The 60,948-nt window shown below is 37.9% G+C and overlaps 6 protein-coding genes across 8 annotated transcripts in view; 5 read left to right on the forward strand and 1 right to left on the reverse strand.

Annotated features, from left to right (window-relative positions):
• Positions 1 to 5,268, forward strand: part of LOC307000599 (uncharacterized protein) — an 8,169-nt gene extending 2,901 nt beyond the window's left edge. The window contains exons 2-3 of one of the 2 annotated variants that reach the window (XR_013798051.1): positions 1 to 1,551; positions 4,960 to 5,268. The exon at positions 1 to 1,551 is cut by the window's left edge and continues 1,052 nt beyond it. Coding sequence is in view for 1 of the 2 variants with exons in the window: in XM_079616291.1 (XP_079472417.1) it covers positions 1 to 165 (165 nt within the window). In the remaining variant the exon portion in view is untranslated. Of the gene's footprint in view, positions 1,552 to 4,959 lie in introns of those variants that run through there. The other variant, XM_079616291.1, reaches the window with a different exon arrangement.
• A 1,829-nt stretch (positions 5,269 to 7,097) lies between these two features.
• Positions 7,098 to 15,224, forward strand: LOC307000588 (uncharacterized protein). The gene is made up of 2 exons (XM_079616259.1): positions 7,098 to 7,396; positions 12,179 to 15,224. The coding sequence occupies exons 1-2, from the start codon at positions 7,249 to 7,251 to the stop codon at positions 14,152 to 14,154; spliced, it is 2,124 nt and encodes a 707-aa protein (XP_079472385.1). The 5' UTR covers positions 7,098 to 7,248; the 3' UTR covers positions 14,155 to 15,224.
• A 2,080-nt stretch (positions 15,225 to 17,304) lies between these two features.
• tekt4 (tektin 4) lies at positions 17,305 to 21,011 on the reverse strand. Its single transcript, XM_079616268.1, has 6 exons — positions 20,327 to 21,011; positions 19,183 to 19,253; positions 18,761 to 18,904; positions 18,337 to 18,559; positions 17,995 to 18,149; positions 17,305 to 17,788 (listed from the first exon to the last, which is right to left on the reverse strand). The coding sequence occupies exons 1-6, from the start codon at positions 21,002 to 21,004 to the stop codon at positions 17,575 to 17,577; spliced, it is 1,485 nt and encodes a 494-aa protein (XP_079472394.1). The 5' UTR covers positions 21,005 to 21,011; the 3' UTR covers positions 17,305 to 17,574.
• Positions 21,012 to 22,847: 1,836 nt separating this feature from the next.
• On the forward strand, positions 22,848 to 28,439 carry LOC307000616 (lipopolysaccharide-induced tumor necrosis factor-alpha factor homolog). Its single transcript, XM_079616330.1, has 5 exons — positions 22,848 to 22,954; positions 23,148 to 23,254; positions 26,562 to 26,645; positions 27,851 to 27,992; positions 28,078 to 28,439. Exons 2-5 carry the CDS (start codon positions 23,158 to 23,160, stop codon positions 28,181 to 28,183), a joined length of 429 nt encoding a protein of 142 aa, XP_079472456.1. The 5' UTR covers positions 22,848 to 22,954; positions 23,148 to 23,157; the 3' UTR covers positions 28,184 to 28,439.
• A 13,129-nt stretch (positions 28,440 to 41,568) lies between these two features.
• Positions 41,569 to 45,104, forward strand: LOC307000610 (uncharacterized protein). The gene is made up of 7 exons (XM_079616320.1): positions 41,569 to 41,660; positions 41,788 to 41,868; positions 42,564 to 42,629; positions 42,770 to 42,961; positions 44,276 to 44,332; positions 44,480 to 44,621; positions 44,701 to 45,104. The coding sequence occupies exons 1-7, from the start codon at positions 41,627 to 41,629 to the stop codon at positions 44,804 to 44,806; spliced, it is 678 nt and encodes a 225-aa protein (XP_079472446.1). The 5' UTR covers positions 41,569 to 41,626; the 3' UTR covers positions 44,807 to 45,104.
• Positions 45,105 to 45,745: 641 nt separating this feature from the next.
• Positions 45,746 to 60,738, forward strand: LOC307000613 (lipopolysaccharide-induced tumor necrosis factor-alpha factor homolog). 2 transcript variants are annotated; one of them, XM_079616324.1, is made up of 7 exons: positions 45,746 to 45,770; positions 52,087 to 52,196; positions 52,288 to 52,374; positions 53,902 to 53,967; positions 54,123 to 54,197; positions 54,355 to 54,499; positions 60,502 to 60,738. In XM_079616324.1, exons 2-7 carry the CDS (start codon positions 52,097 to 52,099, stop codon positions 60,605 to 60,607), a joined length of 579 nt encoding a protein of 192 aa, XP_079472450.1. In that variant the 5' UTR covers positions 45,746 to 45,770; positions 52,087 to 52,096; the 3' UTR covers positions 60,608 to 60,738. The 2 variants fall into 2 exon arrangements, with proteins under 2 accessions (XP_079472450.1, XP_079472449.1); XM_079616323.1 differs by lacking the exon at positions 45,746 to 45,770 and adding an exon at positions 49,588 to 49,625.
• Positions 60,739 to 60,948: the final 210 nt, after the last annotated feature.

Here is a 60,948-nt window from a genome sequence, read left to right on the forward strand (position 1 = left end):
TTCACAGTGAAACAAAACCTCGAGAGACACATGAGGATTCACACTGGAGAGAAGCCTTTCACCTGCTCTGAGTGTGGAAAGAGTTTTACAAAAGAAGTCAACCTTGAATGTCACATCAGAATTCACACTGGAGAGAATGGAAGTGTGGAAAGAGTTTCAACATGAAAAAAACGTGATATTCACATGAGAGTTCACACAAGAGACAAGCCTTTCAACGAGTCTCTGTGTGCAGCATCCATCCAAATGATGTGAAGGCAGTCATAGCACACCAGAAAACCCACCAAATATTGAAGTCTGATGTAGTCAATCTGTTTATGTGATTAGGAGGCCATGTCTGATAGAAGATCAATGGGAACAATGAGTCGGGTGAACAGTCCTTCATCAGGAAGCCTCTGCAACATCATCAACACTAACAGATAGGGATGCACCAATGCCACTTTTTTTTTCAAAAACGAGTCCGATACGATACCTGTATTATCATTGCATTTGTAATGTTTAAAACACTGCTTTTCAGGTTTTTAAGGTAGGTCTCAACTGCAGTTTTCAGGTACAGAAATGGAATAATCAAATGTAAAATCACACTGCATTGTCTTTATTGAGTTAATTAAATATAGTTTAATCTTTATTAAAGTTACAAAAGTTATTCAATCAAAAGCAGTGAGTGATTTTCTTTGTCTTTTGCTGTTGGATTAACATCAAGGACACAGAGAGCAGCAAGTAGGCCTATATTAGGCTGCTGTCACTTTAAGAGCTCCACGTATCCAATATACTGTTACACACGCTTTTTCTTTTCCAACTGTTTACCGTTTACAAACACTGTACATGCGCTGTATGGTATCGTTTTTTGGTATCGGAGCATTTTAAAAAGTACGAGTGCAGTATCGGACTCGACACCAATACTGGTATCTGTGCATCCCTAATAACAAATATAGCCGCAATAGTCAGGGTCAAAGCACTAATGGCCCATGTGGATGATTAACAATCGTATTGAAATGTATCTTATGATGTGGTTTATATAGCATAGTCCATATTGAATCTTCTCTGAAAGTTAGGGTTTGTTCATAATATGTGTGGACTCGTATTTAAAATTTTAATTTAGATGAATTTTATATCATAGGATGTCACAGGACTTTGCTGTTTTGAGTGTGCATTACACAAGAGAAACATCAAGTTGGTCCCATTCAACTAAAGAGGGTGAGCTTGGACCTTGGTCCTCGCAATAGCCATCAAATGACTGTATGTAAAAGATCTGATGTTCTGCTCCCATTTCCTCACAAAAAAAAAAAACTAAAAAAATCGAAATTAGATGCCTCGGTGCGCCTTGATGAAACGAACTATATCTATACCTTTGTTACCAGTGCTTCTGGATGTAAAAAGCAGCGAGTGGCTTTCACATGTGGGCTTTGCACTCTGACTCTGCTAAAGAAGCCCTTCGCCGTCCGTACCCGTCAGTACATATACTGAGACAGTCCTTCATACCCCCACTGTTCCAGATACTCTGTTGTCACCAAGCGGCAACCTCCCCGTCTCTCTCTTGAAACCAACACGGAAGTGAATTAAACGGCAATTCATGGACTGGCCGCTTGAGGCTGGCTGCAGAAGTGAGTCAAATCTGTATCTCCCGCATGTTAAAATGCCCAACTTTACAGCAGACAAAAACATGTTTACAGCCTGGTTCTCTATCTGGCTTTGGTCTATACAGCTAATTTTGCCCTTCAGAACAACTGTGAGGGGGGTGAATTTTTTTATAACTCACCCATTTAGTTGATTAATATTTAAAGTTCTGCTAAATTAAGGGTGTGTCCACTTTTGAGTGACAGGTGGATTCCCGATGATGTCAATGCTAGCCTGTTAGCCGACATTTCACCTCAGCAAATTCCAGCTGCTGAACTTGCCATCTCTGCCGTGTTTGTGCTTTTTTTCAGGATTATTTATTATAATTTAATACACCCATTTCTTCGCCCACGGCTTTGGATTCTGCCGTTGTCGTCGAGTATCGTTCGAGAGAACAACCAGCGCTGTATTTCAGTTGTTCTCCTCTATGAACATGCACTAATGGATGTCTGACAATTTCGTTGCTTTTTGGAGTTTTCAGATTTAAAAACGTCTATAGATATAAAGACTACACTCGTTCTGCGGTGCCGTTGCTCTGGAACAGATTATAATATGCTTAATTTATGTACCGTCAGATGAAATCCTGCAGGTGTCTGTGCGTTCTCCGTCCATGCAATAAATGCACATCCTTGAATGAGCGCGGATTTCTAGCGCATTTACTTGAACTTCATGGGTAATATATATTGATGTTTTGACCCATTTGAGATGCGGCCAAAATCAGAATTTAAAATGGACTGAATAATAAAGCTCTCTACGAGCGATGCCGCGCTGACGGACCATAGACTGTAAAAAAGAGTGACTGACATGTATGCACATAAATCACAGTCACACACACTCTCAGAGTAATATTGTAAGTTACTGCATAATACATTTTCAACTAGCAGAATAGCTGTACAGAATCATGATACACAGTCTCACTTGTAGCTGTCTTTTAACTATTATAATATTTCGAAGGGCAAAAACAGGACCTTTTAATTGGGATTCTGATTTTAATCATCAACTGTCACTTTAGCGCGAGGCCTTGTGTGCAGTCACAGACTTGGTACTGTGAGTACACTGTTAGACCTTACCGTTTTTTTTACAGTAAAATACTGGCAACACTGTTGCCAGTAATTTACTGTTAATTGTACAGTTCTTTACTGTAATCTACAGTATTTTACTGTAATATACAGTTTGTTACTGTAAAATGCACTAAATTAAAACTTGAGTTAAAACTAATTTCACTTGCAGAAACCGACTGCCTTAAATTGACCAACTGTCATTTAAATGTATTAACTAAAATGTGTAATGCATTAATAATGTGAGAAAAGAGTTAAGAACTTTCATTAGAAACCACTAAAAAAGTACATAAAAAGATTTCCACTGAACCAGCAACTACACAGTCACCGCCTGTTAAATAAAGCAACATGCAGCGTTTCATCAATATTAATAGATCTTCTGCTGGACTGAAGCACAGGCTTTACTTTTCAGCACAACGGTGACCCAAAAAACTACATTTTACAGTTAACAACTGGCAACAGTGTTGCCAGTATAAACCTGTTTTATAACTTACAGTTTATTACTGTTAAAATACTATTCGTGGGTGTGTCTTTTTATCTTACACTGTTAACCCTTTCAACCCCACAGGAAAATCCACACTACAAAGAGTAAAAAGTAACATTGATAAGATAATTAAGTGAATATGTAAGTGATTGTTGAGCATTAGTGATGAACACCTGCTGTTAACAAGCAGAATCACTGAAGGAAAGAGGAACACAAGAACAGAAAATAGAGAAACACAAGAACTACAACTGACTTCCAGCAATTACACATTATTACACTTATATTTTTAACCAGTATGACTTTATTTCTTTCATACATCTACTGAAGTTGTTATTGAGATGTTTAATTGAAAATGTTTGATATGAAGTTACCAATATAGAGATCAGTGTTTGCTTTAGTTGGGTTGCTGATGCTACAACATTAGATCTTCACTTGCTGCTTAAGCTGCATTTTAGCAAGTCACACTTGTACACACACATAGTTTGCGAATGATTGTGGTTATATTCAGTATGATGACAAAATCATATTGCCTGTCCATTCACTAAGAAGTTAATTCTCACTCCTTCAGAGTTTAATTCTCAATCAAAAGCGTTTTATTACCACCACTGTGAAACACAACAATAACTAATTTTATTTTTAACACATGAATAACCAAAAATAACAGAGCTACACTGTCTTTTGGGAAACACAGAGATATCACAAATCAGAACATGCATCTCAACAATGGTGGGAATATTTTTTATTATTATTATTATTCATGCAGCAGTGCATGCTGGGAGTTTTATACTATCCTGGAACCCAGCATGCATTGCGACATGAAACTTTTGATCGTCACCATTGTTGAGATTCATACGCTGATTGTTGATGTCTGTGTGTGCATAAGTCAAGCAGTAGTTGATACAATTGTAATGCACTATATGATTTCAATATTCTTCAGAAGAGCTGATTAAAGAAATATTGCTGTAATTCATGTTGTAGACTATCAGATATATGATATTATACCCATAAATTCAAAGCTTACACACAAAAAAAGAGCAGAAACTCATTCATGGATGATTAGGACATCACAAAATCCTGATCAACTTCCTCTTGACTTTTTATTGCAGTAACAAATGTGCTTTATAAACTCACTGTTACAGCAGCCAAAGAGATATGATTGATAGAAGTTTTCCAGTCAAGGTACAAGACACCAACTAAAGCAAATACTGATCTCCATCATGGTGACAACAAACTTTATTATTAACTAAATCCCTGTTCATTCTCAACAATAACTTTTGTACATGTATGGAAGAAATAATGTTAAACTGGTTTCACACTCAGTGTGGCTGGAAGTCAGTCGTAGTTCTTATGTTTCTCTTTTTTCTGTTCTTGTTTCTCTGTCCTTCAGGGATTCTGCCTATCAGGTGTTCATCAGTGTCTCAACTCACTCACTTCTTTTCATTCAAGTGGACTATATTAGTGAACTAATGTAGGGAATAGGGAATGAGGGTATAGAGTGTGATTGGGAACACAGCCTCTGAGTGTCACAGTATATTCCTGTAGGTATATTCCTGTATATTACTGTTTTAATGGAAAATGGTATGATATTGTAATAATTGGGTCTTTTTCTACAGTAAGGGCTAACAGTGTAGCATATAGCATTAGCTCCCAAGCCTGAGCTAACTCCATAACGTCGTGCTAGGTGGGCGTGGTTTCAGATAGCCAGGCTCCTCAGCTCCGCCTCTTTTCCCATATTCTGTTATCCGGGAGTGACGAGCGGTGACGCGAGGCCAAGATGGCGATGGCCGGCTCCGCCCACTTTAGGCTTCAAAAATGCTCTTCAGAAACCTACGGGTGATGTCACGGACACTACGTCCATATTTTATCCCCACTAATATCAGTCCATATATCCAGCTGCAAATAAAATTTGCATGGTGTTAACAATGGCTTTGCATGCTGGTAAGATTACAGTGTCAGCGATTGTGTGGCGTATTTTTTCCTCTTCGACTTGGCTACTATTTCAGCCACAAGATAGCTAGCCTTCAGTGCTTATTCAACACTTTTACACTCTTCATCATAACTTCCTCTTGTTTTTCTATTGCCTTTTAATCAAATAAAATATTCGGCATCCTTGCTTACTAGTGATGGGTGATTTTTGTGTGTGTGTGTCAGATGCTGTTTTAGTTTGTTAGGAACCATTGCTTCATTCGACAGTTTGTCCCAATTTCCCAGACATGTAGGAAGAGGACACTGTTGATCTCTGATAAAGGTGAAGACATAAGACAAGTACCTGTCTCTTCTTCTTCTTGCTGCTCTCAGCTACCCGCTCGGCTACATGAGGATGAAGTTCAAGTATCTGGAGCTTTTCTTTTAAGAAATCGGTCCATATTCTGTTCACAAAAACCGGTACACATTAATTTTCACAAAATGTAGAAATATGTCCATTTTTGTAATAGGCCATTCAGATTTTATGTTATTATACTGACATTTACTTGACTGCTGGTGGGCATATTTTTTTTAAAGTATCTGAGTCTGAGTCATATTAGAGGATATGTTAGGACGTTCATGGATCATACGGTTGCAAAGTTATAATTGTTTTTTTTTAGTTGTAGTGCCCTCTATTGGCAGAATTTTACAAAACTTGGTGTGCATCCTCAGAATGTCCTGCTATCTGTGTGTTTCTAAATACTTGGACATTGTATTTAGCAGCTATTGTCAACTCGTAAAAATGGGCGTTGCATGACCAATTCATTGACATAACTTTGCCTGTGTTTATATTTTATGGGTTTTCACAGGAAATTGTGTTCATACTGTGTGTCCCTCAACCGTGCATGTCTTATCATATCCATAAACTATAAGTGGAAAGTACCTGTGTGCACAATCATTGGTCAGAAAAAGGAGTAAAGAGACAATTGAGATGAGATTGTTAGATGTTTAGCTGGCACAGGCTTTGTTGAAACAATAAAGTCCCATTTTTGGCATCTGGAACTCCTTGATTTGATTTGATTTGATTTGATTTGGAAAAAGAAAATACTTAATAAAGCAGTTGCTTTCCCACCAATGCCAATGTGAGGCTGCTCCTGTCACTGCCTAAATAAAATTACGTTTTTTTTTTCTTAAATGTTATATTTTAGAAATATTTCATGCTTATTTTAGTGTCATGTTTTACAAAGATAGACTTCAAATAAAGTAACAGTGTTCTAATGCCATGTTAAGGATAGCATATAGACACAGAGGTGCGTGAACCATAAACAGTTTATTAGCAAAATGAGGACAGCATTTTCATTTTTGGGATGGACTAACCCTTCACTGTAAATATATTTATAATATGTAGTAAAAAATGCAAATGAAAACTGAAAGTGTCACAATAAACCATTTAAAGCTATTTTACTCTATCCTAAAACTACACTGATTGCTTTCTGCTTACATTAAAAAAAGTAAGATTATGAATTTGCTAAAGAGATTGTTCAACTCTGAATAAAATCCTTTTCTCATCCAGATTTTACAGATCAAGTGCTGAAAACACTTTACACTGGCGACTCCTGCTGGTCAACACAATGTAAATGCAACAAGAACACAAACATGTAGGCTATAATGTTTTGTCTATAACGGACTATAATGTTTTGAAAGTGTAATCTATTAAATATAATCTAAAAATAATGTATAATTTGTGTTCTTTTATTAATTGTTATTGTTTCGTTTTTGTTTATTTTCTGGGAGAACTTGGCTAATCGGTCCAATTAAATATCACTCTCCATTTTGCCTTTCTGCATATATTTGCAGGTTAGAACCTAAATTATAAAACTGAACCGAGATCAGGTAAAATCATATCAATACAGACACTGATGGTTCATGGGTTCATCCAGAGATGTTATAATATGGATCTTAAATGGCTCTGGTTATGCAGATAAACGCCTCCTAGCGGCGAACACTCAGTACATGACGTAACGATCACGTGACTTGCCCAGTTTGACGAGCTCTCCAAGCCATGGATTCGCAAACGTCTCGAAGCTTATTCAAGCAGCGTTTTGAACGCCAAAGCACTGATTTCAAACCAAATCAATTTTGGTTGTAGAATATCTGTTAGAGAATAGAGTGAATGAAACCTGACTGATGGAGACTGATGAAATAAGCAGCATCAAACATTCCCTAGTGATAAAGATGGAGCAGCCTGAAAACAAGCAAACCACACAGGCACCAGATGTGAAGACGAAAGCCTGCCAGACGACACCTATGCAACAGTGCAGGAATAAAACACTGAGTAAGTTTGTTATTTGTCACTTGCAATGAAAACATCTATTAAAATAACTTGTTAATTCTGTTTATTGTTAACCGTGAGACTAATAAAAAGCCTCATCGTGTATCAAATGATTTAAGCCTAAACCTAAATAATGTTCAAATGTCCACAATAGTAGCTTACTCCGCAAAACATCCAGTGTTAAATTAACTGTCCTGGGAGTTTATTTGACACCACACAAGTGTTAAAGTGTTAAAATAACAATGTTAAATGAACACTGTGATCACATTAAAGTTGATCAGTGATCACATTAAAGTTATTGAGATAATTAAGTGATTAATTGAGTGATGATTGACCATTATTGAAGATATCTGATGTTAACAAGCAATCACTAAAAGAGAAAATCACAGTTTTAAGTCACCGTTATGAAGATCAGAGTTTGCCTTACATGGGCTTTTGTCCCTTGAGTTTTTAATATTAGATTTTGTTTGTTTGGGCTGCTGTGTAACTGAGTTGTATCAGCCAGACAAGCAAAGGGAAAATGTGATCAGGTGGTGTTGGGTATGTTTTTACGTAATAATCATTTGACCTGAATCACCGAACTCATTTAGAGTCTAATCTCTGAGTTATATTTACGTTATTGATATTAACAGCAGCCTTGTGGTTCATTCTACAGCATACGACCCAGCATTTTCAATATAATCCAAAGGTTTTCTTAAAAGCCTCATAAAACAATGTTATACTAGATGCACTTTTCATTAACTTTTCCTTACAATTGTGTCTAGATCAACTCCTTAGCTTAGCCTGCTAACATATCCAGTGCAAGTTACTTTACATGATAATATAAAAACATGTATTAATGGTATAATGGCTTTGGTAATAGTTTTTCATTTTACCATTATTTAAAGGAACCGTATGTAAGATTGTGGCCAAAACCGGTACTGCAATCACTTTCAAATTACTGTAGAGTGGTGTATCCCCTCCCCCCTGACTCGAGGTTGCCAGATAGGCTGCTGGATCCAGCAGGAACGTAGGCCGCTACAAGAAGGAGCTTCCAGTGGCAAGACTAGAGCAGAGCTGGCAACCCGGATGCCGAAACACTACTGACTTCGTGATTGGTAGATAGGTGGAGGGTGGCACATCAGGCCAAAACACAACATGACAACATCAACATCAGTTGAGGGCTGCAACTTCACTTTTAAATGACAATATCCTGGCCGGACTACTGTTGTCAGTGATATAAGTATTTGAAATTAACATGATTTCTTAAAGGTGCCATGTGTATTGTCTGACAAAAAAATCAAGTCATTCTCCACATTCCATACCAGATGGGGGCAGTATACCTCCATAAAGTGAATTGGTCTACTCTAGAGTAACAGACGAGAAACGGCATAGTCTCTATGCTCCGCCCCTACCTTCACAACAACCCTAGAGCCATAGCCGAAGCCTAATAGAGGACGTTTTGCCTCCAGAGGAACGTTGGGTGATGTCAAGTGATTTTGAAACATGACATCTTCAAGCTACTCCCCTTCACCTTTACCAGTGAATGTTCATATTCGTTTTGTTCATATTACATTTTGAGTTGTATATACACATTCTTTGAATTAAATTAATTTGACAGACAGCATTCTGTCAACATCATTGGTCAACATCAGACAGCGCACGTGAACCGATCATCTCTACTATAGTAAAAAAAACACGAACACTGTTGAAAGATACAGTAGGCTACAAATGACCTGTTCGCGCCACAAATTGTTCTCCGTCCTTAGCGACCGAGTCATTGAATGTGAAACAGCCGGCTGCTGTCGTCAGCGAGCAGCAATATTAAGACAACGAGGGCGCGCGCGCCGCGTTGATACCTCCGTTTCAGTTTCTCGAACCCGCGCAGTGCGGCGGTCAGAACACGGAGACCATTCTGCCCCTAGCTATGCGTGCGAAAGCATGGGAAGCGATCCCGGGCGTGTCAGAATGGGTGCTGAACGTTGTAAAACAGAGCTATGCACTGCAGTTCGCTCGCCGTCCCCTGCGCTTTCGAGCCCGGACCGTGACGAGCGGTTCTTTTCTTATCTGATTTGATTTGTGCTTCAGAGCGCGTTTTTTTTCCCTGCAGCGGGTGGTGGTGGTAGGGGTCTCTTGCCAAGGGCTTCAGCCATCCTTCCGCTCTCTTCCCTGAATTGAAATGAAGTAGTGGGCTGTACTTTCCACATGATTGACATCAGGTTCAAGTACGCCCACAAGCCGTGCGAGTTATTCGTGTATTGCAGGTTGGCTGGTGGTTATGTTGCCCGCATACCGCCTCCCATGGCCGAAACTGGTATTACGACACCTGTCGGGCCGTGGCTAGGAATGCTAATGCTAATTAAGGTTGATATCTCTAAAGCACTATAACTTGACATTTTTTTAATGACATAATCGCCCTTATTTCTTCTCATTCTTTTGATGCGTGTAGCTAATTTTTTGGATATTTTTACCTCAATTTTTACACATGGCACCTTTAATGTCTACTGACATATCAGGGCCATTTTATGATTAATTGAAATACATTTCTTACATACGGTTCCTTTAAATAACCTTTTTAATGCAAGAGTAAATGTGTCCAGACCATGTGTTTTAAGGAATAATGGCACTTACACCATTAGAATGTATGTTAGTCAGCAGGTCATTATTGCAAAATAAACACTTTTGTGGTGATACAATTCAAAACCTTTCTGCTCCTGACTTATTGCTTTCTGATCCTGCTTAGCTATGGCTACTGACCATAAAAAATAAATATGTGGATATTGAATACTGATTTGAGTTTAAATACAGCCTGTATATTATCTTAAAGCTTCTGCTAAGAAAAATAAATAGTCCACTACAATATAAAAAAAATATGTTACAACAAGGTAAACGCTGCCCCTCTGTGCAACCAAGCAAACTGCTCCCACCATCGGCCATTCAATGGGTGCTTTGGTTGGCACAGAGATGCATCTGTGGCTGAACCTCACAGGCATCAAAGATAGGGACAGGGTGTTCCTGCTTGATGCCCCAATCTCACCTTCCGGCCTGTTAGGCGACTCGGGTAACGCAGTCGTCAGCAGGTTTCAGGTGGTGAAGAAACACAAGGAAGAATTCCTTCCTCGCCACACTCAGGGGGAGGAGCTGCCGGCCACAGAATCCAATTAGTAGGTTACAGAATCCAATTAGTTCGCCGTCTTCCGCATTTCAACGGCATTGTTTAGGAGTGTGTTTTTGGGAATGTTTGACCATTCTTCTAGAAGTGCATTTGTGAGGTCAGGCACTGATGTTGAACGGTAAGGCCTGGCTCCAAGAATTATTCCCAAAGTTGTTCTATCGGGTTGAGATCAGGACTCTGTGTAGGCCAGTCAAGTTCCTCCACATCAAACTCGCTCATCCCTATCTTTATGGACCTTGTGTAACAAGGTTCGTTGTTATGGGAAGAAGGAGGCGGGAACCGGCTTTAATAAATAAATAAACAAATACAAAAATGAAAGTATAATCCAGCAGCCCCTCGCAGACAACTGCTGGCCACATAAAACAGAAACAAAACGCAACATAAAACTCAGGCCGGTTCCTCTCTCGATCTTCACAGTCGTCGCTCCTCCTTTATGCTTCCGCTCCTCAATGAGAGATCCGAGACAGTGCGCCTCACAGGTGTCGTTCATCATTAATCACGCTAATCGCGTCGGTCTCTTACGTCCCTCGACCTCGTCCTGCTCACCACACTTGCTTTGTGCACAGGAGCGTGGCCATGTTGGAACAGGAAGGGGCAATCCCCAAACTGTTCCCACAAAGTTGGGAGTATGAAATTGTCCAAAATGTATTGGTATGCTGAAGCATTAGGGGTTCCTTTCACTGGAACTAAGGGGCCAAGCCCAACCCCTGAAAAACAATCCGACACCATAATCCCCCCTCCACCAAACTTTAAACTTGTGTCACAATGCAGTCAAGCAAGTACCGTTCTCCTGGCAACCGCCAAACTCAGACCATACCCAGTCCATCGGATTGCCAGACAGAGAAGTGTGATTTGTACCCCCAGAGCACGTTGTACTTGGTCACGTAAGGCTTTGATGCAGCTGCTCGGCCATGGAACCCCTTTCCATGAAGCTCTATACGCACTGTTCTTGAGCTAATCTGAAGGCCAAACAAAGTTTGGAGGTCTGTAGCTATTGACTCTGCAGAAAGTTGGCGACTTCTGTGCACTGGGCGCCTCAGCATGCGCTGACCCCGCTCTGTGATTTTACATGGCCTACCACTTTGTGGCTGAGTTGCTTCCACTTTGTTATAATCCTACTAACAGTTGATCATGGAATATTTAGTAGTGAGGAAATTTGATGAATGGACTTATTGCACAGGTGGCAACCTATCACAGTACCACGCTTGAATTCACTGAGCTCCTGAGAGCAACCCATTCTTTCACAAATGTTTGTAGAAGTGTCTGCATGCCTAGGTGCTTGATTTTAAACAACTGTGGCCATGGAAGTGATTGGAACACCTGAATTAAATGATTTGGAGGGGTGTATATTCATAGCCGGTCACACAAAAAAGTGTTCTCAGAGCGCTGAATCAAGCGCAGCATCTCATTCACACTTTTTCAGGAAAAAAGGTTACATTCAAGTAACCCTAGACGTTCATTTGTAATGAATCAGGATACATAGTAACTAAGGTCTACGACAAAGGTCTACAACTTTGTATAAAATTTCAGTTTCAATTGGATTTGAGCAAATATCATCTATTGCTTCGGCTAGCTCATCTTTGCTGCACTTGAATTGACTTTTAACATCGATCTTTCAATGTTTGTTTTAGATCTGAAGGAACTGAAAGAAGATTCTGTCACTTGCCATCAATGTGGGGTTTGTTTCACTGAACATGTAAGTCTGAAGAAGCACATGAGAATTCACACTGGAGAGAAGCCGTTCACCTGCTCTCAGTGCGAAAAGAGTTTCACACAACAAGGACAGCTGACACGTCACATGAAAATTCACACTGGAGAGAAGCCTTTCTCCTGCTCTGAGTGTGGAATGAACTTCATAGAAAAACACAAGCTTATTATTCACATGAGGATACATACTGGGGAGAAGCCTTGCACATGCTCTCAGTGTGGAAAGAGTTTCACACAACAAGGACAGCTGACACGTCACATGAAAATTCACACTGGAGAGAAGCCTTTCTCCTGCTTTGAGTGTGGAAGGAGTTTCATGGATCAACGACAACTAATAATTCACACCAGAATTCACACTGGGGAGAAGCCTTTCACTTGCCCTCAATGTGGAAAGAGTTTCACACAACACGGACAGCGGAAACGTCACATGAGAGTTCACACTGGAGAGAAGCCTTTCTCCTGCTCTCAATGTGGAAAGAGTTTCACAGTGAAACAAAGCCTTGAGAGTCACATGAGAATTCACACTGGAGAGAAGCCATTCACATGCCCTCAGTGCGAAAAGAGTTTCACATTGAAACAAAGCCTTGAGCGACACATTAGAATTCATACTGGAGAGAAGCCTTTTATCTGCTCTGAGTGTGGGATGGGCTTCATAGAAAAACAACAGCTTAATACTCACATGAGAATACACACTGGAGAGCAACCTTTCATCTGCTCTCAGTGTGGAAAGAGTTTCATTTTTAAACAAAGCCTTGACAGACACATGAGAATTCACACTGGGGAGAAGCCGTTCACCTGCTCTGAGTGTGAGATGGGCTTTATAGAGATGCAAAAGCTTAAAATTCATATGAGAATTCACACTGGAGAGAAACCTTTTACCTGCCCTCAATGTGGAAAGAGTTTCAGAGTAAACCGGAGCCTTAGGAGACACATGAGCATTCACACTGGAGAGAAACCTTTTGCCTGCACCCAGTGTGCAAGGAGTTACACAGTAAAACAACACCTTGAGAGTCACATGAGAATTCACACTGGAGTGAAGCCCTTCATCTGCTCTCAGTGTGGAAACAGTTTCATGGAACAACGGCAACTTCTAATTCACATGAGAATTCACACTGGAGAAAAACCTTTCTCCTGCCCTCAATGTGGAAAAAGTTTCAAACAACAAGGACAGCTGAGGTGTCACATGAGAATTCACACTGGAGAGAAGCCTTTCTCCTGCTCTCAATGTAGAAAGAGTTTCACAGTGAAGAGTAACCTTGAGAGTCACATGAGAATTCACACCGGCGAGAAGCCATTTTCCTGCTTTCTGTGTGGAAGGAGTTTCATGCAACAAGGACAACTTCAAACTCACATGAACAGTCACACTGGACAGAAGCCGTTCATCTGCTCTTATTGTATGAAGAGTTTCGCATTGAAACATATCCTTGAGAGACACATGAGAATTCACACTGGAGAGAAGCCGTTCACCTGCTCTCAGTGTGGAATGAGCTTCATAGATAAACAAAAGCTTAACATTCATATTAGAATTCACAATGGAGTGGAGCCTTTTACCTGCTCTGTGTGTGGAAAGAGTTTCACAATGAAAAGCACCCTCAAGAGACACATGAAAATTCACACTGGAGAGAAACCTTTCACCTGTCCTTATTGTATATTGAGGTTCACAGTGAAACAAAGCCTTGAGAGACACATAAGAGTTCACACTGGAGAGAAGCCGTTCTCCTGCTCTGAGTGTGGAAAGAGTTTTTTGCAACAAGGACACCTTCAAAGTCACATGAGAAGTCACACTGGAGAGAAGCCCTTCGTCTGCTCTGAGTGTGGAAAGAGTTTCACAGTTAAACAAAGCCTTAAAACTCACATGAGAATTCACATCTGTCAATCCCCGGTCAATCTGTTTAAATGATTAGGAGCCCATGACTCAAAAGAAGCCAATGGGACAATTTGGTTGAACGCCAGGCAAAACACAATGTAAATAGAAACATTTGATGCATTGAGAGTACACCTAATTTCAGTATTGTAACCAACACTAATTGCAGCAACCTTTGTCATAATCCTGATTATTTATTTAAAGAATTGCCTATATCTAATAGCCTGACAAGCCAGACCCACATCAAGATGTTAGGTCTAGGAACACACCATTGGCAGGGCTCAATCCAAGGGGCGGGATAAACAGCTGTCTTTCAAATTCCTTCTGCACGCAATAGGATAGCGCTACAAACAACCAGAGCAATGAAGATGATGACGCAGTCCGAACACATCTTCCTTTTTTAAGAATGTCTAAAGTGCCGTTCTTTTCTCAAAGAAAAGCTTAACTCCAAGTCTTCCAGAGTCGTGGCCAAAGCTGATTCGAAAGACCGCTGTTCGGCAGCAGCAGCAGCAATCTTCTTTGTTTTCAAGTAGCAGGGAATTCACGCCGAACTGTTACAACTCTGCCGTCATTATGTTAAGCCCGTCCACCGACTCTATACACGATGTGATTGGCCTGACTAGAGTTTGGTTTTTCCATCTCGGAAGCCAACGGCGAGTTGCTAGACGAGACTGCCTGCTCTACACTATATATCTAACATAAATGCTGAGTCATTTGAGTAGCATTGCCATCACTGCAGTTTAGTAAGTCATGATTTTTTTACCCTGTATATTTATTTATTTTGTTGTATATGTACAAATTTATCCTATGGTAAATGGTAATGGTAAATGGACTGCTTTTATATAGCGCTTTCACAGACCCAATGGCCACCAAAGCGCTTTACAAGTTGCCTCACATTCACCCATTCATACACCGACGGCGGTGTCTTGCTCATGGACACCTCGACACTTGGTCAGGGGCACATTATGCACATTTCATTTTTTTTACCTTATAGCTTTCATTTACTTACCATGCTTGTCTGATGCTGTAACCTTACCTTGTATAACTGCTGTGCAAAAAAATAACATTCACGATTTAATTATGTGCAAGGCAAATTAAATAAGTCAAACTATACTTTGGCATTGTGGTACAGTATTTTCACTTCCATGAATACATTATACAGATTAATTTACCAATGTCCCTATAGCGACTAAGCCCATACTCATTGTTTAAACTGTAAACACTCACTATTCACTGAAGACAGCCATCAAAACCAAATTATCCAGTCACAATGACATACATAAGGGCATTCGTAATCATTGTGATGCTTCACTGAAAAATAAATGTCAGTTTTCACGCTGAACACTTATACATTTTTTTGTACATGGGGAACGCCATGCTGAGAGAATGCCTGCGAATCAAGGGCGCATTCACAAAGACTCAGACTGTCTAGTGGTACCACTACTTAAGCCACTATCTTCCAATAAGAAAAGATATCCAAGCTTTTATGCTCTTATAACAAGGGAAGTCTCTGCCTTTACAACCCTCCTCCCTCCCTTGCAGGCCAAATGCCGGGCTCAAGAGGAGAGCTCTAAAGAATAACTGGCTCAGCAATGTGAGCTTCTTTTAAAGAAAGAGTGCAAAATAACAAGAAGGATTGCTTATTAGGCAAATTACCTTTACTTGTTTGGTTCTTAACATGGATCAATTTGAGCTTCAAAGGAGTGTGGATGACCCTACTTTTAAGACCCAACACAGTTGGGGAGGGAATGAACACCTTACTCAACCTTAAGGTCCTAAAGAGCAGCTGACCAAAGGGAGCATGCAAGCTGTTAAAACCGCAGCAGCTACAACCCTCAATGTTTCTGCTCCTCCAAGGGCGAGCCTCAGGCACAGGAGAGGCTCAACTGCAGGGGAGCTTAACCCTACTTAAAGACATCAGAGTAATGGGCTAATGGGTCGAGCTTGCCGCGTGCGACTTCCTGTTTCACGCCCCCATACCAAATCCAGATCTGGTTATATACATTCACCACATGCTATTTTACAAACAAACTGTTCCTGAAGACAAAAAAAAGCTGATGACATGCATTACAGGCGCCCTCTTATACTCAAAAGCGCTCTGCTAATGACCTTATGGACTATCGTTGGACAATAACATTTGGCGTGTTTTCACACATGCTTCAGACACTGGTCATGTTGAAGGCGCCTTCTATAGCGTTAATCTAGGACGCAGTGTTGAAATTCCAATCTTCTTGAATGGAATTAACGTTCTTATGCACTTGTTGAGACATAAACAACAACATACTTTTTTTTTTAAGTACTCCCTTTATTTAACCAATACTTTGTAAACATTAAATATTTTACTCTTGTAAATTGCATGAGCCATATAATCAGAGTATAAAGTCTGTATTTGTGTCAGACAGTCTGTAAGTTGAAACTAGTCCTACCATACTGATACCATTTGTCCACAAATGCCTGTTTCAACAGTTATCAACATTGCAAATCTATTTTTTAGTATTTACATTTTTTTAATATTTAATATACATTTATAACGCTAAACTTTGTGTTACAAAACACAAATGAACGCTACTGTGAGGGTGTTTCTAATACAACGGCTGAGGGAGTGATGGCAAATTTCCATCTTTCTCTCTTCTGACTGCCGTAATCAATCTCTCAATATATTTTTTCCTCTTTTGGAAAGTCACAGAAACGCTGAAATGGATTTTTTTTCTTTTGACATTGGAGCAAATGGGAATACAAAAATTATATTTGCTGCCATCTCCTGTTCACCACTACAGAAGTTTAGCCAACTATGACTACATCTGCTTCTGAGAACCCCAGAAATGTGAAAAGGGTCCAGTTATTTTTTTAAATTAGATTTCAGGATTATTTTATTGGAATGACTTTCAAATCCTGATTTAACAAAGAAAATAATACAATAATAATAATAGTGTTCTTATGTCATGTATGTTTGATTTACATGAACAAATCTTAAAGGGATAGTGTGCAAAAAAAACACTCACATTTTAATAAAAGTCAGTGTTTTTTTTGACCTCGCTGAGTTTCATTGTATGGTTCATGTCAACTTTCATTGAAATGTTTTTCAAAATCTTTCCTTTTGTGTTCTGCAGAAGAAATAAGCACAGATTTGTCATTCTTGGACCGACTATCCCTTTAAATGTAAATTTGTGTAGGCCTAGAAAACTTGTGATTGGTCACTCTTAATTTATTTATTATATGTAGAAACAAATCTAAATGACAAATAAAAGAGCACAATAAAACATTTAATAACTATAATAATATATCATTAAAAGTAGAATGATTGCATTTTCTTTAAAACCAGAGGATATATAATCACTGGATGAAAAAAAAATGAAAAAACAGACACACACCCACACCCACACACTGCAGGCCGCTGGAAGAAACAGTCTAACAGACCCGGACCTCCTGTTGAGGAGGGAATGTTATAAGAGTGTGTCAGTATCCTGACAGCACTGTGACAGTAGGGTAGCGTGTGCGGTGCGTCATACACTTCTCCCTGTCGATGAGGAGAGAGTTTGTTTTGCAAGCGATGTCTTTCTCCAGGGCCAGTCGACTCTCCTCCAGGTCAGACAAAGATTTGCGTGCCTCATACAGCTGCTGCTGTAGGGCTGATACTGTCCTGCTGAGCTTTGATGCCTCACCTAACAGACTACAAAACACACACGCATCAGATCAGTGAGTGAGTGAGTGAGTGAGTGAGTGAGTGAGTGAGTGAGTGAGTGAGTGAGTGAGTGAGTGAGTGAGTGAGTGAGTGAGTGAGTGAGTGAGTGAGTGAGTGAGTGAGTGAGTGAGTAAATGAATGTGTGTGAGAGTGCGAGTGAGTGTGTGTGTGTAAGTGTAAGTGAGTGCATGTACCTGAGTTGCGGCTGGTCTCGGCACAGCTCAATGTTGGGTCTGAAGGTCCGGTTATGCAGCCTGGATTGAGCCACTCTGAGTGGAGCTTCTTTATCATACACAGCTTGCTGCAAGTATGATATATTCTTCTCCTGAGCCCCGATCTGATCCAGAATCTATTACACGGTAAACAACCATAGAGAGTCATTTCATGTTTATTTGTATAAAGTATGAAATGTGAAGATTATATAGGCTTATCTAAAGCCTATATTATATAAAATTATCTAAAAATGATTTTCTTATCAGTGTATGTGATCATATGTATATATGTATAGGCTTTTGCTTTGTAAAGGTGTGTATTGCCTGTCCCAGGTGCAGCTCCAGCTGTGTTTTGGACTGGCTCAGTTCCATGCAGCGCTGGATAAATGCCTGATCTACAGTAACACACTGCGCCCGCAGGTCCTCCGTCGTCTCCTGCAACACTCGCTCAGACAGCCTTCTCAGGGCCTGGCTCGCCGTCTCCTCTCTCTCCGCCAGCCGCAGGTTATCCACAGTAAACTTACGCCACACCTCCTCATCACACACCCTACAGAGAAACACACCGGAGAGGGCCGTCACTGATGCTGTCACGAACCCGTCATTGTGCATTATCAAGAATCCAATACAGCCAAAAACTGTTCATAATGATCTGGTTAAGCTGAACGACACCTTTGATATGCTGAAGTGTATTGTGCAAGGTGTGTGTGAAATGAAAATACTGTTTGTGTTTGTGAGTTCTGGCACGCACTGATCCTGCAGCGCTGCTGAGCTGGGATGCTGTTGTGTGTCCATGCTCCTGTTGTTATAACGTCCACACTGGTCATCCAAGGTGTAGGCCTGCTGTTTATCAGACCAGTCGAACTCAAGAGTCTGCGTCACCTCCCGGTTCAGCCTGGCACACACAAACAGTTTTATGACTATACACTCTAAAAAATGTTGGGTGGTTTTTCAACCCAATTTTGGGTCAAATATGGACAAACCCAGCCGTTTAACCCAAGGTTTGGTCCATTTGACCCGATTGGGTTAAAACAACCCAGCATTTTTTTTTAGCAATCTGAATAAAATCTATCTCAGTTATGTGCTGTAGTCTCAAAGGAAGTAAATGATGACAAAAAAATTAATTTCTGATGACAGAATATATTAAAGAGAGATTCATAATTCATAACTGGCCTGATCTGGTTAAGAGTTTGATCCAGAGTTTTTTTCAGCAGGGCCTGGATGCTTCTGATCAGCTCCACCTCCTGTTGGAAATCATTCAATGAACTGTTTTAGGATCTGTTGTTCACATATTTGTCTTGTTTGTGCTTCTTTATTCAGTAGCTATACTAATAATAATATAAATAAATCAATTATTGTTATTATTTGTTATTATTGAAAAGGGTTCTACAACCCAGCAAACACAGAGCATTCCCCTAAAGTTCCTATTTGATCATTTTTTCCAGAACGTTCCATGCAGGTTGTTTTAGGTTTTGTTTTTTATAATGTTATGCTGAAATGTGTCATTTTCACGTATTTTGCGAATAGTTTATTAAAACCTGGATTTGATCAGTCAAAACGCATAATTTTCAGATAAATCCAGTTGTATAGCTAAAAATATTAAACAATAGGCTATATTAAGAAAGAGAGAAGCATGTCGACCCGCTAATTCAATGGTAAGAAATTAATGTAATGTTATCCTATAGTTACTAACATTGTTATTCATTTTTAATATCTGTGAATACAATTCATATTTTAATTTGGCACTTAACTTAAAATCTTTTACTGTGGTAGGCTAGTGTTACAAATTACGATATCTTACTTGGATGGATAAATGGATAAAATCAATCTTTTAATCCTCCATATGACGGTTTATGTGCTAAGAATATTTATATTGATTAAACTAAAACAATACATGGTTTGACGTCCATTGTCATTAAAAGAGTGCGTTGCACCTTAAAGGCGCAGTACCTAATTCTACTTACATGTTCCATGTCAAGGGAACCTTTTGCACAACTGTTCTATTTCCGTAATGAAAACTTTCCTAGCTAATCAAAAACAAACGTTACAAATAACGTTTTGGAAACGTTCCCTTCCCAGAGCGTTCAGAGAACCCAAAACTAACGTTCCAATAACGTTCTGCCTCCATAAATTGTTCGCTGCCATGGGAATTACTAGGCTACTAGTGTAGGCTATTTGTTGTTTTATGTATAATTATTATTATTCTCTTGAACAAAGAAAATACAAAAATAGAGATTACATAATTTCCACTTTGTGGAGAGCCAAAGACAAATTTCCATACGAGTAGACTATTTTTTAAAAAAAATGTTTTTCATGCCTTTAGAAGTTCCTCTTGCACCGGGTCCTCCACCAGATCCGGGCCGAAGCGTCTCTCTCGGCACGTCAGGTTATCAGTGGCGATGGCGAAGGGGATCTCGGTGGCGTCCAGCGCTTTTTCCAGCCGCCTTCTCGAGCCAATCAGCAGGTGTGTTTCTGCGTTCAGCCGCTCGATAAACTGCGCCAACTCGGATCTCCAGCGGTGGATGTCCTGCAGCCGCTCGCCCAGGTGTTTGGTGCCCTCGGTCTGCGTGCGTAAAGTCCCGGCGTCGGTCTCCGTTTTCAGCGCTTTGGACTCGTGGCAAATATTCTCCGCGCGGTTCCGGTCCACGACGGCCCGGTTTAAGAGAGCGGAGTTATTGGTGAACCACTCTTCGGGAGTGTATTTGGCGCTCCGGTAGCCCGCGGTGGCCAGACCGGCGGATGTACCCGCGTAAACGTTTCCCTTAACGGTGGTCTCCGGGTTTGTGACCTGTGGCTGTGAGCCATTCTGTGCCACTACCCGCGTGTCAAAATGGGGTCGCGACACCAAAACTTGGGATGACATCATAATTTGGTGTAAATTAAAAAAAGGATTCACTAGCCTGTATTTAAAATCGTTTTGTAAGAGATCTGTTCCTGTAGCGGTCGAAGTCGCCGAATGTTTGTATTCCGCAGCCTGGATACAGCCGGTTTCCATGGACGCGTTTTTCTGACACACACACACACACACACACACACACACACACACACACACACACACACACACACACACACACACACACACACACACACACACACACACACACACACACACAGTCTCTCTCTCTCTCTCTCTCTCTCTCTCTCTCTCTCTCTCTCTCTCTCTCTCTCTCTCTCTCTCTAAGGTTAATGACTGACTAATTACAGGAAATGCTGGACTCAATATATAACAGATAACAACAGCACACATTTGTTTCAGTGAGCTAATGGAAACTTCCGAATCCTCCCACAATGGCCAACCACATTAAAGTTTAATGTGCAATGAGTAACAACTGACAGAGGAAAATATATTGATGCATTTACAATGTGCACATCAGACATCACCCAAAATAATTGAAAGCAAGGAACTCAAACGTTTAATACATAAAATAACATAATAAAAGAGAAGTACAAAGTTTTAGACGCATCAAATATATATATATATATATATATATATATATATATATATATATATATATATATATATATATATATATATATGTCATTTGTAACAACCAAAATGATATTCCATTAATTCCTGTTATTTTCCCCTTCTACATAAAATGTAACATTGCTTAAACTGTGACACACAGGACATGACATAATTTTAGATTAGTCCCGGTCATGGATTGTATCATCTAAAGTCTATCTGCTGACCTGCCAACATTTGCTTTAACAACAATAATTTGGCTAAACGTGGCTAAATGTTGCTTTCTTCACTGTAAAATCTAACATTGTTCTTACTAAGACTTTTTTAGTTAACTTTACTTAATGTCCAATAATTTGTTGATCTTGCTTAAAATAATTTAGTAATCTGTACTGTTTGCATGCTATGCCTTTGTTACTCAGAAAACCCAAGTAAACTTTACTTGACTGGTTTGAGTACCATTTTGCCAAAGCAAAAAACAGGCGGGCAAATGGTTTTTGAGGCGGGGCAATTCTTTTCACTTATTTCTTCCACTTCTGCAGTCATCATTCATTTTCCAGTCACGTGGAATGTTATTGTCAATAAAACAAAAACAATTTGGGAGAACGTCACATAAGTTGACTTCATAAATTCATGTTGATATCCTAAAATTTCTCACCGTTATTGTGATTAGTGTTCTCTTTGGTTGGCCATTTATATTATTGTAATTCTCTTCCAATTGATGCAGTGATGCAACATGAAATCGCAGATATTTGATTTCAAAGGAAGTTAAGTAATAAATATTACATAAATTTAAATCTAAATTATTTCCATGTTTTGAATGAATGTATAAATGATATATAGCATAACTTTAATGTATAATAATGATCTATAAACATTTTATTGCTAACACTTATGCCATAAACTTTTAATTGGGTTGAAATAATCCCTCTATATTTGTGACAATATCTTGCAATGTTTCTTGAGTCACACCAGACTTCAACATTCAGCATACAAACAACATGGTAACAATTATTTTTTATTTTTTATTAATTAGACCATTACCATTTTATTAGCTGTCTCTTAGTATAACCCCAATAACGATAGCAAATTGTAATGGTAAAATAAAGCCAAAAATAATAAAACAAAGAAATTAATTTATTCATGCCGCAATGCACTATGGGAGTACACTTCCTCAGATCACAGATAGAATTAAGTTGACAAAACTTAAATAGATTAAGTTACGCTTACTTAATTAAATTAAGGCAATAAGTTTGCACAGTTTAATTCAGTTTTATTTTTTTACGGTGTTCCTTTTATTGTCATGAAGGTTGACCATAAATTAGTCGGCCAAAGATAGCCCTGCCTACACAGTTTATGCCCACATTTATGACTGTAGTCTGTGTCATGAACCGCACCCTCACTCTCTCACTCATAGTCATTCTGCTGTCCGCTCTCTACAAGAGGAAGCAACACAACCGCACGGTTTCACACCGCACACAGGTACGAGCGTGCATTTCTACATCAACTAAGAGTTGTGCTTTTGTTAAATGTCTAGTGCATAAAGGGATGTTATTCAGCTTTGCATAGTGTGTGTTTTTTACTATAAATACAAGGAAATTAGTAGAGCAAGATTAGAATGTTACAAAGATAAAGAAATGTTTGCAATTCCTCGTCTTCATGTTCTCATTCCCAGGTCTTTGATAATGGAGAAGGAATACACCCCCCCTCCTTATTCCGGTCCTCAGCCGACCCAGACAGGCGTAAACTACCCTGGACCGCAGGCATACCCTCCTCCAACCGGTCAGATCATCTTCACTAACAACAGGATTACACACCACAAATATAACGCTTTACAATTAGGTTCCAGTTGCTATTCTGGTTAATGCAACTAACAAACAATGCTTGTTTACAGTACTTATTCATCTTTTTTTAAATAGTTAATAATTATAGAACTGTTCATTGTTGGTTCATGTTAGCTCAGGTCCATTAAATAATGTGAACAGACGCACCTTTTTATTTTAATAATGCATTAGTAAATGTTGATGTGAACAATAGCTAACGGGTTTGTGTTCTCGAGAACTGTTTTGTGTGGACGAGCGGACCGAGTGTTTTCTATTAGAACGGATGTCGTGTTAACTGCGCCTAAGTTAATAACTAATGATCTTTGCAACAGAAGTCAGTCAATCAAAACTTTACTTTAGCTGGACAATAACTTTATTTCTAGAGCTGCTGTAAAGCCAAATCTATGTTACTGTAATTTCCTATTATCACTGTAAAGCTGCTTTGAAACAGTCTATATTGTTAAAAGCGCTGTATAAATGAAGGTGACTTGACTAAGATTAATAAATGCTTTAGAAGAATTTATCATTTTTTGTTTTTGTTAACTAACGCAGCTTACTAATATTACAACTTACAGCAGGAGAGCGTTTCTGAAACCTTTAATGCAAATGCAAGACAGTGCTCACTAAGGTATTAATAATAGATAGAAAAATATCCAAAAACTTGTAACAAAAAAAATTAAAATAATTCAAAGTTGTAAGTAAAACAAAGATTATTGTATTTGGAGTATGTTTTACAAGAAAAAACTATTTCAGTCTCTCTACGTCAGTTTCTGAGTGAAGTTTTATTATTTCAAAATAAAATCATAGTCTTTTTGTTGTGTTTTTGTTGGAGAAACTGCGCCATTGAGATCTGCTTTATGGTCGGGTTATCAGGAAGTCATTCACGGTGCAAAGGTCCAATCGATGACGTCAGATGTGTGTTAAAGGACGTTACCTGTAAAACATACAGACTTTGGGTGTGATATATACGTAGTTTGTGCTTCACTATTTCTACAGAAGACCTCAGGAAGCATGTATGAAACATTTACAAGATGTTGGCGTCCATTAAGTAATGGCCTGGTAGATTAGATTACTAATGGATGGATACTTACTGTTGTTGGGTGGGAACATCTCTGACTGTGAAAGCCTGTAAAAAAAGACAAGCTATTAGAAGAAAGATAATTGCAACGTTCTTCCAAAACCGAAACACTAACGTCTAAGATGCTGTGGGTTTCAGGACCTGTCAATCAACACTCGCAGAACAATGAGTTTCAGATTATACCAGTAATGCGTGTCCACCCAAGACTGGATAATATAGCATGATATTGATCCGGGAAACAAATAAATCAACAACTGAACATAACATGACTTACCTTAGAACAGATGTAGACATCCTTGTTTAACTTATCCACGTTTAGTTGGTGTTGTGGTCTACCGCATAACTTAATCCAGAGCAGACACTTTTCTCGGTTGAGATGTGGCTTGGGAAAGGGTAAAATAATACACACCGTCGCCCAGCCTCTCGGGATACCTAGTGTGTCGGAGTTGCTTGTACCCCATGCACACCACTTGACCATTTTAAACTTAAAATGACAAGGAAAAAACATATAAGAACGAATGAAAACTGACTAACTGCAATGCATTTCAATGGACGTGGAAGCAGAGAATGTCTGAGTGTATTGGGTTAGCTATGCGCACTGTGATTGGCTCATTGCGTTTGGGGGCGTGGCTTAGCCATAGGTCAATTGAAACCCAAGTAATGGTTTAAATGGGACTAACCTTCAACCGTTCTTCAAGTGGTTTGCGAAGAGCCATATCTTAAAAATAAGGGCTAAAATTCCTTTCAGATGACATGCTAAGGTACAATATGTAATATTTGTGCATTAAAATATCCCAAAATCACAAGGCCAGTGTTATATATTTTGTTAAGTTGATTAACAAAATATGTTAATATTTTATAGGAAGCGAGGAAACGAGGCGTGTGAGCGGGGGTGAGCTGGAGTCGCCAGTCAGTGTCGTCATATCCGCGTTACCCTCGGTTTCCGCTCGTACTGCGCGGAGTCCTGGACAAATGCGGAAGTTGTAGTGGTAGCGTCTATCAAGCAACAAACGTTAGCTTGTTTCGCGCAGTCGTTATGGAACACAATTATTCTTTACCGATTACAGCCGGTTCTGTCGACAAAGACAAGTCCCATAAACGTACGGGTCAATGTTATATATTCCAAATGTAGCATTCGGTAATAGTTATGTTTATGTAAGGAACGTATTATTGCTTTAGGCTTGTGTTTAGTTTATTGACATTGTTTATCACGTCTGGTGTTTATGGCCATGTAAATAAATATAGCATGTGTTATACATAAAGATTAATCCGTCTTTTGGCAAATTATGTGGGTATGTTTGAATGCACTTTTACAACAATGGTTCAGAACACGTAAAACTGCGCAGCGTTATCACAACAATGAGTTCAACAAATACAGTAACATGATAACCAATTTAGTATTAATCCTTAGTTTTTTTGCGGTTAATTCATTTTAATGAAATAAAAGCATGTCATTTAAACGCAACATTTATAAAAATAGAACTTTTGATTCCCGTCCGACTGATTTACATCCACGGTGGAGTTAAAAACGACAGTTCCCATCATTCCTTCACATCGTTATCAAGCTACGCTGTTGTTGTTGTTTGGAACGTAGCGCCCTCTAGCGGCAGAAAATATTGCATATTGTACCTTTAATGAGAAATACACTCATCAATCCGATTTCAACATGTACATGTTCTGTTTATCCTAAACTCCATATGCAATACGATTGACATTTTTGTTATAAAAGGGCTTCAGTAAACATTTAAATATCACAGCACAAGGTATTTTTAAAATCTGATGGAGAAGATACTCATATTCAAGTGTTTACATGTTTATTTTTTCCTCTTAATCAATTTCCACAATTCCCCTCAGATCGAGCTCAGTTGAGTCAGTTGAGGTGTTACACGCTGACTGAGCCATCAATCCAATTACTTACAGATTATTTGGGTGCATGTTAACATGGCAGTGTTTTCTTTGATTTGGTCACTTGTTTAATTGGATCATTTGAGATGAACTGGCTTCCCAGACAGCAACATAGTGTCGGCCCAGATACACAAGGAATCCACACGTACCAGATGTGGGCCGGATCTGTGCCGACACTGTTGCTGTCTGTGTTTTAAATAAAGCAGATGATCTCACCTCCCATAACTCTCCAGAGCAGTGGGTTTCAGTGTTTCTAACCGCCGGTGTTTTGACCCTGTTACAGATCCACACGCTGCACCTTACCAACCGCCTCCATATGGGTTCGGGGCTCCAGCCACCACCGTCCAGCCCATCATGGTTCCTGTCTGTGAGTGTTCAGAGCCCAAGACATTTCATTCGTTTCATGAGTGGTAAACACTAGTAGCATGACGAGGATAAACTATATAAATATGAGGGAATTGATAATGCCTTCAAACTTCTGCATTTTCACATGAAGATTTCCTCTGAATCAGAAAGCCGTAATTTACTTAATTCTACTTTGCTCCCTGAACTTTGCATGTTTTGTCATCAAGTGATTAGGGGCGTGAAGTTCTTAATTATTACTTTTTTGAGTATTGAAACTGAACACTTGTACTCTTGTACTTATTACATTACAGTGCTTTTCAAAGGGTTGTGAACGCCCTGGACAAACAATATTGGCATAAATCCTTATTTTTTTCTAATGATGTTTAAACCAATCTTCTTCCTTTTTTCAGCAGTGCAATACTAGAGCTGTTTATAATATTTATTTTAATTGTTTGTGTACTATTTTTAATTGCTAATCATTAATTCCACTAATCAGGCATCACAGCAGAAAGGACAGTGATTGTGATGTGTATATACTTATGTAACCAAAAAGAAAATCAGTGATAATAATTCCAAGTTACTTTCATGGATTTACTCTGAAAAACAAGATTTATGCTGATATTGTCTAAAAACCCTACCTTGAAATATATAAATATTTCCTAATGTTTGGAGGACACTGTACAAAAAAAAAAATCTTCAAAATACATATTTTGCATGTCACTCAGACTTAATGAATTACTCTTGCAGGCGTATTAATATATATAGTCTATCATTAAAAAATTTGGAGTCAGTAAGACTCTTTTTTTGAAAGAAATGAATTATATTTATCAAGGATGCATTAAATTGATCGAAAGTGACAGTAAAGACATTTGTGTTACAAAAGATTTATATTCCAAATAAATGCCAGTCTTTAGAAATTTCTGTTTATCAAATTGTCCTGAAAAAATTAAATGTATCAGAGTTTCCATAAAAATATGAAACAGAATAACTGTTTTGAACATTGGTAACAAAAATGTACGGTACTTTCTACTTTGTTATTCTTCTAGTTATTTACAATAACTCAGCTTTTACATTCACAAACAGCTCTATACACACTGTGAAATGGAATATCCTAAAAAGCATAATATGGGCACTTTAAAAATCTGCAAGAGGATATATATATATATATATACTGTATATGCAATATTTGATATTTGTTCTGCATGTCATGCATTTGTACATGTGCAGTTACGCAGGCGGCGGTTGTGAGTCTCACTGATGTCCCGGGCCGTGTTATCTGCCCTCACTGCATGACGGAGGTCCTCACGGAGATCGAATACTTAAGCGGGTTGCTCACCTGGTTAATCTGCGGAGTTCTTGTGCTCTTCGTGTGAGTAACTGTACAAGCCTCAGAGCGTTTCCCCTGCTCGAGTGTCCAGACTGCTGATCTAGAGATTGTCTGTTGTGTTTTTCAGGTGCTGGTTCTGTTGTTGCATTCCCTTCTGTGTGGACTCGTGCAAGGATGTGAAACACACCTGTCCAAACTGCAAAAACGTCATTCGCGTTTACAAACGAATGTAATGAGTGATCGAAGCTGTGTCATTTGTATGCTTCATATGGGAATTTAACATTGTGAAATCCTGTAGAACCGATGCATTATTAACTACAATCTCACAGCTGTGTAGATCAAAACTTATAACAGGAATATCTAATAATTGAATTACACTTTCTCTGGATTGGGCCTGTATTTGGAAATTAATGTTTTTTTATAATACTGTATGTGTGTATATATATATATATGTGTGTGCATGAATAAAATAAGTTCTATTTTAGTTCTATTTGCAGTGAAAAATCACTTGTCACAGACACACACACACACACACACACACACACACACACACACACACACACCTGAAGCTCCAGATACTTCCCCACAACAACTGAAACATACCCTTAGGCTAGGTGGCGATGTGAAGCACTGAAAGTGAAAGAGACGCTAACACCGTTTTTCATGTTTTAACCCTCGGTGCTCTTCGCGTTTCGCTCAAAAAAATAAATAAATTTGTCAATTAAATTATTGCTATATTTTAGTTTGATAATGTTTTGTTATTTTCCTGTACTGGCGCATGCCTGTGACGTAAGCGCGTACACGACGCCTTCTAGCAGACTTTTGCGTTTACCGTTTTTACCCTTTAGACGGGAACGTGATGGTGGAGCGTTTTTAAGATTTTCACTCTGGAGGGTGGTTTCACTTTTTTGCCCCCAAAACGCTGTCACCGTGTAAATGAAAGGCACATCCGATAAAACATTTTTACGTTTTCACCCGCGAGCGTTCTCGTGTAAACAGGGCCTTAGAGTTAAATCGACACCGCTCAGTACATATTGTCCCAATCTACAAAGTGTTAAAGAAACACTGCAGCAGAGTTGCTGTCAATGAGATAATAAGGTGATTAAGGGAGTGATGATTGAGCATTAGTGATGAACACCTGCTGTTAACAAGCAGAATCACTGACGGAAAGCAGAACAAGAACAGAGAAAAAGAGAAGAGACAAGCAGAAACAAGAACTACAACTGACTTCCAGCCTTAGATGAAATCAACTGAAGATGATGTTCAGAGTTTATCTGTGTCATATAATGTGCACATGTAAATGGGACTTATAGCTTTAAGGGCATTCTGTTATGTACGCAGGCAGACTCAGGCGGTTGCGCGGAGAGGAGTGTGTGTGAGCTCTTGTATGCTAACTGATCCACGAGTGTAACAATACAAAGTATTCATTGAACCTGAGACTTGTGGACATTTGAATTATTTACATGGTGTCAGAAGCGTTTGACGGACACATCGCTTCTCTGAAAATATGGCCAAGTTTCATCCACCGGAAAGTTTCGCTTTTGATCGTCCAAATGAATGGGCTGACTGGAAGCAACATTTCCTGCGATTTCGGCTGGCCACTAAACTGAGCAAAGAGGACGGCGAAGTGCAGGTCAGTTCGCTGATTTATGCCATGGGGCCTGAGGCTGAGGACATTTTACAGTGTGTCACATTTGAGACGGAGGGGGATGAGAAGAAGATTGACGTTGTGTTGGGAAAATACGACGCATACTTCTATCCTAAACGCAACGTGATTCACGAGCGCGCCTGTTTTCACCAGCGATCGCAGCGGCCCGGTGAGAAAGTTTATCAGAGCCCTGAGTTATCAGAAGAACACTGCGACTGGTGTAAATAGAGATGAACACATCCGCATTGTTGTGGGCATTTTGGACAAGGATTTGTCACGCAAATTAAAGCTAATGGCTGATCTTACACTTTCCCAAACGATCACAACTGTTCGCCAGTCTGAGGTTGCAGCACTCCAAGTTCACCAGCAGGGGGAGTCACATGCAGCGGTACAGGAAATCCGCGGGAGAGGATCAGACAGTGAGGCACTACAGTAGGGTAACCCTCTGGGGTCGGCAATCACGCCGGCGTGATTTGCGCGATTTTTTTCACATAGCAGCTGAATAAACTTAAAATACTCCGTCATATATGGTCATACAGACTTAATAAATATGAAAAAAGAAACTGTGAGATGTCTACTTTTGTATGTGTCCACTTACAATCAAAACAAAACGTTGTGCTTTTGTAAAATAAAGAAATTAAACAGGGTGTGCTTTATGCCTCTCCGTCTCGTGAACTTTTTTTTCTTGAGGACGTCTCTAAACATAAACAAAACTCAGCGAATACTTGTCACACATTTATGAGCTCTGTATCTTTATAATCATTTAAGTGTGTAGTTTTAAATGATCTGATACAAAACGAAAACAAATATTCTCTGTTCAAGTAATTTGTATAAAACCAAGATATCCAGGTTCTCTAACCCTTGCTCATTAGTTTTAATGTGACCACACCCACACGTGCAAAACATATAGAGATGCAAATCGTCCATGCGTCGCGCGAACGCGCCCATTACCTCAACAACAAAGCGCCGCCAAACTTTATCAGTCCTCTGTTCGTCGAGTTTGTAAGACAAGCTGTGAGATTATTGGATTTACATCAGAAGAAGAAGAACGCGATTTGAAGACAAGAAAGATTTTAAGGTAAGAAATCATTCTGAATTATATTAGTTGGTGTTATTGTTGCATAAACTTCACATTGCCATTGAACTGTTGCTCGATGCTTCAGTAAATTTTAACCAGAACAAATCTAAAATGTATTCCCAAAATCATGCAGCCCTAGTTTCTCTTGATATCAGCATGTTCACAGGTTTTTTATATATTTTTTTTTTTTAGGTACCCGTCCTGCTGACTTCAACATGAGCATGAGGGGGTAAAGTGAAAAATGAAACACCTTGGAAATGACAGGTATGTACTATGTTTCAGGAATGGCACAAAGGTGTGTGACTGGTTAAGTCTCTGTCTTTAGTTCAGTGTGTTAAATAATGTGCTTTTTTGAAAGAATTTTCATTTTTGGGTGAACTATCCCTTTAACTCCTCAAACATTACTCTGAGCAATATAAATAAACGAGCATTAGAACATAAGCTCTCTTCTCAGTGTAAATAAACGTTTCCTTTAAGTCATCTTTCCCCTCCCCACAGTGCATGGCTCCAAAGATGAACACAATAGCACAACCCTTCACAATCTGTTTCTGGATATTTTGATGATTGTCACCATTGTTGAGGTTTGTGTATAATGTGTGTTTATGTCTAGATGTGTCTCAGCGATGATGTTTGTTTATTTTCAGTGATAAAGTATTACAATGGTCAATCGCAACAGCGGCTTCTGTTTAATATAAAAAAAATTCAGTTCAGTAATACCTCAACCTCAATATTATTGTACCAACACCCTGATGAAGGCCAGTGGGCCGATACGCGTTGGTGTTTTAATGTTTTAGCCCAAATAATAAAGGCTTTTTAACTTTTGCATCCTATTGAGTGCCTGGACTTGGATTTTTTCCAATTCTTCTCTAACCTTTAACCCTTCCAAGAGCACCAGAGGATACAAGGGATACCAGCAGCGCTCCAGTTCCCCTTTGTCTACTCAATATTATTTGCTTGGAGTCATAAACTAAAACTGAAACATTCGTTTAAATGTCATACAAGACGGTAACTTCAGCATTTTTTCTTCTTCTCTTTTTTAGCATTGCACAAGGCATTTTGTGAAACACTATTGCAAATGCTGAAAAATAATGTAAAAACATTTGTCAATAAAAACAAACACGAATCACTGTAATGGTGACTTTCAAATGAATATTTTCAATAACACATCAACATTATCTAGTGCTAAACCTATGTTAATTCTCAATGATAGCTTTTTTTTATAGATGTATGACAGAAATAAAGCCAAACTTTATATTATAACTGTATATTCATAGTATATATTCAAAATAATAAAGAAAAAAATTAAAGGCCAGTAATTTGGCCTATCTATCAGGCATAAACTTTTTAGAGAGATGTCAGGTACGCCTCTCTTGGACATGAGCCAAAAAAGTCACTGAGGATCAACAGAGATGTAATGTTTTATTTGATGCCTCATGCTCATTTTTTTTTTTTTTTGTAAGAACTTGAAACAGACTGTCAGATCTGAAAAGCTTAAACAACGAAAGGGGAAAAAACGGGCCGGACAGTTCCAGTTTATGTGCTTATGAGTGCTTAATATATTATTATTATTTATTTAAATGATCTGTGCAGTGGTGGTGATGCTGCCACTGATACCCGATGTCCCGGGACAGATGAAATGTCCAGAGACCAGATACTGTACATCAACGGCCTGCTAACCCGGGCCGTCTGTGGCTTGTCATTCGCAAGGCATCGTTTTCAGAGTAATTTACTTTCAGATTTGAGAAAACACTGCTTAAACCCCAAAACACAGATGTTGTTTTAATGTGCTTCCTTGCTTAAACATTAGATGGCATACTAGCTTCTAACCAGCAACACTACCTGTCCTCACGGCCTGGAGGAACATCTCAGTGGTTTCTCAATCGACGCTCAATTATTGTACCTAACTTACAAAAAGATGTATTATACTCTATAGAAACATCATTGCAGCCGTTTGACTGAAATATTCAGATCATTGTCCTTTATGATAGCAGAATAAAACACCAAACCCACGAAGATAACAGAAACATTGTCTCCGCATATTCGTAAGTTAGACAGTTTATGAATAATGTATCATGTATAATACGTATAATACATGATACATTATTCATAAACTGTCTAACTTCCGAATTCAACACAAAAATTGGGTTTGTTTTGCATACACCCACGATCCTGTTGTTAGTGTGTTTATGCCAAGTATTTAAGAAAATATGAATTTGGTCAGTCTGAGACTGAGCAAAAATGCACAAGCTGACAGATATAAGCAGAGCTATTTTGCATATGATGAGAAACTTCATACCTGTAATTCAGCTCCACCCCTTATATCGGCCATATCCGTGCTTATTCTCACAGTCTCCTCATATCCCAGTGTCTTCATATAAAGAGCATCAGAATTCCCACAGCGCCCCGTCGACGGCAGAAACTCACAGGTATGTGTCATATTATGAGTTTGGGAATTTTACATTTAAAAAGATGGGGATCATATTCTTTACTTTGGATTATCTGTCATCCACAGTCACACTCAAAAACTAATAAACATAATGTGATGCATATTTGTCAATCAAATTAAACGTAATATTTCTGTAATTATACTAATAAACAGAATGTGTTTTAAATACTCAGTAGCAAGGTTTTTATAATTATCATCAGAAAATCCAATTTGTTTAATTTAATTTAATTTGAACTAATTGAATATTGCTTGTTCCACAGCTATTCAGACATATTTTGTTCATACACTTGACTGCACGATTTAGGTGTTTTCTGCACAGTGATGATCGGATACAAATAATTTTTCAATCTGAGATAAATAACAGCATTATTAAAACATGATTGTGATGTTCACTAAACCGAAAGCTGAACTTATGAACAGATGGTAAAAACTGGTAAATCTTGTCAATGTCTAAAGTGGCCTTATTAACCTGCGTCTTCATTGCATCTTATTCTGCAGTGTTTAATGCCTGTCAGTAATTGTTGGCAGAACCATTAAAGCCCTTACTTTATGAATGTTAATGTTTAAACATTTGTAAATGTTTGGCACAGATTCTCTCCCTTTTTCCAAACACATATTCAGTTGATTTAAACATGAACTCCTGGGGGGTATTGAAAAGCAGGTTGTGTGACATACCGGAGTATGCTCAAGGGTAAGCAGAAAACCCCAACTTTCGCTTCCAAAAACGCAGGTCATTTTCATGGCACGCAGCCATAACTCACTCTCTGAACATTACCGGCTCCAGCTGCGAGCACAGACTGATATTTAGTGTAATACATGATATTTTACAAACAATATAGTTATTATTCGCAGTGATTAAAGATTTTTAAACGAAAATATTGAAAAATGATTGCACAACCACCAAATTGGCGATATTAACCATTGAATATGTGTTCAATGGTTAACCGTGTGTTAAGTAAGGGTTAATGCCCTTCGAGGTGTTCATTGTCAGGTATTAATGGACAACGGACGGTTGCCTCCGCCGAAGTGCATTAATACCTGACAATGGACACCTCGAAACGCATTAACGCGCTTTTACCATGTTCACTTGCCAAATAACACATTTTTAAAACATTAGTTTATATTTTAATTAGTTTTACAATCGAAGTCTAACGGTTTTAGAACTATACTAGGCGTCCTACATCACTTTTTAATTGACACCCTGCAGCCAATCAGAATCGAGTATTCACCCAGACCATGGTATAACCGTGAATATACTATGGCTTGGCTGAACTTACTCCCGGACACGCTTTTGGAAACGGCATATCTCGAGTAAGCAAGTTTTGGGTCAATCAACCGGGAGTTCAGGGTATATGTGAGGGTAAGTTAACCTTGCTTTCTGGAATACCCCCCTCACTGTTTGTTTTATTATCACAACTTTTTATCTTTTGTCAAATCAACTTCGATAACTAACGTGTGAAGATAACATACTATTTTGAGTTTCTGTCTATTAAACCATTCTTCTTCACAACAAACTCAATTTTAAGGCAACAAGGTAACTTGCTCTTTTAAGTTAAACCAACTTTTTTTTTACAGTGCTGGCAGAAAATTGCCTCAGATCTTATTGGACAGAGTGTCACATATTGGTGTGGTTGTAAAACATGCACTCCAGAAGACAATTATATTAACACTCTTAAATAGAAAAAACTAAATACACAGGTGATCGTAGGAGATTTACAGGAGGATGACCCACACAACTCAAAGAGGAGAACCGACAACTGATTTAAAGCCTCACAGCCTGAAATCAGCTGCAAATGAAAGAAGACACACGCTGGCTATACCCTCATTCACTATTCCCTACATTAGTTCACTAATATAGTCCACTTGAGTGAGTGAGTAGAATCACTGAAGAACAGAGAAACAAGAACAGAAAACTGTGAAAAACCAGTTTATCATTATGCCTTTCATTACAAACGTTCGTGTTGATGATTAACAGAGGTTTAGATGTTGATGTTTTATTGAAAATAATGAAGTTTGTATTAGTCACCATTATGGTGATTAGTATTCATAATAGTTGGGCTCTTCAACCTTGACTCTTTACAGTTAGTTTTTATTTGCCTGTGATGATGCTATTATCGTTCTGTACTTGTCTCACCGATCTCTTCTTATGTCTAATCTTTGATTTTATGGGTATTTTAATTGTCATTTTATTAATTATAGTATCTCTGAGGGTCTACAGCATGAGATCTAGCAGAGTTTCAGTAATCAGTTATTTTGAAGGATAATGATATCATATAGTGTGTAAAACAATACTGTTTTATTGCTTGATCTACCCTAGTGAAAAAAAAGTATACTTTATTGTATTTGAAATATATTCCCTTTTTCAATAGTACATTGCAAATATACACAAAAAAAATATACTATCTTTAAATATATTAAAAGTATATTAGCATCATGCTTTTTATCTATTTTTATAATACAACTTTTAACACACTTTAAAATAATAGTACTTTAGTATATTTTCTAAAAATATATTTAAAAGCAAGCACACTTTTAACATATTTCTAACAAGTGCACTATAAGTACATTGGTAATAAATATATGCTTAAATACACTTTTAAAAAATATGCTAAAAACAAGCATACTTTTAATATATTTCTAACAAGTGCACTATAAGTACATTGGTAATAAATCTATGCTTAAATACACTTTTAAAAAATATGCTAAAAACAAGCATACTTTTAATGTATTTCTAACAAGTGCACTATAAGTACATTGATAATAAATATATGCTTAAATACACTTTTAAGAAATATGCTGAAAACAAGCATACTTTTAATGTATTTCTAACAAGTGCAATATAAGTACATTGGTAATAAATATATGCTTAATTACACTTTTAAGAAATATGCTGAAAACAAGCATACTTTTAATGTATTTCTAACAAGTGCACTATAAGTACATTGGTAATAAATATGCTTAATTACACTTTTAAGAAATATGCTGAAAACAAGCATACTTTTAATATATTCCTAACAAGTGTGTAACCCACCCAATTAATTGAGGCTGTGTTTTCATGTATTTTCATGTATGATTTTATATTTTTCCTTGCCTAATGCATGAAATGTTCAGACATATGTTTTATTATAATTTATTTCTTTTATTATTTTGTTTTTGCTGAGGGCCGAAACTAATAAAGAATTGCGTCGATGGATGCTGACGTCACATTCGCGCCAGCTCGTTGAACAGAGAGATATGTGAGCCACATGTGTGGCTATCGTTTATCTTATCCATCGTCGTCAATATTCTTCTAATTTTATGTCTGAACTGTTTTATTGCATTAGGTAAGTCACAATTGTTTCATATTTTCATAAATAATGTTTAAGTTTGTGTTTGTTCATATAAGAAAATGTGGATGGTTAATGCTGTTCGTAATCGAGTATAAACTGGGCAATACAACACATGTAAAGTGTTTATGCTGTATTAGTATACTTGTTAAACCTGTTTACACATTTATGTTATGGGAATAATGTATTAAGTTTAAGAGTTATATGAATGTTTTATATGCATTTCGTGATGGGTGCTGACGTCACATTCGCGCCAGCTCATGGAACAGAGAGATATGTGAGCCACGTGTGGCTATCGTTTATCTTATCCATCGTCGTCAATATTTTTCTGATTTGATGTCTGAACTGTTTTATTGCATTAGTTGGCTTGTTTCAACGCTCCGTGGTCGTGTTGGATTCGCGCAGTGAGGCAGAAACGCGCTGGATTCCTATGTGGAAGAATCGAGTCATCTTGGCGACTCTTTCACGAGGAAAAAGATTCGATTTGTTCATCGTTCATCCCTGCAAAGTCTGTAGGCATTCACCTTCAAACGAACTGAATTGAACTGAGTCAATTACATTTCCATCTACACAAATTTAACTGAGTCAATTACACTTCTATCCAAATGAACTGAACTGAGTCATATTCGCACGAACTGAACTGAGTCCATCACACTGAACTGAGTCAATTGCATTGCACTCAGACTTCATCACACTTACAAGGTTGAATTTAATTATTTTATTTTCATTTTATTTGATTGTCATTGATTGAATGGTATAGATATCTCATGTGATGTGTACAAAGTGATGCGTGCCTATGAAGTGAACAGCGAAGTGAGATTTCAGTGTACTGTTCAGTGAACTGATTGTTTCATTCATTAATTTCATTATTATTCATTAATTCATATTTCTGATTTTATTTCATTCCTTTGGTTCAATAATTTTTATTTTTATTTATCTGTCTAGTTAGGATTTTAGACACCAGTTAGTTTAAATAAGTGCAGTCACACATTATTATTTTTTAATATATTTTTTTATTAATGCAAGGTGTGACACCCCGAACCCAGGACTCCATATACTTTAAGTTGTGATTATAAGTATTTGGTGAGCTCAGACCCTAAGTAGATATTTTTCCTCCTTTTATTTTATGGTGTTATCCTATTAATGGGTTACAAGTGCACTATAAGTACATTTGTAATAAATATATGCTTAAATACACTTTTTAATGTGCATTTGTTATTGAAGACAAAGTGTGCTATTTGTAGTATTTGGATTAAGCCAAAGGTATTACGGAGAATATAATTTTTACTCAAACATAATAGACTTGTATATTGCTCGTAATGATTTTGTAATGTACTTGTAACACAGATAAAGTACACTTTATTATCACTAATCAAGTATGTATCTAGTCCCTACACAGGCATATACTTAAAGTATACTAAGTATACTTGAAGTTGTTCCAATTTAGTACACAAAAGTACACTAAATACACTTAAAGTTATGCTTTACTACAATTTAAATACAACTAAAATATACTTAGTACAAAATTAGTTGTTTCAAAATAGCACACTTAAAGTTAACTAATCCTTAACACACTTGAAGTATACTTATAATTAGTGTGGCTGCAAGTATACTTATTATATATTTTTAATATATTTATGGTATATTTCTTGTATGTTTCGAAGACACTTGTAATTAATTTGTAATGTACTTGTAACACAAATAAAGTACACTTTAATACACTAATCAAGTATGTAACTAGTCCTTACACAGGCATATACTTAAAGTATACTAAATATACTTAAAGTTGTTCCAATTTAGTACACAAAAGTACACTAAATACATTTAAAGTTATGCTTTACTACAACTTAATTACTACTAAAATATACTTAGTACAAAATTAGTTGTTTCAAAATAGCACACTTTAAGTTAACTAATCATTAATACACTTGAAGTATACTAATAATTAGTCTGGCTTCAAGTATACTTAACATATTTTTTTTTCACTAGGGTAGACACACAGACATCAACAAGCAACACATGAATCTCAACAATAGTGACAATCTAAAATTTAATCTCGCAACCCATGCTGGGTACAAAACTCCCAGCATGCATTGCAGCATAAAAAATATGCAGCTAAATTGTTTTTTTATTTATTGCCACCATTGTTGAGATTCATGTGCTGATTTTTTATATATATCTGTGTGTATATGAGACTACACCTCTGTTTTTCCTTTTGTATGATGTGTTTTAAAAAATCCTTCATTAAAACTGATTGCTGTTGGAATTCTTGCTGTAGTTTCACCGTAGTGGCAATGTAACATTTAAGCTGTAATTAATAATGTAACGCGTTTGATAAGGGATTAAACACTAGATGAGATCAGTGAATCAAGAGACTATATGATGATAATTTCATCATCAATATATAACTATCAGCATTGACATAACCAATGTAGCTTGCAAAAAACACAGTAAAGGCAGTCAGAAAAAAAAAATATTTTAAAAAGTCAAGGGTCAAGAGCTCAACTAAAGCAAACATAATGGTAACTTCAAACCAAACATTTTCAATTAAACATCAATATGTAAACATATTTTAATTCTCAATAAGAACTTCTGAAGACGTATGACAGAAAGAAGTCAAACTGTTAAGTAATAAGTGTAATGGCTGGAAAGTTGTAGTTCTTGTGTTTCTTCTCTTCTCTTTTATGTTCTTGTTCCTCTTTCCTTCAGTGATTCTGCTTGTTAACAGCAGGTGTTCATCATTAATGCTCAACAATCACTTACATATTCACTTAATTATCTCATTGCGTTACTGCGTCAATGTTACTTTTACTCTTTATAGTGTGGACACTACAGGATTTCCCCATGGGGTTGATAGGGTTAAAGGTGTACGATAAAAAGACACACCCACAAAATGTATTTTAAACAGTAATAGAAACATTACCAAAGAAGACCAAGAAACATTGAAAATATGCTGCATGTTGCTTTATTTATCAGGCGGTGACTGTGTGGTTGCTGATCCAGTGAAAATCTCTTTCTTTCAAATATTTTTAAGTGGACTCAAAATAATATGTTCACAGTAATAATATGCTTACATTATTAGCGCATTATAAATATTTGTTTTTAAATTTAATAGCTGTTGGCCAATTTAAGGCAGTCGATTTCTGCAAATGAAATGAGCTTTCATTTCGTGCATGGTATCTTTACAGTAACATACCGTATATTACTGTACAATTAACCGTAAATTACTGGATACAGTGTTGCAAGTATTTTACCATTAATTTACTGGTCAAAGTTTTACAGTGTGTAGAACTGTCTTTCTAATTCACAGATTGCTGATCATGGAAGTAGAACCAGATCCCCCTCCTTATCCTGGACCGCCTTTGGACCAGATTAGCATTCCCTACCCGATGCAGGAGGTTGTCATTCTTTCTCAACCAATGGACACACAAGAGATGCCCATGTCCACCATCACTAGTGCCCCGGGTGAGCAGTAAAGCCTGAGATTACCCAAACTCTGCATTCAAGTACTGGAAGCTTTCAGCAAGCACAATATGCATCTGTAAAATTGTATTTTAAAGGTTTATAATCATATTATTATCAATACCCAGTGCTCCAGCCCTGCACTCCCTACCATTCACTGCCGATGGTCAGTGCTTCTGGACCGGCGGATCACAAACCAAAAAAGGGTCGCGACCCAAAAAAGAAACAACGGAAAAAAGGTAATTCTAAATGTTTTCTGATGCAAAACTTTTATTTTGAAAGCAAGCCATTAATGTTGAAAAATATTTGAAATTTCATTATTGAATCAATGTTACAATGTGATGTTGGTTCCACACCATGCTAGGACTCTCATAAAATTAAACACACCAACTACAATTGACTTAAAGCCACACAGCCTGAAATCAACTGTCATTCAACTGAACTCAACTGCAAATAAAATGCATTACGGAGAAGAAGAAAACCTTGACACACACAGATATCAAATATTAGCATATGAATCTCAACAATGGTTACAATAAACAAAAAGGGAATAAACTGAACATCACAAAACAGGCTACAAAAAGTCACCAAAAAACAGCAAATAAGCTAAATAGTAAAAATCTGCATAATTGATTCATGCCACAGTGCATGCTGGGAGTTTTGTACTCTGCTTGCACCCAGAAGGCATTACGGCATGAAACTTTTGATTTTCATCATTTTTGAGATTCATATGCTGATTTTTGATGTCCGAATGTCGCAGTACCTAAAAATTATTTATGCACTAGATGTTTAAAAAAAAAGTCACTGTTGGATCTCATATTGTGGAATCACAGATGCTATAATCAACAAACATAAAAAGAGCTATAAAGTCAAAGATTAGAGACATGAGACGTGTCAATGATGATTATGGCTTCATCACATCATGCAAAAACACTTGATGATTTTTCTCTTGGCTTTTTCTCGCCGTAACAAATATGCTTTATAAACTCACTGTCACAGCAGCCGAAGAAAAACAAACTACTGGTTTATAAACTGGTTTTACGCTCAGTTTGGCTGGAAGTCAGTTGTATTTCTTGTGTTTCTGCTTGTCTCTTCTCTTTTCTCTTTCTTTTTCTCTTTCAGTGATTCTGCTTATCAGGTGTTCACCAGTGTCTGAATTCACTCATTTGTTTTCATTGACTTAGTGAAGTCTAATATAATCAAGTGGATAATATTAGTGAAATAATAGTGAATAGTGAATGAGGGTGTGATTTGGAAGCCCGATCTCATCCCAAGGCGTCATATACTGACGCTTTGACAAAACGTCTACATCCAACGCACATGGCACCCTTTAGCGTCAATATGAGACGCACATAGAAATGGGACAGAAGGCGCCTCCTAGCGGTCTAACCCTAACACTACCCCAGACCTAAACCCAACCATAACTGTACGTGTCATATTGACGCTAAAGGGTGCCATGTGCGTTGGATGTAGACGTTTTGTCACAAGTGTCAGTATATGACGCACTAGGATGAGAATGCGTTGGATATTACTGTAAATTGGTGCGTTACTGTCAGAATTTGACCGGGTTTTTTACAGCAAGGTTTTACAGTGTACCAAAGCATGATTTATTTATTTTACCTTAAAAAAAAAATGAAACGTCATGTTGTACATGCTATTTGGAGATCATGTTTTTTTAATTTTCCAGCAGTTTCAGTGAACACACAAGAGATACCCATGTCCCCCATCACTCAGACTGCGGCTGCCCCGGGTGAGAAGTGAAGCCCTATTACCCAGACTCTGCATTCAGCAAGCATATATTATATATATCACAATATACATCTGTATAGAATAGTATGTTAGAGGTTTATGATCATATTATAATTTTTAATTCCCAGTGCTCCAGCCCAACATTCCCTATCAGACGCCGCAGGATGTCGATGTTTATCAACTGGTGAAAAAGAAACAACGAAAAAAGGGTAATTCTAAATGTTTTTTCGGATGCAAAACTTTTATTTTGAAAGCTGGTGACACTTCTGTCGTGGGAGAGTTTTTACTGTATCGTTTTTACTGTATCTGAACTGCAACTTTCTTTACCACGCTATTTAGCGCAAATCCCGCCATGCAGTCATTTTTACTGGTTACGGTTAGAGTCAGGTGGGGGTTAGCAATAGCATTTGTTGTAGCATAGCATTGAGTAGGAAATTAGCACTGTGATTGACATGATCAATCGGTCTATGGGTGGAGTTTGTACTGTACTGGATGGGGGGGGGGGGAGGGGTAGGGGGGTCATGTGACTATCTACCAATGCGAGAAAGCCGCGCCCTATTTTGGAGCTCCCACCCCATGAGACAACAAAAACACATTTAGACTTTTAATTCATTTGAAAAGATTTAAGAACAAAAGAAACAACAACAATGGGCTGCATGTCAATGTTTTATAAGATAAAACGTCATTATTATTATATAAAAAGACACAATTATGACATACTAAATCATAACTATGACATAATTCTAAATTTGTATGTCATAAAAATGCAATCTCATAATTGCAATTTTTTTAATCTCATAATTATGATTTTCCAATGCATGATTTATTTACTTATAGCTAAAAATGGCTTCTGATATTACCTTAATAAAACAATGAAAACATCATGTGTTTTTTTGTTTTCCAGCAGCTTCAGTGGGCCCAGAAGAGGAGCCCAAGTCCCCCATCATCACTCAGACTCCGGCCGCCCCGGGTGAGAAGTAAAGCCCTAGATTACCCAGACTCTGCATTCAGCAAGTACAATATACTTCTGTAGAGAATAGTATGTTAGAGGTTTATGATCATATTATCATTAATTTTCATTAGTATTACTGATTTTCTATGCATTTGTAGCAGCAGTAGCTATGCCACCACATCCGGCTGTCCCAGTGGCCCAGCCCAACATTGTCTACCAGATGCCGCAGATTGTCTATGTTTCTCCACCGGTGGATCACGAACCAACAAAGAATCGTGTACCAAAAAAGGATAATGAAACAAAAAAGGGTCGCGCATCGAGTGCGCCGCCAGAGAGAGAGAAAAAAAGAGGTAATCCTAAATGTTTTTCTGACTCTAAACTTTCATCTTGAAAGCTGTTGACACTTCTGTTATACGCAATTTAAAGTCCCCGTGAAATTGAAATGTACTTTTTTTGGCTTTTAGTATGAGTATGCTAGCCTTAATGTTATCTATAAGCTAGTGTGCTCTAACACAATTACAAAATTCGTATTTCAGTTTCTCACTTCCGACAATATGGATCAACGATTTTGATGACACCACTCTGCACTTCAGCTTCTCATCAGATTTTCTGTCCAATCAAATGCTCTCTTGAATCTGAAGCTCCGCCCCCTACATTATAAATAGACGCTGAATCTGAGGCTGAAATCGATCACTTGTTCACACATTCACTGTTTTCTACATGATGAATGGCACATAGTGCACTGTGGGGATAGGGAACGATTCAGACAGTGTAAATATGCTTTCCTTTGAGGCGAATGAATGGTTTCACGTTAGTGTCACGCGCCACAGCTCCAGTCCAGAGACACGACACACAGAGCGGATCATATGATCGAGTCGCCGCAGACTAGAAAACTTATCAGACACGTTTGAATACTGCACAGAATGCTGTATTTTAAAGCGACATGGAGGAGATTAGGAGGAGAAACAGTTAGACAGCATTTAGAGATAACACCGGTGCCAAGCACCAACATAAATTAAACACTTTTCTACACATCCTTAGCATGATTATGTTCACTGTTTTTTTTTTTTTTTTCATATTAAATCTAAAAGGGGAATCCATCACACTGTGGCTTTCATAAGCTGTCAAATGTAGCTTTACCGAGCTCAACGGCTCTGAGCTGTGATATAAACAAAATGCTATTGGCTATTTAAAAAAAGGGGAGGGGCTGTTCAATATGCCCTGTCTTCCTGTTTCAGTGGAAATTACACTGTAATGCTGCTCGGTCCAAGCTGGTGCCCTGAGCAAATGTGTGTTTGTGAGCTCGGCAATTTCAACCTTGTTTTACAGTAGTTGTAACAAAACTTGAGCGGATCTATTGAGAAATCACCCTTCTGGATGTCTTGAACTTTGTCAATGGGACGATCTGAAAAGAGAAAAGGTGCAAAGAAATCGGGGATGTTGGATGTTCTAGCGAACAAAAATAAAAAACAAACATATTCAAAAAGAGAGCACTTTACCCCTTCCCAATACACCACGTCATTGGCTTGTACAGTTTCACTGCGTGATTAAACGAGGATTCAGCATTCGAGTTTTCCCAAAGCATCTAGCGAAGCAATACTCGTGCCCATTACCTCAGGGAACCGAGGTTATGATAATAACCAAGTACGTTTTCTGTTTTCCAGCTTCAGTGGACACACAAGAGACCGTCGTCACTGTCCAGCCGACTGCGACTGCCCCGGGTGAGCAGTAAAGCCCTAGATTACCTCTGCATTCAAATACTAGAAGCTTTCGGAAAGCACAATATGCATCTGTATATAGAATTAGAAGTTTATGATCATAATATTATTCATTTTCATCAGTATTACCTCTTTTCTATGCATTTGTAGAAGAAGTAGTTATTACACCACGGATGACCGATGTCCCTGTGCAGATGAGATGTCCTCACTGCCACAATAAGGTCGTCACAGAGATGAATTTTATCAATGGCATGGCGGCGTGGTTCCTCTGTATCGGTCTTGGCTTTTTAGGGTAAGGAACCGAATTCATCAGATTTCAAATTGATCAAATTGATATGAGAAAAGAAAACACTTTTTTGTTTTCAATCCAGGGTCTGGCCATGTTGTTTGATCCCGCTCTTTGTGGATTCCTGCAAGGATGTAGAGCATGTCTGCCCGAACTGCAAAATCCTCCTCCATCTGCACAAGCGCATGTAGCTCGTTCTGATCGGGACAAATCTGGAAAACCCATAGAAAAACGTTGGAGTGTTTGAAAGGGCAACATCATTGCTGGACATTACTGGACTTTGTGATTCAAAGAAAAATAACAGCATGATTTGAAAGAATCTTCTGGGTTTCTTTTCACTTCTTTATGCAAATATACATCTGGATATAGACTATGATTTACTGTATTAATCATGCAATGCAATGTAATAAGCAAAATATACATTTTACTTCTTGCTGCCATTTTTGCACAACACCATGTTTGTTTATTTGAATAAATTGTTCTCAAGCTAAAGGTCAGGAAATCCAGCTTTTTTTTCAGTTACACAAATTAGTAAGATTTTATTATTATTTTATCTGATAATATAGCATGGTATTTCAGATCAAATCTATATAATGCAATATAGGGCTGTGCGATTCATCGAAATCGTAATAAAATCACGATGTGAGCATGCATGATTTCTAAATCACAGAAAGCAGGATTTTTCTGCCAGATTTGTTTTGTTTTTGTTTGTTTTTTTGCTCACCAGATGCTCGACTACCTTCCTTCAGCTGGGAGTGCAGGATCTGTTTGGGGAGACGTGTATTGGACAAGCGGGTGCTATGGCCTATTCATCGAAGTTGGTACTGTATTATTGTAGTGGTGGTACTGGTCATGTTGGCTTCCATGAGAAGGGTATGTATGGACTTATCTAACTCTGGGGGATATGGTGAATAAGCTAAAGTCACAAAAAGTCGGCGTGTTCCTTTAATATTCCCAATGTCTTCCTTTCCTATAGTTCTCTTTGAGAGGCGTTCTGACGTAGATCCAGGAAACGCTGTACTGTGTTTACTACATGATCAGCGTTAGCAGACTGACGTGGAAGAGAAGAAGGGGAACTCTCGGATATCATCAAGAATATCTCAATTTGTGTTCCGAAGATGGACGAAGGTCTTACGGGTTTGGAACGACGTGAGAGTGAGTAATTAATGACAGAAATGTAATTTTTGGCTTATAATCTGCCTTTTTATCAATCTCTTTTTTATCAATGCAGAATAATTTTCTGAAAATACCTGAAATTCCAAGAGAAATACACTAACATTAAGTCAAGGGTCAAACAATGAAATGTTTTCAACCAAACATCAAGAACTAACCCAGCAAGCAATAGCCGTCATTTCACCGTCTAGGTTAACTATAGACCCGATAGTCTGGCTATGAGTAACCCACTTCTAGCCAAAATAACCTTGAATTTGGTTATATGTCGTTTTTGCCTAAATAACTTGCGAGGTGTATGATATTCCATCATGTAAGCAAAATAAACAGTGATTACAAGGAGTTTGTTTCACTCTAGGCTTTGCTTAGACACACTCAAACCTCAAGAATCAGCACATGAATCTCAAAAATGGTGACATGCTTCATGCCACAATGCATTCTGGGAGCGAAACAAGTTTTGTATTATGCTCCCAGAATACATTGCGGCACGAAGCATGTCACCGTTATTGAGATTCACCCTTATTCACACCTATTGTGCACAGTTTTTTTCATATTGAATCCTCCAGATATTCTGGTTAAAACACTGCTGGATCTCATGCTGTAGAATCCCAGGATTGTTATTATCTTAAAAAACTGATACCAGAGATTTGATCGTGGATGAAATCTGACTGCTACATGATGATAATATCTTTATTATCAGAAAACAGCCAACATACTTGATCACATTTTCTCTTGCCGTTCCCACCATAACACTAGTGGCTGTTAAGTGAACTGCAGCCAGCAACTTACTTGCAGCGATATACTGTTAATGATCATCGACATACTGTCCAAGCTGCTGAGAATGACTTTTCGATGAATATGTAAATATGTGCGTTTCATGTGTCATATTATGGAAGAGAGGCTCTCAGGAACGTGCATAAATGTCATATTTTTTTATTTTCCCAGCAAAAATGTCCCGAGTCCTTCACATAAAAATGAGTCTACAGGCTTTCATAGACACCAGTCAGGAAAGTCTTGTTTTTTTAAGTTTTGTTGCATATGCATAATAAAATTGGCGATTAATACATGCGAATTCTTACATATAGCCCCTTTAATACTAATATATATTAGATTTTCACCAAACAGAGGAATGGAGAATCTGAAGCGTTGAATACGGTTTGAAATCGAAAGACATATTTCACAGAGTATTTAACGTATGGCGGTATACTTTATTATTGCGAGGTGGAGTAAATAGCCCGCTTACACAGTTATTACAATCCTGGGAAATAAATAAAGTTTTTTTCTGATCTTGTGTGCTTTTATGGTAACATCTAAATGAACTGGTTTCATGCGAGTCAAAAAAGTAATTTAATCTGGCTATATCAACCCAAATGACAATCAACGTAATCGACAAGGTATTTTTTGTTAGTTAGATCAAGTAGAACCTTGAAAGAAGAGTTGCGAGTAACCTTTTTTTTTTTTTTTTTTAAGTGTAGGATTGTACTGTGCCCCTCTGGCCATCCCAATTCCTGTCATCCCAGACATTTCAACTATGCTCGGTAAAGGCTATCATTATCATTCATGCTTGTGTATGTTCCCTTTATGCTGCATTCTCTTAATAACTAACCTCTGAAGTATGCATCCACAATCCCATCATTTGACTGACAGAACTAGCAAAACTACTCTGACTTCTTATAAACAATAATAGTTTTTTTTTTTTACAGTTGTAAAGTTGGTTTCTTGTCTCTAGGTCAAATGTTTATTGAGTTTAATAGATTTGTAGGGATAACTGAGTCTGTATTCAATTACTGAAGCTGTACAACACAAAACAAGCCTTGTGCTAAATAAAGAAGAATATTCTGAGTGTTTTAGGCAAGGCAAGTTTATTTATATAGCACATTTCATACACAATGGTAATTCAAAGTGCTTTACATAGAAGAAATTAAAATAATCAAAAGAAATAAGAATAATTAAAACAGTTTAGAATAAAAAATTAAATAAATAAAGTGCTCATTCAGTAAATGCAAAGCTAAACAGAAGTGTTTTGAGTCTGGATTTGAATGTGGCTACAGTAGGAGCACACCTGATCTCTTCTGGAAGCTGGGTCCAGAAATGCCCATTAAATGATTTATATACCAGTTGGTTTCTAAGTCAATCAGTCTCTGAGTTTAATGGAATTATATTAATTAATTACATTTACACTACTAGATTTATTTTAAAAACAAATAGAATGTAAATTCCACAATCATAATGAGAAAGGGTTCAATTAATTGATTTATATGGATCATAAAATGTATATGAATTTAATTTTATTTTTATTTATTTATATATTTTTTACATTCCACTTTGTGCTGGGCAAAGAAAACCTATTCATGCATTTACAGGTTAGTTTATCTTGAGTAGGCAATAGAAACTGAAAATATAATGGCCTTTTTCACAAATGTCAAACGAATGCCAAATAGGCTATAAAACTAACTTGACCGCAGGGTTGCCAAATCCCAGAATAATGTCCACCCACACCAAGCAAACACTGATCGCCACGATGCTGAATATAAACGAAACAATAAAACAGATTGAGGTTTGTAGTAAGGTTTCTTTTGTTGCTGTTTCATTTGTCAGCCACTAGATTGTCCTAGTGTCTCATTTTTCTTTCCTACATTTGAACTCTTGTGTCCAGTGCACTGTTCAATTTTTAGTGTGAAATTACAGGTTAATAATTGCTTGATTTTCACAGTAATTCCACAGTAGGACTTCTCATGTATCTAACATGCACTCTTGGAAATTTCTTGTAAAATATACAATATCTTACTGTATTTTTACAGTACCAATGTACTATGAAGGTACCCAGCATGCAGTGCGGCATGCATAGATTATGCTGTGGAGTTTTTTTTATTCTTGTTGGTTTTATCTGTGCCGCTGAACTTATTTTTGGTTCACTTTAAGCAGTTTGTGTTGTTTGTTTATTTTGTAATGTTAAAACAAAAAAACACACTTTGAAAGCATTGAGATGCTATCACATTGGAGAAACTTTAGGTGAAATTTCTAGGGCCTTTTCCATTGTCAACATTGTAGTGATGTATGAAGCACAGCTCACACAGAATTCACTTTCAAATGAGAAACTTCACAGAGTAACGGTTAATGTGACTGCACATTTAGTGTGCTTCCTTGCTCAAACATTAGATGGCATACTAGCTTCTAACTAGTAGCAACATTAGGCTACCTGTCCTCACTGCCTGGAGGAACATCTCATAAAAAATCAATATTAAACTCTATTTTATAGAAATGCAATTCAAGAGTGCTTTATAGAATGGGAGGCTTTTATTAAATGGTCCTGTAGAACCGCAAAATAAAACATCAAACCCACAAAGACAAATACATTGTTGTCTTCGCATCCATTAGTGGTATATCCAGTTTCATTGTTCAGTCTTACTGTCCAATTACAAGAGTGTTCATTTGTTACCAGGATGCATGCAAAACAAACATTGTGCACATTACAGGTTGAAACTGAACCTCTTCCAACAAAAATATGGGGTTTATCTGTATAACGCACGGCACGCAGTCCTCTTTTGTGTGTTTATGTCAAGCATTTTAAGAGAATATAAAGTCTGAGATTGAGGAAAACTGGATAAGTTGGCTGATGTAAAAATGGTTTAGATATAGGACACTGGAGGAGGTGTTAGGACTGGATATCGAGGTATTTTGTATACATGTTCCTTCTGGTCATTCCATCAGGAAGCAGTTTAGATATCGTGGGGCACTTCTGATTGGGTGTTAGCATTAGCTTTCAGCTCCACCCCTTTTTTTTTTGTCCAAGTGTCTTTAGGGAAGGGCATCAGAATCACAGCTCTCCACCGACTGCAGGTATGTGTCATTTTAAAAGTTTGGGTGTTTTAGATCATCTTTACTTTGGATGATGTGCTTCCATTGCCACTTTGTGATGTGTGGATACAGATACAGGTTGTTGTGTGAAATCCTGGGATATATAATAAAATAATACAACCTGATGTTCAAATTCTGACCTGTGTTTTAAGTTTAAATATTAAGAAGGCTAAACTTCTTAACAGATCAGGTAAATGTCAATGTCCTCTATTCATTGTCATCTGTCCATTAGTTTGTTGTGGTGTTTGTTTCCTTTGCGATTGCTAAAACCTTCTCACTTTTATAATGTTCAAATTTGAAATGTTTGACACAGATGCTGTTTAAACCATGTTGTAATTACCATAATTCATGTTCTTGTGCTTTGTTCCAATTCGCATATTATTCGTCCTAAATAGTATTGGAAATAAGTGTGTCCCAAATTGTAGTATGGAGAAATGAGATCCAAAGGTACCCGGACGGTTTACTAGTTTTGGTGGAAATTCGAAGTGATCTGGGCACACAACCCAGATAACAGATAATATTGCCCACAACCCATTACGTGTTGGACAAGGATCTGGTTTGAATTAGTATGAGCACAAATAAAAATACCGTGTCTGAAATGCCATACTGAATAGTAGGTACCACTTTTGGTTTGAAACTTACTTCGCGACTGTTTAAAAGTATGTTCTACGTACTACATCCACGTGTTCTCATTATCATGTGACTTCACTGCCATTCGCAAACCCTCTCCCGTGGCCTCATGGGATAGTCAAGTGTCCAGTGGATGCAACTTCAAAATCTCTCCGGAAGTAGTTAATCAGCTGCTAGATCAGTAAAGTTTGTAAACAAACTTTGAAATTAGCTTGATATTATAAAAAAAAAAAATTTACTCTCAAATTGCTATTAAATAAAAGCCATATCTCTAACCAAGATGTGTTCCAAATTTGAAGTTGACATCACAAAAATTGTAGCTCCTATGAGATTCTGTTAAGGCGTAATACCAAAAATAGCCACCGGATAACACACCTTCTATTGAAATTGACACCCATTTTCCATTAAAAAAAAATGTATGCCTTCTCCGTTAATTAATTAATTAATTAATTAATTAATTTCTGTCACAATATCACTAACATTACAAAACAAACCGTCTCGATATGTGTTTTGTCAAGATTAGAAAACATTTTGATTATAAAATATTTCAAATAAATTTAGTTAAAATGACGTTTTTTTAAAACGCTAATTTTTTTAAAAGTACTGTTACCATGGTAATGCAATGTTCTATTTCAATTTTGATATTTTTTTAAACTTTTGAATGATGCATAATTTATAATGATTACTCAAATTTGTTATAGGAAAAAAATTAACGCAATAAAAAAGGAGCAATAAAAGTGCTAGCAAGACAGTGATAGTTACACGGATAGGCCTACACGTAACTAAGTGACAGCGGTCCGTTCCAGATGCAATTATGACACAGTAGTATTTCCTGCTTGCCAACTCTTCTACTACTCTAAAGAGTCCACTTTTTCTTCAAAAATGGCAAAAATGAATTGGAATGCAGGGTTGGGCTTGGAATTCTGGGTTTCTATGGCAACACTGACAACGCCAAAAAGAATCTGTAGCAGTCAGGTGGTACAGAGGTCACATGGTACGAGTGGAAGCTCTCAGAAAGTTTACAAGTTCTATGAGGATGTTTTTACAAGTCAGAATCTGTGTTTTTCTGACATGGCATGAATGAACTAACCTAGATTCTATCACTTTTTCCGAACACATATTCCGCTGACTCTAAACATGAACTCCTGACAGATAAAATGTTGTCAAACTGGCTGTTCAGGAGCTCTTCTTTCAGGAAATCAGATTTCATGATAACACGGTTAGACAATGGTGAACACTGGACAGTAAGTCACACTTAAAAGAGAATAGCAAAGTCATGACATTAGATGCAACATATCAAAACAAGCTGCATTTCAAAGAAAACTCAAATAAAGTTGTATTATATAATAATGATTTAATAAATATATTGATAAGATGATACATAATGTCCATCAAAAAACTAAACTTATCTGAAAAAAAAAAAATGTTAGTGCTGCTGTTCAAAGGAGCAGCAAAATACATATCTGAATGCCCAACCAATCACTGCTTTGATTGTAACATGCACATTAACCACAGGTAGTAAAAGGGATATCTGTTGGCATTCCTGTTAATCCCAATAGCATGACTACGTATACCCAAGAAGTATGCCAACAACATATTTTTGATCCATTCATTTATAAATGCTGTGATTCATCAATGAGAACAACTGATTGATGCAACCACAAGAATCAATCCAACCACTTCATTACTTCCTGATTTGTGACGTCAAAGGCAGCAGTCAGTCTATTTGTTATTTTTACTGTTGCTTTGCCAGTGTTGTATGTAAAGCCTTTACAACACACCATTAAAGCACTTATGTTTTTCTCATTCACAGATTGTTGATTATGGATAAAGGACAGTTCCCCCCTCCATATCCTGGACCGCCAATGGTCCAGACCAACGTTTCTTACCAGCCACAGCAGGTTTCCTATCAAACCCAAACAGGTCCGCGGACCTCACTCTGATATCCGGTTCAGAGACTATTGGTCATTGGTTGCTAACTACAGTGCTTCAATAACTATCTTTTTTTTTGCAGTTCCAATGGCCACTGTATACAATCCACCGCCCCAACAGACAGTCATGTCCTCCAACGTATCCCAAACGGTCCAGTCCTCCTTCATGGGTGAGAGATGAATCTTACTGTTGAGTTTAGATTGAAACTGGAATGTTTCTGTATGTCACAATGTGCATTAAACATGCAGAAGTCCTACAGCATTCCAAAACACCGCCGACACCCTTTACGGGAAAAGTCGTAAAAACATGACACATTGTTCTGTCTAACTGGGTTGTTTGCCATAAGATATAAATATGCACGCATAATTAGGGGCCGAGCACCTATTGAATCCAATAGTGTTCTTCTTCTTCTTCCTCTCTTGATGTCTATGGAAGCCTATAGAACTGTATGGTAAAAAGTTTCGAAATTTGGCACAAAGATAGGAGGCAGTCTTAACACTCACCACAGCAAATTCAGAGTCTCTACCAAATTCAGAATCCCTCTAGCGCCACCAACTGTGAATTTTCTGTGATTAAAATTCTACCGGGATTTTGAATATTCAAAATATTCATAAAAATGAATATTCATTTTTTATGAATATTCATAAAAAAATACTTTTTCAAACTCATCCTAGAAGGTTTGTCCAATTTTCACCAACATTGGCTTAAAGGGGTGGTAAAGTATGATTTGACTTTTCTAACTTTAGTTAGTGTGTAATGTTGCTGTTTGAGCATAAACAACATCTGCAAAGTTATAACGCTCAAAGTTCAAAGCAAAGGGAGATATTTGGTTTTAAAGAAAAGGACTACAACAAACGGCTGGTTGGGACTACACGACATTCCTCCCGGGTTAGTGACATCACCAACCCTACAATGTACATAAGCCCCCGGGAACACGCAGTCCATGTTGAGAAGAGGAAGAGTTGTTGTAGTCGAGCACATTTGTGAGTCAGCTCAAACTTTAGCATCCATCTTTTCACATGCAATAGAAAGTCACTCTTTGTGCATCTCACAACAGTTCCTATACGAGCGACTTATAGATTATCATGACAGAATATGCTAATTGAAGATAGATAACTCCACATCAGCAACATAAATTCATCAACTAACCGTTCAGAGACGTCCTGTTGCTTCTACATGTTGTCACTTCTTCTTGAGTCTCTCCATCTTTGTCTGACTCCGGTTTTAACATTAAAGGCAGAACAGTTACTGTCATTGTAGTGTGTGTTCGTGAGGTAATCGCAGCTGCTAACACACGCGAGCTCTTGAAACCCCGCCCTCTGTGCAGCTCATTTGCATTTAAAGGGCCAGGAACAAAACGGTGCGTTTTTGCAAACCCTCAAAAAGTGACAACTTTAACATGCTATGTAAAAATATCTGTGGGGTATTTTGTGCTAAAACTTCACACACACACACACACACACTCTGGGGATATCAGAGATTTATTTTACATCTTGTGAAAATGGCATTTTACTAACCCTTTAAGACCATTATGATTTACCAAAGTATGATTTTTGTTTTTCTTATGTGATGGAAATCAGCTTCCATTGATATGGACCCAAAAAACAATGAAGAATCTCCAAATGCAGTTTGGAACATGGGGAAACTTGGGAAACTTGTCAGTTCTGACTTATTAAACTCATGTTTTGTTTCACAGCACCACAGGCCATGTCTTCATCCACCGTAACTCAAACAGTCCATTCTTCAAGTATGCCTGCCGTGGGTGAGTGTCGATGTCTTGAGTTTCAGACTTTCTGTTTAACTGCCATCCAGGATGCTTCAATAAGACTATAAAATCAAAAGCAAAAGTTTACAGGATAATATTTCCCTTATCTCACGTTTGAATGAATTTCCGGTTCTGTATGTTTTCTTTTTCAGCTCCAGTGGTAATTTACAACCAACAGCCCGTCATGTCCACCGTCACTCAGATGGTCCAGCCTGCGCCTGCCCCGGGTGAGCAGAAAAGCTCTAGATTCACAAGACTTATGTCTTCAAACACTAGACGTTTTCAGCATGCACATGATGCACCTGCACAGAATAGTATTCTTGAGGTTTATGATGATATTATTATTCATTTTCATCAGTATTATCTTTTTTTCTGAATATGTAGCCACAGTGGTAATTATTCCACCACATCTGTCTGAACTTCCTGGGCAGATGAGATGTCCTCACTGCCAGCAGCAGGTCGTCACACGGACGTCATACATCAATGGGATGATGGTGTGGCTCATCTGTGGGACTCTTGGCATTTTCGGGTAAAGAACTGTATTATTGGAATTCTCATGTACAGATTTCTGTGGGGGGTGGGGGGGGATTAGTTTCAGACATATATTGAAACTTCTATATCATGTTTTTATTTTTTTATTTACACATTTATAATGATGAATTTGCAAATTAGTGCATTTAAAATATATTAACTTTAAATATAATATCAAATAACACACTACAGGTACAATTGACCGTTCGCAAAACCCCGCCCTCGAACGGTTCTCGTCCAATCCTAGCTCAGCAACTGTAACTAAGGAGAAGGACCTCCGTCAAACATTCCGATTTCAGCCAGATAGTGCAACGATGCGCCTATGGCAGTGAGGTCTGCACGGGCTTAAAACTTGCTGTATTTTATGATTGCTTGCAACTATTATAAAAAAATAGGCTAACGTTACATGTACAAACACCGTTTCACTACGGCACTGCGGCCCCCTCATCAGTCAGCAAACAAGAGGGAAAAAAAGAGAAAAGGCACGGACTTACGAAACTTTGATGTGGTTGAACAGGTACACAGTAACAAATTCCTCTGAAACTCAAGCATTAAACATTAAAACAAAGTTCGCGCAGTTGCACAACTATTTACACAAATATATCCTTCTCAGTAGGCTGAGTTATGAATGAAGAGAACAGCATCGAGAGTTAATGGTTCAGCGCGTCCTTTGATTGCAGTGTTGTGACTGAAATAGCGCGCGCGGGAGCACATGCGCAAAACAGTTTTGTAAAATGATATATGATCAAATAAAAATTATTGATAAATAATTTTACAAAACTGTTTAGTGCATGTGATCCCGTGGGCTATTATGTCTATACTTTCTGTCGTGCCCTGGAGGATATGTCTGCTGCATTACTCTAAAACCAATCACTTAATGTATGTAGCTCAACCCAGCCATGGCTATGGTTCTCAATTGTTTGACGGGCGTAGTAACAATAACTAAGGGGCGTGGCTTTTGCGAACGGTCAATTATAATCAAGTCCTTTAAATGTTTTGTATGTTAGTCAAAACATCAAAATAAGTGTACTTCTTTACAGCATTTGATTGATTGATTGATTGATTGATTGATTGGATTGATTGATTGATTGAACACTCTGGCCATTCATTTAGACGACAACAGTGTTTGGTGGCCTGAGAACGCAAACTTTGAAGTAGGTTTCAAGTGCAAGTTTTTGAAAACGGGTTTTGAATGCGATACCGTTATCATCTCTGCGTAAACTTCAAACCGTGAATCTGTGAAAATGGTGACGGCATGCACATGCGTATTACGTGTTTAGTCTAAAGGTATGCGCCTTTGAATGCATATGTGCGTGGGCACATAGTCTTTCTTTACAAAGTGATTTTGCCCATTACTTGTCTGGCATACATAATACAGCGTTTTTAGTTGTTTGTGGATCCGTGTGAATAGGAATCAACGGGAACACGAATTAAGTTAAATAAAAAGTGTGAGTTAGAACAACTGTTGGATTTTACAGTGTAGGTTATCACTAAAATTGTATTGTACTATGCCTACTCTTTAAACAGCATTATGGTAAAAATGTAACACTATAGCAACAGCTTTCTTACGATGGCGTACTTTATTGGGGTTGTGTGAAAATGACAGAACGGCAGTTTGAGTCAGCCTCACCGAGCATTTACTCTTTGAATTCAACACAAGTCGACACCATTATAACTAAAAGTTTGCTAAGAAATTATTTCCTACTAAGGCAAGGTGGTTTTGACTCTGGTCAGGCATATCCATAGCAGACTGTTGGGAGTGTTATATGCCCAGTGCATTATGGGTGTTGAAGTTTTCCTACCTATTTGGCAAAAGTTTCCTCTATAGGCTCTATGCACGATCGCTTCAGCGTTTTGTCTCAGCCCGCCAGTTACATCCGGTGCTGGATCGGAAGCCGTTTTTCCATTAGGTAGAGATAATGGCAAATTACGCTCGCTGTTTACAAGAACTTCCAGCGGTTAAACTGAATGATGTTAACAATATTGTGAGGCAGCTGTCACACCTGAGAGTAAGAAAGAGAAGGTCTTTAAATTATATATTTCGAGCTACATCGACAACTTTGAGGGTGAGTATTCATATCATGCGAAATCCGACTAGCGAATCGGTTTCTAATATCGTTGTGTCCGTTTCTGAGAAAATTAGTTTTATTAAAGTTTTGCCGTTAGTACACTTCGCTATAGAGCGCACTATGCTGAAGTAAAGACGCTGGCTGAGATTCTACCGGGAATGCGTCAGCAGCGTTCGTGCATAGAGCCTATTCAGGTACCAAAAACATTTTCGTCTTTCTACTGTATAGGCAGCCAAATTTTAATTGGACCAACTCCAAAGATGGCGCCGGTGTATGTGGCATGCCGTCTGATGTCTCTGCTACTCTGTGTTATTTTTGTGTTCTTATCTGCATCAAACTGCTACTCGCTTCTGGTTTATGATCGCCAGTTACTTCTGGATAGTTGAGACTCTTTTATGGCCACATATAACCCAGAGTTAAAAAGCTCTGTGGCTGGTTCTCAATCCTGCTCTCCAAAATCTACCTGGGATATTCCAGAATATCTGCGCAGACGTGGAATCTAGGCGTTGGCCGATGTGCTGGTTGGCGTTTGCTCGATCCACTTGTTCGCTGGCTTCGGACCATTCTCCCGGATTCTCCTTTGACGGTCCCCTGCTAACCTCCTATCCGTGTTCGCCGCGGTGGAGCTATAGAGAATCTTCGCTCTTTGAATAGAGTCTTCTCTCCCGCGATCTCTGACTCTGTATCACCTTCTAGGATGGCTCTGATTAATACTCGGTCGCTAGTCAATAAGACGTTCATTTTAAATGACTTTTTTACTACCCACGCATTGGATTTTATGTGCATCACAGAAACTTGGATGAAGGTTGATGATTTAAGTCCCTTTGCTGAGTTGATTCCGGCAGGCTGCACATTCTTTAACTCTCCCCGCTCTTCTGGCCGCGGGGGTGGTTTAGCGGTCATTTTAAAAAACAGTTTTAGTTGCTACTGTCATTCTGTTACGTCTACAGTAGCTTTAAAGTACAGCTGTTGAGACTGGGATTTGACGATCCTGTTTTGTTAGCGCTGGCATCGCCCCCCTCACCTAGTGAAAGATTTTATAAGTGAATTTACTGCTTTTATGGGTGAATGTGTAACTAATTACAGCAATATTCTTCTGCTAGGGGACTTTAATATTCATGTGTGCTGTCAGTCAAAGCCTCTAACAATGGAGTTTTTAAATCATTGACTCATTTCAGTGGGTGAAAGATACCACACATACTCATGGACATACTTTGGATCTGGTACTCTCTCATGGTTTCCATCACTGATGTTCAGGTTTTTAACATCTGATCTCTGATCATATGCCTTAACTATTTTCTATGTCCTTTCCTCCTACAAGATCGCACATTTCACCTACTGCACAATGGACTCGCTCCTTTTCATCCTGTTTCCATGATGAATTCACTAACACCTTAAATGAGGCGTGTCTGTCTCTGTCCCTGGAGTCACCCTTACCTGACTTGGATGCTGAAGAATATCTTAGTCTGTGTAATACTGTATGCTCCATGGTTTTAAATACCACTGCTCCTTTAAAAGCTAAGAAGTCAAAATCTAAGACTGAACCATGGCTCAATGATACCATCCACTGTCTGAGGCGAGCATGTAGAAGAGCAGAACGTAAATGGAAAAGTGATAAGCTACAAATCTCTTATGAAATGCTGAAAAACTCCCTCAGTGCTTTTCAGAAAGCTATGTTATCTGCTAAGTCTAAGCATTTTTCTAATTTAATTTAAAAAACCATCATAGTTCAAAAGCTTTATTTTCTGTGTTAAATTCTGCTCTAAATCTTCCTATAAATGTGATTTCAAATCCCTCAGTATCATTATGTAAAGGTTTCTCAAGGTTTTTCTGTGAGAAGATCACCTCTCTGCTAATGTCTCACCTGAACTGGGTTGTTCTTCATCCATATGGAGTGTCTTTGGCCCAGTTTCACTTCTGTCTCTCAGAGAAATGATTGATCATTTGAAACCTTCCTTCTGCTCTCTTGATGTTCTTTTTCCCCGTATCTTGAAACAAACTTTTGATACGGTTGGAACATGTTTGGTGTCTTTTCTGAATAAATGCGTGAGCACAGGGACTATCCCTGAGCAACCTTTACACCTCTTCTCAAAAAACCTTCACTTGATGATAGGGATTTTAATAATTTTCGACCTATTTCGACCCTTCCTTTTATTACAAAAACATTGGAGAAAACGGTTCTCAATCAACTCCAGTCTTTTCTTAGCTCAAATCAAATTCTTGAAACTTTCCAGTCTGGGTTTAAGCCTCTGCACAGCACAGAGTCTGCTTTATTAAGGGTTTCTAATGATATACTGTTAGCGACTGACACTGGTGACTCTGTTTCTGTTAGACTTAACCTCTGCGTTTGATACAGTTTATCATAAAACTCTCTTATCCCGAATGGAATATTCTGTGGGCATCCAGGGAACTGTCCTCAGTTGGTTTCGATCTTATCTAACAAATAGAAGTTTCTCTGTCAAACTGCGTAATTTTTCTTCTTCCTCGCCAGCCCAACTCTCCTGTGGAGTGCCACAGGGGTCTATTCTCGCACCCATTTACTTCCTCTGGGCTCCATTTTCAGAAAGCATAGTGTATAATTTCACTGCTACGCAGATGAAACACAAATTTATTTGCCTTTGAAATGCAACAAAGGTACTGCTCTGAAATCTCTTTTTGCATGCCTAGAAGAAGTAAAAATGTGGTTTTCTCAATTTCTTATTTTTGAATGAATCCAAAACCGAGGTTATAGTCTTTGGCCCCCATGACAACTATAATAGCAGTAACATTGATCTGGATTATCTTTATCCAACTTCATCCTGCATTAAGAACTTAGGTGTTCTCTGGGATCAGAATCTCAAATTTGAAAAACAAATAAATGTGGTGATTAGTTCTTGTTTTTTCCAGCTACGTCTTCTCTCTAAGATCAAATCCTCCCTTTCTAAGAAAACCTTAGAGATTGCTGTCCATGCGCTCATTACATCACGGTTGGATTATTGCAACTCTCTTTACTTTGGCATACCCAAACAGTATATTGCTCGTCTCCAATTAGTTCAGAATGCTGCTGCAAAGTTCCTCAAAAGAAAACGTAAATTTGACTATGTTTCACCTTTCATGTTCTTAAAATCACCTGTGCATTTTAGAATTGAGTTTAAAATTCTTCTTTTTGTTTTTAAATCCGTAAATAATCTGGCACCGAGCTATTTGTCTGAGCTACTCTGTCCACACAATCCCACACAAAACCTGAGGTCTGGTGATCAGAGACTTTCGGCTGTCCACAGATCACTGTTAAAGAATAGAGGGGACAGAGCCTTTGCGATTGCTGGCCCCAGGCTGTGGAACAGCCTTCCGGTTTACATCAGAGCGGCTAAATCTATAACTGTTTTTAAATCCTCTCTTAAAACCAATTTTTTTCTTTAGCTTTTAATTCACTATGAGTTTGTCATGATTGTGTGGTTTGTCCTTGTTCTTTATTTTGTGTATTGTTCAGCACTTTGGTCAGCCCTGGTTGCTGTTCTTAAATGTGCTATATAAATAAATACAAACTTGAAACTTGAAACTTTATTGAAAGCACATTTTGCTATAATGAATTACCAAAAAAAAAAAAACTTCTGTCAATAATTTCTCACCCTCATGTCGTTTCAAAGCCGTAAGACTTTCATTCATCCTCGGAACACAAATGAAGATATTTTTAATGAAATCTGAGCCTAAATTCAATATGCTCATAATATAAAGTGATTGTGTCTCTTCAGAACATTTTGGACTAAATCGCTCAATACGATCTCTTTATGAACTTCTTGAAACATCAAAGTAGTAGTTGCGTAGACTGTAAATGAAGAGAAAGAAATCTCTATTTAGTTGCTGATTGAATTGATGATGACCCACTAACCACAAAGGTATTTCAGGAGAAAAGAAAGTTAATTTTTTAACACACTTATTTTTTTCTGTCCAGGATCTGGCCATGTTGTTTGATTCCTTTCTGTGTGAATGCCTGCAAGGACGTGGAGCATTACTGTCCAAGCTGCCAAAGCCTCGTCTATGTGTACAGACGCATGTAGCTGGTTCTGAAGCAAAGAAAATCTGAACGACCAAAAGAAAAACTCTACAGACAGCATCTTTTGGACATTACTGGACTTCCTAATTCAAAGAAAAATAATACCATGAAGTGGGGTTCTCTTTCCTTCTTTATCCAAATATATATATATTAAAATATAATATATATATATATATATTGATACTGAATATGATCTCTTTTCTTATTGTAAAATTCATAATGAACTCTGCAGGATCTTATAATGTTATCAAGTGAAATATACAGCTTACTAGTTGCCATTTTTGCACAACCCGCGTGTTTTTATTTCAGTGTTTTGTTTATTTAATAAAAAATATATTCTTAATC

Source organism: Phoxinus phoxinus, assembly GCF_949152265.1.
Source record: "Phoxinus phoxinus genome assembly, chromosome: 6".
In the NCBI taxonomy this organism is placed as follows: Eukaryota; Metazoa; Chordata; class Actinopteri; order Cypriniformes; family Leuciscidae; genus Phoxinus; species Phoxinus phoxinus.

Excerpts from the sequence above, each read along its gene's own strand:
- LOC307000613 (XM_079616324.1), top strand. The coding sequence starts at position 52,097 with ATGGATAAAGGACAGTTCCCCCCTCCATATCCTGGACCGCCAATGGTC. Across the intron at positions 52,375-53,901 it reads GGTCCAGTCCTCCTTCATGG|CACCACAGGCCATGTCTTCA; the intron begins GTGAGAGATGAA and ends TTTGTTTCACAG. Across the intron at positions 53,968-54,122 it reads TTCAAGTATGCCTGCCGTGG|CTCCAGTGGTAATTTACAAC; the intron begins GTGAGTGTCGAT and ends TTTCTTTTTCAG.
- LOC307000588 (XM_079616259.1), top strand. The coding sequence starts at position 7,249 with ATGGAGACTGATGAAATAAGCAGCATCAAACATTCCCTAGTGATAAAG. Across the intron at positions 7,397-12,178 it reads GTGCAGGAATAAAACACTGA|ATCTGAAGGAACTGAAAGAA; the intron begins GTAAGTTTGTTA and ends TGTTTGTTTTAG.
- tekt4 (XM_079616268.1), bottom strand. The coding sequence starts at position 21,004 with ATGGAAACCGGCTGTATCCAGGCTGCGGAATACAAACATTCGGCGACT. Across the intron at positions 18,905-19,182 it reads CAAACTCTTAACCAGATCAG|GCTGAACCGGGAGGTGACGC; the intron begins GCCAGTTATGAA and ends TGTGTGTGCCAG. Across the intron at positions 17,789-17,994 it reads CGAGACCAGCCGCAACTCAG|TCTGTTAGGTGAGGCATCAA; the intron begins GTACATGCACTC and ends TGTGTTTTGTAG.
- LOC307000610 (XM_079616320.1), top strand. The coding sequence starts at position 41,627 with ATGTCCCCCATCACTCAGACTGCGGCTGCCCCGG. Across the intron at positions 41,661-41,787 it reads TCAGACTGCGGCTGCCCCGG|TGCTCCAGCCCAACATTCCC; the intron begins GTGAGAAGTGAA and ends TTTAATTCCCAG. Across the intron at positions 44,333-44,479 it reads GCCGACTGCGACTGCCCCGG|AAGAAGTAGTTATTACACCA; the intron begins GTGAGCAGTAAA and ends ATGCATTTGTAG.
- LOC307000616 (XM_079616330.1), top strand. The coding sequence starts at position 23,158 with ATGGAGAAGGAATACACCCCCCCTCCTTATTCCGGTCCTCAGCCGACC. Across the intron at positions 23,255-26,561 it reads GGCATACCCTCCTCCAACCG|ATCCACACGCTGCACCTTAC; the intron begins GTCAGATCATCT and ends ACCCTGTTACAG. Across the intron at positions 26,646-27,850 it reads GCCCATCATGGTTCCTGTCT|TTACGCAGGCGGCGGTTGTG; the intron begins GTGAGTGTTCAG and ends GTACATGTGCAG.